The 50,974-nt window shown below is 34.2% G+C and overlaps 7 protein-coding genes across 14 annotated transcripts; 4 read left to right on the plus strand and 3 right to left on the minus strand.

Moving 5' to 3' along the window:
- Nucleotides 1-3,592: 3,592 nt before the first annotated feature.
- On the plus strand, nt 3,593-7,136 carry LOC121217598 (aspartyl protease family protein At5g10770). Its single transcript, XM_041093248.1, has 3 exons — nt 3,593-3,839; nt 5,506-5,946; nt 6,029-7,136. The coding sequence occupies exons 1-3, from the start codon at nt 3,647-3,649 to the stop codon at nt 6,850-6,852; spliced, it is 1,458 nt and encodes a 485-aa protein (XP_040949182.1). The 5' UTR covers nt 3,593-3,646; the 3' UTR covers nt 6,853-7,136.
- Nucleotides 7,137-9,511: 2,375 nt separating this feature from the next.
- LOC121202887 (aspartyl protease family protein At5g10770) lies at nt 9,512-11,413 on the plus strand. The gene is made up of 3 exons (XM_041093249.1): nt 9,512-9,762; nt 9,869-10,315; nt 10,395-11,413. The coding sequence occupies exons 1-3, from the start codon at nt 9,567-9,569 to the stop codon at nt 11,222-11,224; spliced, it is 1,473 nt and encodes a 490-aa protein (XP_040949183.1). The 5' UTR covers nt 9,512-9,566; the 3' UTR covers nt 11,225-11,413.
- A 1,485-nt stretch (nt 11,414-12,898) lies between these two features.
- Nucleotides 12,899-15,177, minus strand: LOC107906799 (aspartyl protease family protein At5g10770). Its single transcript, XM_016833915.2, has 3 exons — nt 14,916-15,177; nt 13,597-14,823; nt 12,899-13,043 (listed from the first exon to the last, which is right to left on the minus strand). Exons 1-3 carry the CDS (start codon nt 15,058-15,060, stop codon nt 13,021-13,023), a joined length of 1,395 nt encoding a protein of 464 aa, XP_016689404.2. The 5' UTR covers nt 15,061-15,177; the 3' UTR covers nt 12,899-13,020.
- An 8,426-nt stretch (nt 15,178-23,603) lies between these two features.
- On the minus strand, nt 23,604-25,069 carry LOC107906798 (protein ENHANCED DISEASE RESISTANCE 2-like). The gene has a single exon (XM_016833914.2). The coding sequence runs from the start codon at nt 24,836-24,838 to the stop codon at nt 23,900-23,902; it is 939 nt and encodes a 312-aa protein (XP_016689403.1). The 5' UTR covers nt 24,839-25,069; the 3' UTR covers nt 23,604-23,899.
- Nucleotides 25,070-28,476: 3,407 nt separating this feature from the next.
- Nucleotides 28,477-34,807, plus strand: LOC107906796 (uncharacterized protein slr1919). Of its 8 annotated transcripts, none has more exons than XM_016833909.2 (14): nt 28,477-28,743; nt 29,090-29,216; nt 29,349-29,595; nt 29,858-29,899; nt 30,325-30,396; nt 30,551-30,686; nt 30,858-31,015; nt 31,300-31,384; nt 31,745-31,947; nt 32,064-32,225; nt 32,749-32,898; nt 33,426-33,686; nt 33,836-34,114; nt 34,234-34,807. In XM_016833909.2, the coding sequence occupies exons 1-14, from the start codon at nt 28,683-28,685 to the stop codon at nt 34,495-34,497; spliced, it is 2,247 nt and encodes a 748-aa protein (XP_016689398.2). In that variant the 5' UTR covers nt 28,477-28,682; the 3' UTR covers nt 34,498-34,807. The 8 variants fall into 8 exon arrangements, with proteins under 8 accessions (XP_016689398.2, XP_016689401.1, XP_016689396.2 ...); XM_016833907.2 differs by having other exon boundaries at nt 28,478-28,743; nt 29,336-29,595; XM_041093252.1 differs by having other exon boundaries at nt 28,484-28,743; nt 32,822-32,872.
- Nucleotides 34,808-34,822: 15 nt separating this feature from the next.
- LOC107906797 (probable protein phosphatase 2C 59) lies at nt 34,823-39,605 on the plus strand. Its single transcript, XM_016833913.2, has 8 exons — nt 34,823-35,913; nt 37,046-37,173; nt 37,713-37,811; nt 37,899-38,057; nt 38,328-38,414; nt 38,528-38,619; nt 38,848-38,922; nt 39,121-39,605. The coding sequence occupies exons 1-8, from the start codon at nt 35,834-35,836 to the stop codon at nt 39,283-39,285; spliced, it is 885 nt and encodes a 294-aa protein (XP_016689402.2). The 5' UTR covers nt 34,823-35,833; the 3' UTR covers nt 39,286-39,605.
- Nucleotides 39,606-43,193: 3,588 nt separating this feature from the next.
- LOC107906795 (zinc finger protein CONSTANS-LIKE 4-like) lies at nt 43,194-44,296 on the minus strand. Its single transcript, NM_001326982.1, is given in 2 exon segments — nt 43,194-43,511; nt 43,607-44,296. Coding segments are annotated over 2 exon segments (1,008 nt in total).
- Nucleotides 44,297-50,974: the final 6,678 nt, after the last annotated feature.

Below are 50,974 nucleotides of genomic sequence, written 5' to 3' on the forward strand. Positions count from 1 at the left end.
CTAAGGGCAAGGGCAGTGTGCTGGTTAGCACTGGTTCAGGTAACAAGCTGATCACAGATGTGCTCTTTGTACCTGATTTAGACCAGAATTTGCTTAGTGTAGGCCAATTAGTTGAAAAGGGCTATACATTGGTTTTCAAGGATGGTTGTTGTACTATTCAAGACATGAATGGTCTGGAGTTAATCTCAGTCTCTATGACTGATAGATGCTTCATGTTGGATGTTAGCCAAGTAGAAAGAAAGGCATACACCATCCTTGCTGATAACACTGATTTGTGGCATAAGAGACTAGGCCATGCCAATTTTAGATCTCTTGATTTGCTACATAGGCTGAATTTAGTTGATGACATTTCAAAAATTGAGGTTAGTGGGAATGTTTGTGAGGTTTGTCAGCTTGGTAAGCAAGCTAGACTACCTTTTCCTGCTGACAGTGCTTGGAGAGCTCAAAACAAGCTCGAATTGGTGCACTCTGATGTTTGTGGCCCTATGAGAACACCTTCAATCAGTGAGAACAGGTACTTTGCCCTGTTTATAGATGATTTAACAAGGTTGTGCTGGGTCTACTTCTTGAAGCAAAAGTCAGATGTGTTTGAAGCCTTCTGCAAATTCAAGGCTTATGCTGAAAATCAGTCAGGCTGCAAAATTAGAGCCTTGAGAACTGATAATGGCTCTGAATATGTGTCTGAAAGATTTCAGAAGCTTTGTGACAGTGCTGGGATTCACCATCAGCTCACAACAGTCTATACTCCTCAACAGAATGGAGTCTGTGAGAGAAAGAATAGGACTGTACTGAACATGGCCAGGTGCCTCTTGTTTCAAGGCAAGCTTCCAAGTCAGTTTTGGGCTGAGGCAGTCAACACCTCAGTGTATCTGCTCAACAGATTGCCAACTAGAGCAATTAAGGATAAGACTCCTTTTGAGGCTTGGCATGGAGTCAAACCTGTGGTAACACACTTAAAAGTGTTTGGCTGTGTATGTTATGCACTTATTCCAGTAGAGAAAAGGACCAAGCTTGAGAGCAGAGCAACTCCAGGAATCTTTGTTGGCTACAGCAGCAACAAGAAGGGCTATAGAGTGTATGATCCTACAGCAAAGAAGGTTTTAGTCAGCAGGGATGTAAAGTTTGATGAGGAAAAGGTGTGGAATTGGAATGGTGTTGAGGCTGACTTGGCTGAATTGGACCAGTTAGACTTGGTTGCTGAACCTGCAGAAGAAGGACCAAGTAATGATGCTGTTGATGATATACCAGTGAGGGGCACCAGAACTTTGACTGATGTCTATCAGAGGTGCAATGTTGCTGTGATTGAGCCCTCAGACTTTGAAGAGGCTGCAAAGAACAGAAGCTGGATGAAAGCTATGGAAGCTGAGTTGGAAATGATCAACAAAAATCAGACTTGGGAGTTGGTGAGCAGACCAAAACACAAGAGGGTCATAGGAGTTAAATGGGTGTACCGGGCCAAGTACAATGCTGATGGCTCACTGAACAAGAACAAGGCCAGGCTTGTGGTGAAGGGCTACAGTCAGCAGTATGGTGTTGACTACCTAGAAACTTTTGCTCCAGTGGCAAGACTGGATACAATTAAGCTGCTGTTTGCTTTAGCAGCTCAGAAGCAGTGGAGAGTTCACCAATTGGATGTCAAATCAGCATTCCTGAATGGTTTTCTCAAGGAGGAGATCTTCATTGAGCAACCTGAAGGTTTTGAAGTTGTTGGACATGAAGACAAAGTGTATAAGTTGAGAAAGGCCCTCTATGGCCTGAAACAGGCACCAAGGGCCTGGTATGACAGAGTTGATGCTTACCTGACCAAACTTGGATTTGTAAAGAGCCTTAGTGAGCCTACTCTGTATGTTAAAAGGTCAGAACATGAAACCTTGCTGATTGTCTCCTTGTATGTGGATGATTTGCTTGTGACAGGGAGCAAAATTGAGCTCATTGATCAGTTCAAGGTCCAAATGCAGCAAGTGTTTGAGATGACAGATTTGGGGATCATGACTTACTTCCTTGGCATGGAAGTGCACCAGTCTGATCGAGGTATCTTCATCAGCCAACACTCATTTGCTTTGAAGATCCTAGACAAATTTTGCATGCATAACTGTAAAGCAGTCAGCACACCTGTGGCTCAAGGAGAAAAGCTGACTAGCAGTGGTGATCAGCAGAGGGTTGATGAGAGGCACTATCGAAGCCTAGTTGGTTGTCTGTTGTATCTAACAGCAACCAGGCCAGACATCATGTTTGGTGTCAGCCTGTTATCGAGATTTATGCATTGTTGCAATGAGGCACATTTGAAGGCAGCAAAGAGGGTCCTTAGATACATCAAGGGCACTGCTAGTTTTGGTGTAATGTTTGAAAGTCAGAACCAACTGAAACTAGAAGGCTACTCTGACAGAGACTGGGCAGGATCTCTCGATGACATGAAGAGTACCTCTGGATACTTCTTCACACTTGGATCGGGCATGTTTTGCTGGAGTTCAAAGAAGCAACAAACTGTTGCTCAGTCCACAGCTGAAGCAGAGTACATTGCTGCAGCAGGAGCAGTTAATCAGGCCATTTGGCTAAGGAAGCTGCTTTATGACCTTAATGAAACTCAAGATGAAGCAACTGAAATTTGGGTGGATAATCAGTCTGCAGTTGCAATAGCCAAGAACCCTGTATTCCATGGTAAGACTAAGCATTTTAAAATCAAACTGCATTTTGTTAGAGAGGCTGAACAAGCAAAGGAAGTCAGCCTTGTGCATTGCAGCTCAGGAGCACAATTGGCTGACATAATGACCAAGCCCTTAGGGGCTGCTCGATTTGAATCTTTGAGAAATGCAATTGGAATGTGTTGCATACAGTCCAAGGAGGAGTGTTGAAAGCTGGACTGCAATGCAACAGGGAGCCAGAAGCTTGCTACTGTCGAGACCAGCAGCTATCGAGCTCAGCTCATTTTGCTTGGTGCGCACGAATGGTTTTTGAACCGAATGAAGCAACCAACTTTGCTGTTTTGTTTTGATGTAATTTGGTTCGGTTCAATTTTAGTTTGTTTGTAATACTAGTTAAACTTAAGTTAGTGATAAGATCTTTTGATGTAATGGCTGATTGGTCAGCTATATTTGATTATTTTTTGGCTAGTGATTAGGTTTGTATTAGTTGGGGCAGTTAAATACATTAGGTAACTGTCAATGTACATTCTAACTCTTTTATATTTCAAATTTGAATGAAAAATGTGCAATGTTCAGTTACAACTTTGCTGAGTATTCAATTTTGATCAAATTTTTGCTTTGCTTTGCTTTTTTCTTTGCTTCGATTCTTCTTACTTCAGTCTTGCAAACACTATGTTGTAACTTTGTTTGATGTTTGCTGCTGCCATTGTTCCAACATAAAGAAATCTTACGAAGTTTGGACAATAACAATTGTAATCAACGAAACTTTAACACACCATCAACTCAAAACTTAGCATAGCTCTTCCCAAGTACTGTGCTTGGTAGGCAACGTGTTGAGTGCCTGTTAGTAGAGTAGTTTGTTAATTGTGCATTATGATATATGATCCAAGGATGACGTGTAAGAATGGGTAACCTATATTTTGTGTCTCCACTCTCATACAGAATATATATGTGTGTATATATATAGCGGAGTGTGCTTGTAAGATGAGAAATTAAGCTGGACCATGGGTGCCACTGTCATTTCCCCGACCTACCTCTCTGCTTATCTTCTTCTTTTATGCCTTGTCTGCTCTTTGAAGGAGGGGTATGCCAAGGGACGAAGAGCAACTGTTGCAGAGAGTCACCACCTTGAGCACAGCCATACCATCCAAGTCAGCTCTCTTCTACCCTCCTCTATTTGCAGCCCTGCAACCAAAGGTTAATTACCTCATCTCTCTCTCGCTCTCTCACACACAAACCAACCAGGCTTGAGCTGGCTCTTGGCTTGTTCATTACTTTAGTATTTTACAGTAAAAACAGTCATTGAGATCATGCTTTATTGAATCCATTGTGCTGGCTGGCGGGCTAGCATTCATGTCAGTAGGATCGTATTTGTTGATTAAGCTTATCGTTATACTCAACGTATACAGTCATGTCTGCTATCTGCTGCTTTGCCAGTTGCAGACCAGCAGTTAGCCTTTCTTTTCTTTTCCCTGGACCAATTAGAATAAGTCATTTTCAATAGTCTTTTTTGGACAAAAGAATAATTTGTTCATTTATCCAAAAGAAGTAGCCAAGCTGCTACGACGAAAACACCATGGTAGTAGTAGCAGTACAGCACAAATACTAAGCTAATTAAACCTAGAGATTCGTTCAAAAGAAAAACACAGACATGTTCAGGACCCAAGCACGGCAGAGATCGTTTTTAAACAAGTGTCTAGCAATATTTCTAATTCCATAAAGCCTGAAACAAAATAGAAAAAAAAGCAGCAGTGTGCTATTTTTCCCTCCATAAATCTTGTATTTTCTCCTTTCCAGATACAGTAAAAGGGAAGCTTTCCATGCAAAACGAAGAATTACAGCCAATAATACAATTTCCTTTTTGGACTTGAATTGAGTCCATTGAAACTCCACTAACCTTTTCGTACTTGGAATATATGCCAACCGACTCTAGCCACTGCCACAGGACCCTCTTTTCCAATCCTTAACAAACTTGAGCTCAATTGATTGTCCTTCTTGATGACTTTTTAAGGCAAAGAAAATTTTCATTATTTGAATTTAATGATGTGTGTTCCATTAATTATTAAAATACTTTTTTTCTTTAGAAAAAAAGGGTAAGTTAATTATTATCCCCAAAAGTTCTAGTCCATGGGAGGCCAGAGGAAGGTTATGCTTTTAGGCCAATTCTAGCATTGTTTAGAGACTTTGGTCATATGAAAAGATATAAAAAGAATCTAAAAAAAATAAAGGAATAATTTTGTCTTCAAACATTGCTCTGACAACATAATGAAAAGTAGTACGGTCTTGGATAAATACTCGTTGCTCGTAGGCAGTGCAATAGCTAAGGTAAGGTGAATGAATATGATTGGTGATGCAATGATTGAAACTAAGGAAAACTTTTCATTTTTCTCCCTTTTTTTTTTCATGATTTCAAAGCTTTTGGAACTAATACTTTGGAATTCTTAATTAATTGCAAAGATTTAAGGAAATTTGGTTTTGTTTTTCATTGATTCAAAAGATTAGCTAACCACAATCTTAAATCTCAGAATTATATGTTTTTGGATTTCCTGATTTTCTGTATTGGAAAGCAATACTCTGTTGTCGTTAAAACATTTCTTTCAATCTTTAGGTAATGTATTATCGGGCAGTCACTTTCATCAGCGATAAATCATACCTAATAATAGCAATTTAATAGTAAATTATCAATGAACCAACAAGGCAAGGGTGTGCAACAATATGTTAATCCATTTTTTTCATAACCAATTTTAAACAAATAAATTGCATCGATCCCATCATATATTAATTAGCAGTTTTAATTTTATCTTTAATTCTTAAAACATTCTAGTATTGGAATGCGTATGTGATGCATGGTTTCCACTTTCAGTATTAGACAAAAAGTCATCTTTACAAGTTGTCCACAAGCATGGTCCATGCTCTCAACTCTATCATCACGACAAAGCAAATATCCCGACTCACGCCGAGATCCTCCTCCAAGATGTAGCCCGGGTCAAGTCCATCCACTCAAAACTTGCCAAGAGCCTAGGCTCTACCAAAGTCGACCAGACTGATGCAGCCAATATCCCTGCCAAGGATGGCAGCGTGGTGGGGTCGGGCAATTACGTAGTTACCGTGGGTCTGGGCACCCCGAAGAAAGATTTAACTCTCATATTTGATACTGGAAGTGACATTACATGGACACAATGTCAGCCTTGTGTAGGAACTTGCTATAAACAGCAAGATCCTGTTTTTGCCCCATCCTTGTCCTCAACATATTCCAACATTTCATGCAGCTCAACTACCTGCAATTCACTGGCTTCTGCAACAGGTAACTTGCATCGATTTTGTTGGATATCTTTCAAGCCTTGATTCAAATAACTAGTTAATTCGTTGTCATTATATTCTTTCAGGTAACACACCTGGCTGTTCATCATCAGCTTGTGTCTACGGCATTCAATATGGAGACTCATCTTTCTCAGTTGGAATCTTTGCTAAAGAAAAGCTCACCTTGACATCAACTGATGTGTTCGATGACTTTCTATTTGGTTGTGGCCAAAATAACCAAGGTCTTTTCGGAGGGGCAGCCGGATTGATAGGACTTGGCCGAGATAAATTATCTTTACCTTCACAAACCGCCTCTAAATACAAGAAATACTTCTCCTACTGCTTGCCATCATCCGCCAGCTCAACCGGTTTCCTCAGTTTTGGCTACGGTGGCGTATCGAAATTCGTAAAATTCACAACGTTGACCACTCTCTCCCAAGGTGCATCCTTTTACGGAATTGACATTGTTGGAATAAGCGTTGGTGGCAAAAAACTACCGATATCAGCCTCTGTTTTCACTGCTGGTGGCGCCATCATTGACTCTGGAACTGTCATCACCCGACTACCACCGACGGCATATACAGCACTGAGCTCTGAATTTAGGAAACTGATGAGCCGATATCCAAAGGCACAACCACTTTCAATCCTGGATACATGCTATGACTTTACCAAGTTTTCTTCGGTTAGTGTACCTAAGATAAGCATCTTCTTCAGTGGGGGTGTTGAGGTTCCGATTGCCACAAAGGGAATTTTGTATGTTAATGCTATCTCGCAAGTGTGTCTAGCGTTTGCCGGTAACACTGACGACACAGAGGTAGGGATCTTTGGGAATACACAGCAAAAGACACTGCAAGTGGTATACGATGGTGTTGGAGGGAAGCTTGGGTTTGCTACAGGGGGATGCACCTAAGTTTTTGAAGCTAATTGAGAAGAAAATCTTCGAGTTAGCTGTCAAATCAAAGCATAATTCATATGATAGCAAGATTGGCACAAGACTGAAATAATCAATACACCACTACTTCATATGTGGGATTCTTCTCTGCTCTTTTCTACCCATACATCATTCAAGAAAATAAAATGTTTGCTGCAATTTATGTACAGTGATATAAAGTTATGGTTTCGTGTGAAGTTGTAACACCTTCAAATAGTAAAACACGTATCGCTTTCTTGAATTAAAAAAAATTAATGGATAAATTGGCTCTCAATCATTTCAGTGAAAAACGGAAGAGGGGCAAAGCCCAAAGTTGCCAATTGGGTACATGACAACCCATATTTAATCCTGAATCTTTTTTATTCATTTAATTATTCTCTTGAGAATATGTATGAATAATATCTTGCTCCCCATTCTCCTCATTGGAAGTCAAGGGTCAAGCACATAGGCAGGCCTAGTAATGACTTTTGCCAAGTTTACATTGAATCTATCCCTCTGGCTGAGTCCACTCAAAGTAATATCTTTTTGATAATGGGTAGGGTAAGAGCTGTTTAAAGATTATAGCAATTGAAATCTTGAATACATTTGTTTTAGCACTTAACCTGTTGTTTAACCCACAAATAATATATAGTATAGAAATACAAGTAATTTTTTTTTATGAAAAAAAAAACACAAGTAATATCAAAGTCAAGTTTTAATATTGCACGAATTGAATTAATTTGAATAATTTTAGTGTTCGTATTTTTTAAAAATTTTGAAATTTTAGTTTTAATCAAGCGTAGTAGCTAATCTATTTGGTAAAATTTTACTATAAGTCTTGTATTATGCGTAGAATTGTATATTTAGTCTATGTTTTCTAATTGGGTCATTTTTAGTCGCTTTATTTTATGAATTTTAGTCTTAATGCAAACAATAATGTTAAATCTATTAGCTAATTTTTTATGTGAGGAATATATGAAGTAGTAAACTGATATGGTATTACACATGCCATAATATGTTGGTTGCATCAAAATTCTAAAAATACAAAATTTGAAAGTGATCAAAGTATAAGGATTTAAATCCATAATTTACCCCATAGCTTAGGCTAATAGTAGAGTTTAAGTTAAGTGTTACGAATTTTATTTGTTTTTCGTCCTCAAAAGTTTTCATTTCTATAAAACTTTATGTGCTAACCTTTTAAAATTTACGGTAAATTGGTCACTAAATTATTAGTAAATTTACATTTTGGTCAATTAATTTTAAAAAGTTATAAAATATTAATGAACTATTCGAAAGTTTTTATTTAAACCATTGGACCGTTAAGCTTTTTTTTAAAAGATAAAAATTAACTAGCGAGCTTCAAGCGACGATTTAATGATCAATACAGTGGATCAATATCCATTAATACCTTAGATTCAATTCGATTTCGGTTAGCGTTGGAGAACGGAGAAAAAAATTGCTTAGATTTTGGTTTAAAGATTCATTGCGTTCAGAGTTATTTCATGAAAAAACTTAATTGTAAAAGAGAAGGAGAAGGAGAGCTTCCGATTGAGAGTTTTCGGTTGATGCATGTGGCTTAAATAAAAACTTTTGAATGATTTAATACCATTTTGTAACTTTTTGAAGTTGAACGACCAAAACATAAATTTATCAATCTCTATTAAAGAAAATAATATTTTTGTTTCACCCTTAAATATTTTGAAAATTTTAAATATTATACATTTTTTTGGGAATAAGATAAATTGATCTTTTCTCTTTCTAAATTTTTATTCACACTTTTAAATATTATAATTTTTAAAAAAATTATAATTTAATATAATAAATTTAATCACACTTTTGATTAAAACCTCAATAATTATTAGGTCAATTAATATTTTTATTCTTATGCTTATGCTCATAAGAAAGAAAAATAGAAGTAGAGACCAGAACAGTTTTGGAAGGCATTTTTATCGCTTGGGAAAAGAGATTTAAATATGTCGAGGTTGAATGTGATAATGTTGTACTAGTGGATTTACTTTTGTCAAGTGGGGGAGATAATAGTAGATTTGTGAAATTACGCTTCTTCCATCAACTCCTAAGAAGAAAGTGGAAAGATGGCTAAATGCGTTGCAACAGAAAGTTCAAGTCTGCATATATTTGAAGATCCCTGACTACAATTCAAAGCTTATTGATTGCTAATCGTGTCATGTTGATTCTGGACTAAGCTTTAATTGATTATTATTTTCGCTTTATGCTGTACTTTTTTACCGAATTTTAAAAAAAACCATTTTATTATTTAATACAAATCATAATATTTTATGAATTAGTGTAGTTCATAAAATTCTTTTATTTAATATCTCAGCCCGGCCACTTGTTTCTATTCCTTGCCTCCTCATATTTGGACTAAAAATGATTACAAGAATATTTTTTGAGAGAATAATTGCAACAATATAATTAAATAGTGGAGATGCAAAATGTGGATCTTGTTGACGAGATTGTATCTCCAAGTCCAACCAATTAAAGGATCTAATTATGGTTGACTTTGACTATAATCGCATGTCCAACTTTTGCTTCCCAATAATCTTACCTTTGTGTTGGAAATTTGATAATCAATTAAATAACAACTACAAGCACTATAAAAGTACTGGTATTCACAACATCGATATATATAGGTGAGAAAGAAGCAGCTAGCACCATCATTTGAAATATCACATAGGAGTGGTACAATTTTGTCAATGGCGACTATGATTGTACCAAACTCTATAGCTTTCCAACTTTCTGCTAATTCTCTCTTCTTCCTCTTGCTCATTATCTTCTGCTCTTCCTGTAAGACTACATTTGCATTCCAAGGGACAAAAAGCAAGTCCTTTCACCATATTCTTCACCTTAATTCTCTACTCCAATCAGCTGCTTGCAACTCATCTACCCAAGGTTAATTTCGAAATCGCTTGTTCTTTGTTCTTTCTTTAAAATATATGTTGCATGAAATCAAATATACTTGATTGAAGAAACAAGGATAAACAGCTTTGAATTTCAGGTCTTCACCACCAAAAATCATCTTTACAAGTTGTCCACAAGCACGGTCCATGCTCTCCGCTTCATTTAGACAGAGCCAAAACACCTCCCACTCATGCGGAGACTTTCTTCCAAGATGAAGGCCGACTTAGATATATTCAATCCAGGCTAGCCAACAAATCAGGCTGCAAGGCGGATGTGAAGGTGACTGATGTGGCCAATCTCCCTGCCAAGGATGGCAGAGTGGTGGGCTCAGGGAATTATATAGTCACCGTGGGTATTGGCACACCAAAGAAACAACTGTCTCTCATATTTGATACAGGGAGCGATATCACCTGGACACAGTGTGAGCCTTGCCTAGGTTTTTGCTATCACCAGAGGGATGCCAAATTCGACCCCTCTGTTTCCTCAACATATTCCAACGTTTCCTGCAACTCGGTACAGTGCAGTTCACTCTTGTCTGCAACAGGTAATAATATAAATAACTAATTGGAATTCAGAGTTTACTTATAATTGAATAGATTATGACGTGAACCAAATGTTATCAGGTTATCTACCTCTTTGCTCGTTGTCAACATGTGTCTACAGAATTCAATACGGAGACTCTTCTTTCTCGACCGGATTCTTTGCCAAAGAAAGGCTTACCTTGACGCCATTTGATGTGTTCGACAACTTTCTTTTCGGTTGTGGTCAAAACAACCAAGGTCTTTTTGGTGGTGCAGCTGGTTTGTTGGGACTTGGCAGAGATCAGTTATCTTTACCTTCACAAACAGCCAGGAAATACAACAAAATTTTCTCTTATTGCTTACCATCGTCCTCCAGCTCGATTGGTTTCCTAACTTTGGGCAAACGCAGGAGGTACGGCTCGAAATCCGTAAAATTCACTCCATTATCCACAAGCATTCAAGATTCATCGTTTTACGGCCTTGACATTACTGGAATCAGCGTTGGTGGCAAAAGACTATCGATTTCAGCATCGGTTTTCACCACAGCTGGTGCAATCATCGACTCTGGAACTGTCATCACACGCTTGCCACCGGATGCTTATGCAGCACTACGGTCTGAATTTCGACAAAGGATGAGACGGTATCGAATGGGTAGAGAACTTTCAATACTTGACACATGCTATGATTTCAGCAAATACAAATCTGTTAATATTCCAAAGATAAGCTTCTTCTTCCGCGGAGGCGTTAAGTTGACAATCCCACTGGTGGGGACTTTGTACGTTGCTAATGTGTCACAGGTATGCCTAGCATTTGCCGCAAACAGCGATGCCAGTGATATAGCGATATTTGGGAATACGCAGCAGAAAACACTGCAAGTGATATACGATGGTGCTGGAGGAAGGGTTGGATTTGGTACCAAGGGATGCTATTAAGTTAGTAATCTAATGAAGAAGTGAATCTTCAAATAATCTCCACCATCATACAATAATAATGATGGGATTAAGATTGAATAACTATTATTGGCTAAAGCTATCTTTCAGTAGTATTAAGTTTCAACATTTCTGCAACTAGTCTTGCACTCAAATTAAGAAATGGTAATAGCAGGGTAAGATTTTGATTAATTTGACTTAACCATGCAATTCCATTCTAAAGTACATGACATGATGGAACAAGATTTGAAAGTTTACAATTACACCCAATAACTTGGAAAGAATTGAAGGAGCGGGAACTTGGCTCTTATTGCATTTCCACTTGCTTGGCGTCATGATCCAACCTTGTACGGTCATGTTGGATCATGGCAGGGTAGGGTGTCAAGCGATTACCCATGTAGAAAGCTGTGGCAAAGGGTAGATGAACTTGGGGAAGGGTAGATATTTTGTATTTAGGATAAGTATCCTCATTTCAAACATTTGTACGTTTCTTGGTAGTATTTCTATAAAAACGTTTTAGCATTTTTGTAACGGTGGACAGTCAATAGTTGTTGGGCTGCTCTTATGACTCATCAATAGGCCTGGTTATGGGGGTCATTTGAAGGTGCGACCGTTCAGGAGGCTAAAAGGAATTCAAAATATTATTTCTCAGTTATTAAGCAGCCCAAATAAACTTGGGTCATTTGAATGTGCGGCCATTCAGGAGGCTGAAAGGAATTCAAAATATTACTTCTCAGTTATTAAGCGGCCCAAATAAACATTTCTTTTAACTTTTAAAGGCCAAGAAAAATCTTTTACCCACTTTTAATCGGTCCAAAAAGCTTTTATTAACTTTTAAGGGGTCCAAATTTTTTTTATTAACTTTTAAGGGACCTAAAAAAATTTTTCTACAAATTTTAAAGAATCTAAAATCTCATTTTATTATTTTTCCTAGAACCCAAAAATGTTAATATCGGATCTTTTCATCAATGGGTAAGTGGGTATTAAACCCATCTTTTTCTTTGGGGAAACGTGAAGTAATGTGAGAGTACCCAGTATGCCCGCGGTATGGGACTGTGGTTTAAGACTAACTAGTGGCTTGTTTCTCTTGATAGATTATCGAGATTGTTGGCAAGTCTAAGTGTGTGAAAAGCAGCACTCTCTTTACAAATCTCCTCTCGTCTTAGTTTCTTGAAAATTACGGGCAGGTTGAATTTTCTTTCTCTACGTCAACATTCTGCCACTTCAATACTCGGTTAATATGCTGAAATCGTTGATTCATTGTCTTTTGATTTTGCCCCTCGTCTAGTTCGACATTCTCTCTCGTTTATGGACCCAACGATCGACAAAACTGGATGCCAAGGATCGGTCTCATCCTTTTGCTTTTTTGACTGGTTCGTGCTTTTACCGCCCTTAATATTATAGTTTGCGGACCCAACGAGAAAGGATCTTTTCTTTCTGTAAGGTATGAAAATGTTCACCTGACATTAAGTAAAACGTACTTCATAAAATATATAAATTGACTTACTATTATACCAATCATATTTAATCTTATGGTCTTATCTTTAATGCACTCACACACGATATAGACGCTAATCTACCAAGTCAACCAAAGCTTGCAAAATCTAAAATAAAGAATAAAATTTCTTGAAAAAATAAATAAAACATTCTGTCATTAAATTAATGAGATAGAATCTCCTGCCATCACAAATATCCCTGTATATTTGTTGGGTTAAACATTAATGGCAATAAAACTGACACTAATCAGATGGCACCCTGTAACTATGAGCTGTTCAGGCAGCCCCTACATTAAAAGCTGGTCATTGTCTCTTGTTCATCATGACTGCAAAAATGTATAAAAGTCATCTCATTCACCATTTAGATTTGTATAAACAAGTAACAAAATTAATTGAGATGTGTTGAATTTGATACAGAGAGTGTGGTAAGGGTTGAGATTTGTATTAACATATAGAATTGTATATGGTAGACGATATATCCAACTGACAAACTCTAAGAAGTAATTCATTGGATATTTTTTGTGGGTTCAAAGTTAATTATTGAATACTCAACTTAAAATGATTCATGTTCGTGATCACTAAAACCATAATAAATTCAAGGATTGATAATTCTAAAACAATGTTAAAAATCAAAATACTATCACACAGTTTATTTATCTGCTAGACTGTAACATAAAGACTGATTAAAAGGACAAAGATTGATTCCATTTCCAATTCTGCAATTGTAATCTTAAGATTGATTAAAACGACGTGAAGGAACAGGATATAGAAGTTTACAATTAAACACACTGACATGGAAAAGTGAAGGAGCAGGAACTTGGGTCTTATATTGTCATCTCATCAGCTGAGATTCCTGCAGCATGAAAAGTTAGCACTTACCAGGTCCAACTTCCAACCTCTGATCTGGGATGTTAAAGAGCATGTTGAGCTTCTGCTGTTGATGATTACCAATGATTGTGACGTCCCCCTCATTCTCTTTTGCAGCAAACGCGAAGCAAACTTGAGACATATCGTCATTGCCTTTCCAGGTAACTGCTGTTTGGTCCAAATTTACATCCAAGTTTTCAAAATGTAGAACCATCTCGGGTATTGCCAGATTGTCCTGATCCACCAGGTTGTAGCACGCTTTCAGTACTCCATCATCAGAAGGATTAGCAGGAGGGAACTCCGACATCAATCTATCGAATTCCTGGCTCAGCTCCAAATAGACTGAGGAAGGAAGATGAGTAATGACAGTTCCTGAATCTATAATGGTTCCTGGGGATGATAATATACCCGAAGGCACTTCCACTTTTTTCTGGCCTAGTGTTATGGCAATAAGATTTACGAAATAATAGTTGGCACCAGAAGCCGGGTTTCTTAGAAGCCGTGTGTAAGTACCAGAAAACGGACATTGTTCACGAGCTTTCTCACCAAAATAAACATATCCTGAGTTACTTGACGAGGGAAGACAATGACAAAATACTCTTCCAAACAAATTTGCAGTTTGGGTTGCAAGGGAATAGGTAGCAAATTCATCGCGAGAGCTGGCCAGACCTAGGCCTAGTATCCCATCTGCTTCACCAAAATCCCCGGTTTCCTTATCCGGTACCGCGCATAGGAAAATAAATTCAGGAATCTGGTAATCCTGCCCTATGGAAACCGTATCAAGGACAAAAACTCCGCCGGACTTGGATTCGTCCATGTACGTTTGTGTGTAATTACACCATGGCGAACATGGGGCGTTAGAGTAAGTTGAGGAAAAAGAGGGATAATACAGCGACGCGTTCTGCTGTTGTGGACAGGGAGACTCCGTACAAGGTTCGCACTGTACCCAGGTTACGTAACTCCCCGTGTCCAAAGCCAAATTAAAAGATTGTAGAGGTGTGCCAAAACCAACGCTCACCAAAAAATTACCGGCACCTGGTAAGTCGTTTTGAAGATAAGTGTCTGTCGTCCCTTCCCCTTCCAAACCAATTGTACGCCTATTGTGTAACCTGGAATTCATAGCACGAACCCTGAGTTTATCTTGGACCAGAATCTGGCTTGCCACGGCGGATGTTTTCTTTAGGCCAGATGGGGAGCAGGGTCCGTATTTATGGACCACCCGCAAACCTGTTGTAGTACCTGAAAATTGGGATTTGTTTTATACTGTTATGTTAATACAATAATGGTAATCCTCAAAGCTGACTAATAAAAGGCGAGAGTTAGGTAATTACCTGAACAGGAGGGAGGGGCGTGGGACTTGTTACTTTCCACCACAGTAGCACCATAACCAAATGCCTTATTCGCATGGAAAGAGAAAAACAGGGTGTAGCACATTAAAATATGGCCAATGGCCATCAACGCTGAGGAACCAGTCATATTTCTTATGATTGCACTTCCACTTGCTCGCTATCTTATTCCAATTTTAACAGGTATATATAGAATGAGAGATGAAATGAAATCGTGGGACACTATGGAATTGTTTGCAAGGTCAATAAACCTGAACCTTCTTAATTTGCTTTTGTTGTTTATTTTGACAAGTCTTGGCGTGTGAAGAGAAGCACTCTCTTTAGTCTTTACAAGTCTCCCCTTTTCGTCTTTTGCTCTGCGGAAATTACGGGCTCCTTACCACACTCTATTCTGTCTTGGTTCAAGTCATTTTTTAAAATTTTAGAATTTACTCTCTATATTTTTATTTTCAGAAATTTAATTCTTTTAATTTTTAGATTAAAATTTTTAATTCCAACTATCATGGTTAATAATTTTTTTGTTAAATTTATTGTGACATTTCGAGATAAAAAAATAATTCAGATAATCATGTAATTAAAAAAATGCATTGTATTTAATTTTAATTTAATAAGAAATTTTATAAGTGTTAATCGTTTGACTTAAATTTCATGAAACAAAAACATAAGGATTAAATTCCGAATATTCAAAAACTGCAGGGACTTATAACAGATTTTAACCTTGCGCCGCTTCAAAACTATTAATATACCAAAATCGTTCTCATTGTCTTTCGATTTTGGCCCTTCAACGACGACCAAGTGTTGAATCGAAGGAATCGACTTTTTATTAATCTTAATAATATTGACCGATAATTACGTTTATATTAATTGAACCGAAATAATTGTAATAAATTTGATTAGTTTTGTTTTAATGGAGCAAAATTAACTCTTCCGCATGTTTTTAATAATTAATTATATAAAATATCAAAACACCAAATTTATTAATAAATATATTCCTTGTATTAAGAATCAATTTGTATTTTCTTTTTCATAAAAATTAAATGGATAAATTAATTCTTGTATAATATATTAAAGAGAAAATTAAAAATTTCATCCAAATTCTAATGTTAAAATTTGCCTTGACTAACAAAATAATCAACGCGTTTCATGTGTACCTCATTTTGACATAAAAGACTACTTTTAATTGTAAAAATTAATATAATTTTTAACAAAACAACCAGTTTGACATAAGGATTAATTTACTCGTTTTTTTAATAAAATAAAATAAAATACAATCTGACTATTAAACTGAATAATATTTTATAAGTGACAGTATAATATTATAAAATGCTTAGAATTATAATTTCACTTTTCAATTTTCAATCTTCATTGTTTTAATCACCGCAAAATCGATGTAAATAAATTAGTTATATTATAAATGCATAAAATAATAATAATATATTTTTTTTTCAATTATAAAATCAATGTTGTATATGTACCTCTTTTTGTAACAACACCTCATTTTTTGTGTAGGTTTCTTTTTTAGTATTTTTCTTGTTTGAAACCTCTCTAGATAATGCAATATATAGTTGTCCATGAGAGAAAACATGTTGTGGCAAATACATCAACTCATCCATTTCTAATATATTTAGATTAATTCATATAGTAGTCGCTGAATTATTTTAAAGTTGTAAATTACCTTTAACAATTATAAAATCATAATCATAAGAAAAACATATGTAATTAAAAACATACTATTGTAAAGTGAAACTTTTACATTAGACAATATAATAATAGAGTTTTCTTCAAAATTATTCTTTAAAAAATTACCCCTCATTCTCAGCAAGATCTCCCCATAATATTAAAAAATATATAAATTAAAAATAAAAAAAATTAGAAAATTATATAAAATTAAAATAAAACAATAAAATACTAAAAAAATAAAATTAATAAAAATAAAAATAATAAATAGGTATACTATAATATTATCTAACCATCAATCAAAATATTTTTTTATCTCCTTCTTGTGCCATTATTTTCAAATATGATACGACCATTCCATTAATGCTTTATATATATATATATAGATGATTTTAACTTGTTAATGGTAACAATCTTCCTTATTTTTACTAACAATTTTTATACTCAACCTGATTGAACATGACTAATTATTGGATGCTATTTATAAAGCTAAACTTAAATTTTAATTGATATATAATTTTAAATTTTTTTTCTTTATTATGCTTAGAATTCTATTCAAATTGTAACACCCCTAACTCGAATCCGTCGTCGGAACAGAGTTACGAAGCATTACCGGAGTTGACAAATTAATTATCTGACATTTCATTTCATCTAGCATTCATATTTGAAACCAATCAAAATTAAAACATTAATGAGCCAATGTTGGCCAAGTTAACTTATACATATCATTATAACCAGAATCAAATCATCCAAAATTATCGATAGAACCAATGGATAGTGTGATATATCTCCGACAAGCTTCCAACCCAATCGAGCTTCCGATAATTTGTAGGGTAAATAAAAACAAATACATAAGCAATGAATGCTTAATAAGCTCATGTAGTCTTTAATCATATTAGTTTATTTTAAAATATGAAATCTATACATATCAACGATAACGCAATATTGATATCACAATACTCATGAAGCTATATTCATCAACTCACAAGGTGAATAAATCCACAATATCACTTAAACATATTATCCCAAGCTTAGTAGGATTTTATATAACTTTAACTCTTCAAAATTTCCCTTATTGTTACTTTATTTCCTTATTTTACTATACCAAGGATACTTTATACAGAATATAGTTCATACAAACTTACCTGGCTAAATTGCAAAAATACCAAGATTTAGGGGCATTTTGATAATATTCTATTTTCATCGAATTTCCACTCGATCTTGATCTAAATTAATAATTTCATTCAATTTATTAATTTAGACAATAAAACAATTCATTTATTGTAATTTGGTCATTTTTGACATTTTTACAAAATTGCCCTTAAAATTTTACTTTTATTCAATTTAGTCCTTGAGTCCAAATCATGCAAATTAACCATTTTTAATGCAAACCCATGCTAGCAAAATATTCATATATTTTTCTCCTCCTCCTCTCCATTCCACATCCTTAATGTATATAACATGTTTATGTGTAATATTATCTATAATTATACTATTTACTTATGTTCATATCAAAGTTGTCCACGCGAGTCATAGTTAATAAATTATTTATATCTTGAGCTACGGAACTCTGAATTAAGATCCGCTAAATTTCTCTTAAACTAGACTCACATATCTTCCTACCATAAAATTTTTAGAATTTATGGTTTAACCAATAAGTACAGTTTATTATTTAAAGTAATCCCTATTCTACTGTCTGACAGTTTTGACCCTTCTTCACTAAAAATTAATTATCTCATCATACGAGTTTCAGATGATGTTCCCGTTTATTTATATTGAAAATATACTCATTAATAATTTTAAAAATATAAATTATAACCCATAATAATTTTTATATAATTTTTAATTATTTTATAAAGTCAGAACAGGGGATTCCAAAATCACTCTGACCCTGTCTCATAAAAATTCAAATATCTCATAATATGAAATTCTCTTACTTACACCGTTTCTTCTATGTAAAACTAGACTCAATAAGATTTAATTTCATATCTTATTCAACCTCTAACTCAATTTATACGATTTTTGGTGAATTTTCAAAATCAGACTACTGCTGCTGTCCAAAACTGTTTTAGTGTAAAATGTTGTTAACCAAATTTATAACACCCTCCTTTCCTATCTCTACAATATTTCCCTTCACTAACATATCAAGAACATAGAACCTTATATAAATAAACTCTACTTTAACATCAATTTCATACTTTTTCAATAATATCAAACTCATAAATATATTGAAATCTTGATGTTCTTACCTTGTCCTATTGATTTCAATATTTAACTTGATTTTATCTCTCCTCAAACTTCTATTTCTTATATCTAACTTGATATTCTAGCTCCCCGTAGTCTCCTTATTAATTTTCTCTCTTGGTGGCTATGGAAATTTTTTTGATTTCTAAGTGAAAATGGTGAATTTTTGGTGAAAGGACCAAATTGTAAAGAAATTTTTTTTCTTTCTTTCTTTTTCTTCTCGCGTTGGAGGCATGAAAAGATGAAAAATTATCTTCATCTTTCCTCCCTTTTATATTAATCATTTAATAATAAAATAATACTAAAAATCTTAATAAAATATTAATTAAATAACATTTATCTAATTAATTAATTAAAAATATCACCAACATCATCATTACCTTCTAGAGTTCTCTCTCTTTCTAATTGACCATTTTTCCCTTTATGATCTTTTACAATTCCATCCTTGAGCCATTACTTAATTTGGTAAAATTGTGAATTAGTCCCTCACAGTTCTTCACCTATTCAATTTGGTCCTAATTCATCCATTTTCCTTAGTTTCTAGATCATTCCACCCTTAAAATATTTTCACTATTGGTCATTCAAAATTTTCATATTTACACTTTAACCCCTCAAATTTTGAGTATTTACTCTTGGGCAACAAAACTTTTCTCACTTTTGCGATTTAATCCTTTATTGCATTAATATGTCATCATATACTTCCCAATATTGACATAACTCAAAATTTCCCTTATTGTTACTTTATTTCCTTATTTTACTATATCAAGAATACTATCTTACTTTCTTACTGTAGTAATTTTCGATGTATTATACAAATTCAATAATTTGTTATAAAAAAACATTACAAATATATATTATATTTAATAATATGATAAAGAAAATGATTTAGTTGATTTAATTTTTTTTATATATTATAAATTATAGATATGGACAATAATAGATATAATAATTCCAAATCAATTTTGTCTCTCGATTCACGTCTATTTCAACATTCTCTCGTTTATTCACCGTACCTTACATAACAAATTGCGCTTCAATTGATTAACCCAAACACTATTAAGTACTGATTTAAAGAAAAAGAAAGCATATTTTGTTCATTTAAAAATGAAGTTATACAAATTTTTTTAATAAAATAGAATTTTAAATTCACATTGATGATAAATTATGTATTTTATACAATAAATATAGAGAAGGAAGCAAATAAGATAAGAGAAAATAAATTTTAAAGATATAATAATGTTCATCTCCCGTTTAAGTAAAATATATTTTAAAATTTAAATTAAGATCATTATCAATTTGAGACATTTGGGTCTAAAGTTTGAGTATTTCAAACTGGGCCATTGTAGTTTGGAATCATTCTGAGCTATTTCATTTTAAAATCAGTTTCAAATTTGAATACTTTTGAGTTTAAATTATTTTATGTAACATTCTCAAAACTGGCTTGGTCGTAAATGATATGAGATAAAATCTTACCGAAATAAGGTATAAGATGAAAGAAAACAAAAGTTGTAATATATCAAAAGAGATTTAAATCAAGAAGCATGACATGATGTATTAAAGAATGGACTAAATCGTTAATTCAAGTATTATTGAAATGAGTTAATGATCTATATTAATTAAATAATATGATACATTGATCTGAAATTTTCAGTAGTTGCTTCGGCAACGAATGTAACATCCTGATGCCTTGAGTCGGTGACCGGATCGAATATGGGGTGTTACATTTTAAGTTCAGATCATTTCAAATTTGAAATATTTAGATTTGATGTTCAAGTAATTATAATTTTAGTTCATTTTGACTTTAAATTGTTTTGGATATAAAAACTAAATTTGTTGACTTTTTTCATAATTAAATTGAGTTAAGTTAATTTTGAATTTGAATAAATTAAATCTTTTTTTTGGATTCAAGTAAGAATATAATCATCCTAACAAATTCAATAATTTCGAGAGAAAAAAACACCATATTTAATCCTATCACATATATTCTATCAAGTAATGTTTTCAAAACCGAATTGATAATAAAACTAATCAGACCAACAGTTTTTGGTACGATCAATCTGACTGCGAATTTAATAGGTGTAAAAATAAAAGATAAATAGAAAACCATAACAAATTCAAGGATTGTTGATTATAAACAATGATAAAAATCAAAATGCTATCACACAGGCTGTAAAAACCTTTTAAGGCATCGAAAATCAAGGAAATTTTTTAAGGCACTGAAATAAAACAGAAGTAAACTCAAAAGTGAAAACAGCAAAAGAACTGAAAGCCACAAGAAAGCAATGCATACAAAGTGTATTGTTACAAATGATGCATTTAGTTGAGCTCCCCAAATGCAACGGTACAAATTGAATTTTTGGTATTAGTGTTTATTTACAATATTAGAGTCCTAAAAAACTCTATACAATCTTTATCCCTTATGATTCACAATATTCACCGTGATAACTCCAGTTTAATTTGAGTGTTTCACTGGACCACCAATGCTTCAAGTAAATGGTCTTCTTTAAATGTTTCATGAATCAGGCCAATTCAAGTTAATTAAATGAGTCTCATTTAATCAATTGACCTTCATAAAACATTTTGTGCGCATTTGTCATGAGTTTTGATTCGCAATCCATGATATATGCATATAGCGTGACCTAGCCTTAACCCTGTGTTCATCTTGGACGAGAGTCTAGTAGGGATGTTCAAACAATTAACTGAATCGAACTAGTATTAACCGAATTAATTGAATTGTATAATCCTTTAACCGTTAACTAAACCGAAATTTTTTCAAAAAATTAACCAAACTGAAACATTTCGATTAATTCAGTCGGTTAATCAAATTAACCAAAATTTATATGTTTTATTTTTTTGGTTAAAACAAGTATAAAACATATAAAAAAATACATTAATAATGTTCATTTGTCTTGAAAGTTAATGGAATTAACTGAAATTTTAAGTCTTGAAACATTACATAATTAAAAATATTACATAATTAAGTTCGGTTAATTACCTTATTTCAAACCAAATTAACCGATAATCAAACTTCCAAAAATTCGTTAACCGATCTCTGACCAAATTAAATCGTTTAACCGACCGATTAATTAAATTAGATCAATTTGATCGATTAAGTTAATTACCCGCAACCCTTTTGTAGGACCTGAAAAATGGAAATTATTATATAATGTGATGTCAACACATAATCTTAATCCTCAAAGCGGGAGTAAGGTACTTACCTGAACAGTGGGATGGAGGGGCGTGTCCATAACCAAATGGCTTATTAAAAGAGAAAACCAAATTGCACTCCCACTTACTTATGTATATTAATTTTAATTTGAACAAGTATATACCAAATGAGAGATGAAAAGAAATCTTAATTTTCAGGACACCGTCAAATTGAATGGTCTATTTGGTCAATGAACATGTCGAAGTCCTAGGGACCCTAAAACCCCAGTTTTGGTGTGAGAAGAAGCACAAGTCTCCTCTTATCTTTGTGCCATAAAAATTAATCAATTTTGTACGTTAATCTCTCTGTCTTTATTATTTTGCCCCTTGAACCACGTCTAGTTCAACACTAGACATTCTCTCGTTTATGGACCACACCTTCCCCTATCATCTTCGGATTTAATCTTTCCTAGCAAATTCACACTCTGATGGCCAAAGAAGGGGGATTTATAATATATTTAAATATTAAGTTGAGTAACTTGGACGTCAAGACCTAATGATGGATTTAAAAAATACGAGGAAGACCCGATTGTTCATTTGTTAAAGGAAAATAAATAACGATATAGAAAGTACATTTTGTTCATTTGAAATTTGAAGTTATGCTTAATTCGTGACACACTGTATTTTATGCAATGAATACACAAAAAGGGAAAAAAAACTAAGATAAAAGGTCTTTTTTATTCTCTTCAATAAATAAAAATGTTGATCACTCATTAAGTAAAATATATTTCATGAAATATATAAAGTAACATACAAGTTAATTTTGGATCAAATCAATTTGAATCAGTCAATTTAAATTTTAAAATAATTTTAATTATTTTGTTCGAGTAATTAATGGTTGGAGACAATTAGGCTTACGGTTTGAATTTTTCTAATCGAATTATTATGGCTTTGAATCATTCAATCTTTATCACTTTTGGTTCAAATCGTTTTGAGTTTGAAACATTCGGATTTGAAGCTCAAATGATAATTATTTCAAATTATAAACGATTTGAATTATTAATTTTTATTATTAAATTAAATTAACTTCAACTTAATTAAATCGGATTTTTGAATTCAAATAAAAATATGATTAGAATGTCTAGTACTGTTTTATGTAGGTGAAGATTATTAGGATCGTGGTTAAGACTTAAGAGTCGAACTTATCATAGTGCTAAAGAAAACCTAATGACTCAGAATGAGCAGGCAACCGGTCAGGCCCAAAAAACGAACCTAAGGCCTTTAGGCCCATGCCTTGAACGACCACACACTACTCAACGAAGGATCACCTAGTATGAAGCATAGTAGCGAGATCTGATTGAAGTTGCAGAGGTATAAGACTAAATAAAAGATTGGGAATTTCATTGAAGATGCAACTTAATGTTCATGTGAAGAGAGCCGGGGATGAAGATAGCGCATAAGTGGATATATAGAGGAATCTATCATCTTCTTCCTCAAAGAATGCAAACAGACAATACAATAACAATGCAATTAGTTTTTTGGTGAAGAGATGCAAATATTAAGAACAAGAAACAAATGTGTTAAACATTTAAGTCCATCCATGCATTTGCAGTTTAAAAAATGGCATTCTTTTCTCATTACAAAAAATGGGAACCCATTTGCTATTGATCTTATTATCTACAAAACTCCTCCAAAAAGGGACCCGAATTATCGTAACGTGGAAAAAGAAAAGAACGAATTAAAATTAAAAGATAAAAAATGGTTTTGAGATTAACCCCCGTCGCATCATTTGTCATTAGCATCGCCACCGCTGGCTTTTATGGTGTTTAACCTTTGAAAGTCCAGTTCTACGGCCCGTCTCTCTCTGAATCGATGGCGTAAGTGCGTTAACCTCCGCCCCATCATTTGTCATTATCATCGCTTTCGCCATCATCAGATTTATGGTCATTTACCTTACAAACTCCTATTCCACGCCCAGCCGCTGTTTGAACCGATGGCGTAAGTGCATCAACTACGGTCGCAGACGACATCTCCATCTTACTAACTCTAACCGCACCGATTAATTTTTCCGGCAACTCATCCTCGGTCTGTCCTTCCACAACAAATCCCATATCGATTACTACGCTCGTCGCGCATCCCAATGCGAGGTGTAGAATCGCGTTGGCAACCGCCGAGCTAGCAACGTCAACGTCAATCTCCAAGTAATTATCTCCTCTATGATAATTACACGTCAAAGCTTTACCTATCAAGCACGCCGCATAGTTGCCCACCGCTTTTTTGACGATCCACGGTCCTTCAACAATCCGGTTAACCATCTTCAACCGTTGGTTCCGGAAGGCATCATCTCCATTGACGAACCGGTAAAGTAACGAACCGGGAGGGATAGGATCCTCTGTGGCAAAATAAAAAACAGCACTATACAGATCTTTACCGGGGACCTGGATATTGACGGCGAAAATAAAGCTTTTCATAGATTGGCCATCGGATTGAGCTTTTCGGAGGGCGTTAGAAACACGATTATCAGGACGGGCGAGTACGTTATCGAGCTTGGAATCGGACTTGAGCCAGTCCATACCAATGGGAGAGAGTAAATAATCGCCGGCGGGGCATTTTTGACGTTTGGTCAGGTAGCTTTGAGAACGGAGATAGAAGAGATCACCAGGGGGAGAAGACCAACCGTTGGTTCCGTTATTAAGGTCGACTTGTTGCAAGGCTCCACCATTGATTGAATCAGCCATCCAATCGGGAATCGATGTAGCGTCAGCCGTTGAACAGGTTATAGAGTATTTATCGGCGAATTCCTTGGCGGATCCCCGGTCTTCTTGCTCAGTCTGGCACATGATATTTTCTTCTCGTCGTTCTTTCACCTGACCTTTGAATGAGGCAGAGATTGAAGGGTGGCGATCTGTAGAGTGAGGGGAGTGGCTGTCGTGATCAACAGGTTTGGAAGAAAGTGCCCCTGGATTTCCCCCCGAAACTACGGCACAGCCACTTTATTTACCACGGGGAAGGGCACCGATGGCTGTAACCTATCAGATCCCTGATCCGATATGCAAATTTATAATCCTTCAATTCTAATTGGGTTTGGTTTCTTATTTATACTGTAATCGAATAGGTTTAATGCACTACTAACTCTCGTCATTGTGCACCTTAACCCGATACGATCCACAAATACGAGAATTTTTTTTTTGTTTTCAAAAAGTACTATTTTTATTCCTAAAATTAAAATAATTGGTCATTACCATTTTAATTTTTTTTATCATACGTTAATATTTAGTTACATTAAATAATATAAAAAACAGTGATTAAACCTTAAAAATCAGAATTTAAAAATATTCATTGGTGACATTATTTCTAGTAATAAAAATAGGAAAAAAGGGCATAAAGGACAATGACACTAATGAAATTAGCTGAAGAAGTAATAAAATTGCAGGCAACATTAGAGTTGTACACGCTCGAAAAGTAAGTGAGTTTGGACAAAAATTTAAGTTTAAAAAATAGGTTTAGATAAAAAAAATAAAATCTATTTTCTAAACGTGTTAAGCCTCAGGTAAATATTTTTACTCGGGCTTGGCCCGGCCTGGCTTGAATTTTTTTAAAAAAACTATTACATTTTTTTACGGTTTTGTCACTATTTTTTATTATTTTGCTATCGTTTCGCTATTTTATTGCTACTATTTTGTTGTTATTGTTTAGATATTGTATAACTCTTATTTTATTATTAATTTTGACATTATTTTGAAGTATTTACTTTCTAAGTTACACTTATCTTAATATTATTTAAGTATATATATAAACATTTATTTTAATATTTTTAATATATTTGATGTATTATATTTTTTAAATTTATTTTTATATAAAAGACTATTTTTTTAATACAAACGGACTGAATTTAAGTTTTAACATTTTATTCGGACTAAACTTATACAAAATTGTAGGTTTATTTCTCAAGTTGAACCAGGCTTAAAAATTTAGCCTATATTTTTTCTTGGCCCAATCCATGGGAACTCTAGGCAACACATATCACGGGCTGTTCTTTCAAACGAAAACATCACCAGGCTATTCTTTGAGAACCACACGTGGTATCATGGACCCACAACTTATATCAGCAAGGTGGATTTTTAATTTTTAATTTTTTTTAACTTGAGATATCTGTAACTCTACCATCATCTCTAGGACAGATTTTTATTTACTTCTTTTTTGTTGGCTTGCTGATTTTGATACGAATAAGGAAATGATATGCATTCACGGTTAGTATTATATTATTCTTGTTATTATAATATGGATGAAAGAGAGTTAATCGTAAATTGGGTGAAAGGAGAGAGAATAGAGGGAGAAGGTCCACATTAATCATCATGTCAAAGTTTAGTTGGGTTCGTATTTGCCCCCTGGTGAGTGGGAGTTGCATATAGACATACTCTATGATAGATGTATGCAAATGTACATCTATTGAGCCACGTGTCATTTCGTTAAGCCTGAAAGTTTGCCCTAGATAAGATAGTTGGCCTTGGCGAGATGGATATTTGGCGAGGCCTTCTCTCGAACGATGTTTATTATCTGACATAATCTCATTAAAAATATAAATAATTTTTTAAATGAGGTAATGTTAGATTGGCAGATAATGTATGTGCATCTACATATTATCAAAATAAGGAAACAAAAAAGATGTTAAAAAGATAGTATTCCAAAACAGTAAAGCAAGAAAGGCAGGAAATCTATCCGACTGAAGAGGGTAAAAGCGCAAAGGCAAATTCTAAAAACATCTGGAACAACAATGCACAAATATGGAATAAGCAACAAATATAATGTTGAGTAAAGCAGCGGTTACATGACAGGTTCACAAACTGTAACCTGACAATGAACACAGATTTATATGATGATTGTATCCATGGAATGGACCCAATTAAGATGATGAAAGCTTCATTCCTTATATCTTCTTACCCTCTTCAAATGCAAGTGCCATGTATATACGGTAGATATAACCCACCGAGAGCAGTTTATAAGAATTCGCAACTTCTTTCCCTGTCCCACAACTCCCTGTGTTCTTGTAAATAAAAAAACAGAGGTTTAAATGACAGTCAATCATTAAAGTCAGTATAAAATTATCATAGGCATTTCAGGCAAATATGACATCACAAATATCATATAAAGCACCACAATACAACCCTCCTAGCACTGGACCAAGGGAGTATATACATATCAGATAGAATGTCGCTAGCACTTCTCGTTTCACAACAAGAACATACACTAGAAATGAATAAAGGTGAGGGTGGGAGGGATTTAAAACATTTAATAAACTAAAATGAGCAAATGTAAGTTATATGTATGAATTTATCAAGACTCTGTGGAAACAAAAAGGCAGTTAGATTTATATGAAAAGTTTAATAGCAATCTACTTTGATCTAATCACAGTTTCTCCAGATTTGGGAACAGGGGGTTTTCTTTTCCAGATACGATGAATGCTGACGATGTAGCAGCAAATTTCCCATCAATCATAATTTAGTAATTTACTTAACATCAAAGGAAAAGCAGTTTCACAAACCTAATGTCATAAAGTGAAGATTTTTAGTGCGTCTTTCTTCTTTCGGGTTGATTGTCAGTAGCTAGTCTGAAAATCCAGTAAACCTACAAAACAAGTAAAACAATAAATCAAATATCTACAGTGCAAACAATACGATACCGATAAGAAATTTAAGAAAAAAAAAAACGGTGACATGTGAAGAATGAAGGGCGAGGGATTACCAAAGCGAAGACATGAGCAGCTATAATGATAACAACCAACATTGGTACCAAATCCAGAAACCAAGGTTGCAAAGGTTCCATTTCCTTGGCCATTTCACTTGCTGAGACCGGAAAATTTGGAGGCACGATCTTCCTGATAAGCCCTAGAGCCTGGGTTTTCAAATTTTTACACACTGAGCTGACGGGGTGGGTGGGTGGGCCACTAGATTTCTTCAATTAATCGGGCCCGATTAAAGCTTTGGGATTTTCATTTTAAGTGGTTGCGATATTTTTATTTTTACTATTTCTAAACTGAAAATTACTCCGAAAAGGCTAAAAATTTCTTTCTTTTTTTTTAATGTAAGAAAAGGCTAAAAGTTGAATGAAAAATATTATATTAAATATACTTTTTAATAGTTTATGCATTAAATAATAATTCTTAAATTAACAATGTGTTATTCAAATTATATATTATTATTATATTAAATATAATTTCATAATTTAATTACACTCATCTTGCCATTCATTTTTTCCATAAAAATATATATTTTATTTTATTTAAAATTTTATTTTTTATGATTATTATATTAACAAATCCTTATAAAAATTTCTAAATATAAAATAAAAAGTACTATAACTGTATCACGTGGACCATCAATCACTGCCTCAGCCCTATCCAGCAGAATCTAAATCCATTAAAATGGGAGTTGGGCCGATGTTTCTTCAAAACTGATCCATTATATGTAGAGACCGGAGAATCCAGTGTCGACTGGTAAGACTTGAGATGAGAGAGGAAGACAAATTACGTGCCAATGTTTCCCGCAGCAGGAAGCAAAAAACCGTTTCGCAAGCCGGCTCGGACCACACGTTTCTTTCGGTGACTTATTAGTCATTTTCACAAACGAACTGTGATCACTAGTTAGAGCTTACTATGGGTGCCTGATCTTTTTCGTACTTCTTTCTATGATTTGCCCGATGAGGAATGCCTTCGCCACTCTCAACCGTCAACGCCGTCTCTCCACCGGTAAGCGGTACCATTTATTTTATCCGCTCATTATTTGGTCAATATTGATATAAATAATAATTTGATTTGCAATCTGCTCCGAGCTTAAATTCATTTGATGTTAGTGTTGTTATAGTATTTTTGTTTATGGGGGAAAAGTAATTTTAACCGGTGAGTTTTAGGATTGTGAAAGTTGGGCATTTCTGGAACTTCCCACCAATCTAATATTTGATTGGATCATTTTTGTTTCTAAGGACGACTTTTGACTGCGTGTATTTAGTAATGTTCTTGCAGTTTGTCTTTGTGACCTTTGTGGGATGCAAATGTAATTCTTACGTTTATGTTGGTTAAACTTCACCTCTTGCAGCAGTACACCATGATAGACCTGTTGGAACCATGTTACGTCGTTCTGTTTCTCTGGAAGTTCAGATGGAAATTGGAATCGGAAGGACACCGGATACTTGGCGTCCATCATACTTGTTGCAACGAAATGTGTAAGTGCATGGATATTTACCACTTACTTTTGATGCTCGGAATTGCACTCAGTAAGTGCTAATGAATAAATAAATCGGTACTGTGAATGTGGTGCTTCTAATCTGTTTATGCTGTAAAGCTTTTTTGTACAGGTTTTCTAAGGGTTTTGTCAGTGTGCATGGGGAGAGGCCTTCTGCCGAGTATGCAAAGTTGAGGAAAGAATCACTGGAAAGTGAATTCGGGCATATTGTTGGAACACACAGCTCCAAAAGAGTGTCTGTTGTCTACCGATTTGGTCCATTTTTGGCATTCTACAGAGCAGCAATCATTTCATTTCATGTATTGAAGTTGACCATTTGGCGATTTTTTTTTCGAGACATTAAAGAGCGTGCTTCCAAGGTATTATAATAATTATTATATTCTTAAGTTTAACCATGTTTTGATGAACAATTTGAATTGTTTCTATTATTCTTGGATGCAAACAAATGCACCCTATATGGAGCATGGTCTGGCTAACTTTATACTAAAAGTTTACATGTTTTAAATGTTGCAATTTTGTGTTATTTGAGCCTGGAATTTGTTAAAACTGTCACATCTTTCTATGAATAAGCCTTCTTGTTTTGGTCACTACTAACTTACTGCAATTTTTACACTATTTCAGTTTCGGGAGACTCTAATTCGCTTGGGTCCTTTCTACGTTAAGGCGAGCTACTTTATCTTTGCTTTATCATTTTCCGTAACTTTTTTTATTAAGTTGCTTATTGGGTTTTGTTTATTCTAGTTTCTCTTTACCATAGTTTACAAAATTTAGTAAACTTAACTGTTCAATCATGCTTTTTTTGTGTCATTGAATCCAATTGCATGAAATTTTCTACTATGGATCTGAACTCTGAATATTGATGTCAATTTTTGTAAGGAGTTTGAAGATTCGATGGTTGCTTATAGACGTTAGGTTAGACTGTAGATATGCTTTGCTCATATTTGTTTTATTGTTTGCTTTTGTATCCAAATAAACTTTCTTTTCTTTTCTTTTTTAAATTCTGGGAGCAGAAATCTTACCTATTTTATTTATCTTAATCCTCCTGGGTTGAACTTACAATTTTGGCCTAATTTTATTTGGGTATATAGCTTGGGCAGGCTCTGAGCACTAGACCAGATATATTGCCACCTGTTTATTGCCAAGAACTTGCTAAGTTACAGGTACAAAACCGTTTCTGCATGGTTGCACCTATAATTATGGCTCATATCAAGATTTGTTACTGATTGACTTTAGCAGTGATCTTTGTTCCTTGGTGGATCTTCTTCTTCTTCTTTTTTTTTTTTTTCTGATTTGAAGCTCTTATGTTAATGCCAGGACCAAATTCCCCCATTTCCAACCCATGTCGCAATAAAATCTATTGAAAATGAACTCGGTATTCCAGTTTCAGAAATATTTGCTGATATAAGCCCGGAACCTATTGCAGCTGCATCTATAGGACAGGTGTATAAAGGTCAGACAACCATGTCTGTGAAACAGAAAACAATATATCTGTTCTTTGTTTCCCATTCTATCTATCATTTTCTTACGTTGAAAACATTCCATCTTTCTAATAGCACCCTTCTGACTACTTTTTTGAGAATTGTAAAACTGAATACTTGCTCCATTGCTTTAAGTCTTGCAGCTCACCTTCATTCTGGAGAACTTGTAGCTGTTAAAGTACAGAGGCCTGGTATTTCACTCTTGTTGACCCTTGACGCATTGTTATTCCACATGATTGGGGGCCAATTAAAGCGATTTGCAAAAGCCCGCAAAGATTTGTTAGTTGCTGTAAATGAAATGGTGAGTCCTCCTTGTTTTGGGTGTGCAGATATTCCAATAATGTGTACATTTATATCATCAGTTATTATTTATGCATTTGTAAATAATATATCAGGTTTTGATCTTTGCAATAGATGCGCTTGGCATCTGGATTTTATGACTCTTGCTATTTTGTGTATACAATGCAACTTGCATTGTTAATTTTCATATTGTTTTTGCAAAGTACCTGCATTTGTACTATCATCTTTTCATTAATGAGATTGTACATTCTTATGGACATCTTCAGGTCTCTTTTAAATGAACAGGTAAGACACATGTTCGATGAAATCGATTACATCTTGGAGGCAAGAAATGCCGAACGCTTTGCCTCTCTTTATAGTGACTGCCCTAGTAAGTATATATAATTGCGTGTGGACCCTAAAGTTCATGTTAAGTAATTTTAAGGTGATCAATTGATATGGGATTTATTCTATTGTTTAGGCTTCTCTGAAAGTAGAAAAATTAAAGGGGTTAACTTGTAACCTGGACATGACCTGACATCATCTTTTGTGTGTCATTTGCTTGTATGGTTGTTTTAAACTTTTATAGTATTCTGTGGAGTTCAACTTCACAAATTCACTTTAAAGGAACAAAAAGTTTTAAGGTAGATGTTGGAAGTTTTAACTCCTGTTAGTATAACCTTTTGCTGCACTTTGTCCTAATGATTTATCAGTGGTTATTTATGTCCATACAACGTCCTTATGAGTGCAGTTCATGGCCAAACTTGTAATCAAAACTCTAAAGATGGGATTACCAACAAAACCAAAAATGCAAGCGGAATAAAAGTGCCAAAAATATACTGGGATCTCACTCGAAAAGCTGTGCTTACAATGGAATGGTTAGATGGAATTAAGCTTACAGATGAAACTGCCCTGAAGAAGGCATGTCTGAACCAAAGGGAACTGATTGACCAGGTTTAATCTATTGTTTTATTTGAGCTTTTGTCCGTTCAATACTCATTAGTTTTGCTCCGTATGTATGGTCTAACTGTGTTTAGTCTGACTTTACCCGCCTTTTCATGTGTTGTTAGGGAGTATACTGCTCTTTGAGACAATTGCTTGACGTTGGGTTTTTCCATGCTGATCCACATCCAGGAAACCTGTTTGCTACTAACAGTGGCTTCCTTGCATATTTAGACTTTGGGATGATGGGAGATATCCCTCGCCATTATCGTGTAGGACTTATTCAAGTGGTAAGAGCCGTTCTATTGATAATTATACCAGGTTGCTACTTTAAATATCATTGTAGTCATGACTGGTCTCCTACAGCAACTAGGACATAGGCTTGCATGAAGCTAAATAATATTTCAAAACTGAAATTTTATCTTTTTCCTCTAACTCTTGAGCAGAAAACAGTTTTTTTTCTTTTATTAAAGACGACTCAACTAGTGTTTGCTTGTGAAAGTTTATAGTAGTATTTTTATTGATGTCGATGTTGAAAAAATTAATGGAATGAGTAAAGCAGTAGTTATTAACCTAGGCTCTAAGTGGTCTTTACCTGGTTACTATTCCATGCACATGTCAAAATCTTCCTTTTCATCTTTTATTCTTTAGCATCTTTTATTATTTTGTAATCCTCCCTTTACATCTTTGCTACTTTTAACATGTTTGTTATTTTCCGCATCTTGATCTTGTGTTTTGTGAATGTTGATGCTGAGATTTGATGGTTATTTCCATGAGCTTGTATTTGTGTTGATAAGTTCTTGCTTCTCTCAGCTTGTGCACTTTGTTAATCGTGACTCTCTGGGATTGGCAAATGACTTTCTTTCTTTGGGATTTATTCCTGAAGGAGTTGATATACAATCTGTGGCTGATGCATTGCAGACGTCTTTTGGGAAGGGTACACAACAATCTCAAGACTTCCAGGTTTTTGCTTGTAGTCTTCTTACCTTGTTATTCAGATCTGTTTCCTGGCAAATAGGTATAATAAGCACTTAAAAATGCCACTCTGTTGTAGATTTTGTAGTTCTACAAGTTTGTCTGTTGTTGTTATTATTTTAATAAATAAAATGGTTCTCGATTTCTTTCTTAAGTAAAATGATGAAACTTGACAGTTGTGGGGAAATATTTGCATCAAAGATTGTAAGCAACTGCTGGAACATATTACTTTGTTGTGTTGCATAATTATAGCAAGTATCCATTTGCACCGCCTTAAGATGAGGCCAAAATAGCATTTCTGCATTCAAACAATTGGGTTACAGCGTGAGATTTATTTATTAATCTCGTTAAGATCTACATATCTATTTATATCTCCAAAGTTTGCATGACGGCTCCTATAAGACATTTTATTCTGTGCTGGTCACTTGTCTCATCCATATTATAGTTTCTGTTTTACTATTTTCATAAGTAAAAGCTTGACGCCTGTAATTTCTTTCTGTTGCTTTGGATCACAGAGTATAATGAACCAGTTATATGATGTCATGTATGATTTTAACTTCTCTCTTCCCCCGGACTATGCTTTAGTGGTAAGAGCTCTTGGTTCACTAGAAGGGACAGCTAAAGTTCTTGATCCTGATTTCAAAGTTGTTGAAAGTGCATACCCTTTTGTGATTGGGAAGCTCTTGGCTGATCCAAATCCTGATATGAGAAAAATTTTAAGGGAACTTCTCATCTGTAATAATGGATCCATTAGGTGGAACCGCCTAGAGCGCTTGGTAGGCGTTTTCTCTTTAGTTATTATAAATGCAGAGTAGTCCATATTTACAATGAAATTATATCTGCTAGTAACATATAAGTACAGTTGTCTGTTTTAGTTCACGATTTGGCTTCATGCCTTTAATGACTGGGGTTCATCTTGTGTCAGATAGCAGCAATATCAGAACAGGCATCTGAATCGTCTGAGGAGCCTCCTAAGTCTGAAGAAAAAGGTTCGCATCCCATGGGATGGAAGTCATTCGATATGCATGCTGTTGTTGCTGCCACCGAAGATCTCCTGCTTTTTATTCTATCTGAGAAGGGTCAAATGGTGCGGGTTTTCCTCCTGCGTGATATAATTAGAGCAGCAGATATATTTCTACAGGATGAAGTTATGGGTTGTAGACTAGATGCTGAAAGTAAAGCAAGAAAAACTTCAGAATCAGAGGTTTGTGATATCTTCTTTATTAATCCCATACACTTTTAAGTATAGCTTTAATTAACATAAAAGCAATTTATATGCAATTTGGGTAAATTGATGTGTTCGGTTTGTTCTAATGTTGGCAGGATGATGCGATTATGAGAAGAGTTATGAATGGGTTTGGGTCACTGAAAGAAGCAGTGAAGTTGGGCCCAGAGGTGTGGACCCTAATGTTCATCCGCATAGCATTGAACCCACAAACCCATAGGTTTTTTGCAGACGTGATATCGGCCTTGATGATGCGGCTCAGCAAGAAATTTCCAGACACTTTCTGGGTTTGCATGTCTACCCTAATTCACAGGGTGGCAAAATCCCAACCACCTCACACTCCATCCCACCCTATTACATAAATAATTATAGTAAATAGGGATAGGGAGAGAATGATGAATTATATATGAGAGTAGGTCGGTGTTTTTAGTGTGGAGGCCTTCCATTCCGATTTATCTTTAATTAAATTAGGCGTGCTATATCATTGCCACCTGGCAACTCATGCTATCTTCCTTGTAGGATAGGATAATGTAAATAATTTGTAAAGAAAAGAAATGGGTATCAAAGATAATAAATAATACAGTCTCAACTTTAATCATTTATATCAGACTGCTACAATTCCCGTTATCTGAGGCAAAGGGAATTGAAATTAATAAGATGATAAGTTGGCAAGATTTGACACGCAGAGACCATATTTTTTTTTTTCTATTTTATTATAAATATCAAGACGAGTAAGAGCAGTATCCTTGGCCTACCTTTGCATTTCTAGAGGGCGAGCTAGATTGGACGTGATTTCAATTGATTGATTTCTAAACAAATAAAAGAAGGAAGGGACGTGATGTATCCTTCCTCAGCATGTGCACCACTTGTATGCTTCAACGTCGTTCAACCACCTAAAATAACACCACTTGGGTTGACTTAGTCTTCTTGCAATACAGCCAAACACCCTTCGCCCCTTTCAATTATTTTTCTTGGTTTCGCAATAAACCAAAATACAACAGAAACAGGAAGAAATAGTTTCATCTCTCTAAAACCGTCTGCTAATCTCTCTTTGTAAGGGTGAGTTTGGATGGGCGGTGCGTTTAGCTGCGGTTAGTGTAAAAATAGTGGTGGCGGTGAGATTAGATACTGTAGCGATACTGTAGCGTGAGACAAAAAGTAGTTAAACGCACCGCACCGCAGTCAATCGCCCATCCAAACGAAGCCTAAGTCTCCATCTTTTTCTTTGCTTTGCTTTTCAGTTTTCCCTTCACACTTATTATGTATTCCATTTCATTTCCCTCTACGGCCCTTATCCTTCATCGAAGTATCATTTTTGTTTCCCTCCTCCTATCTCACTATTATAAACTAAACTCTCATTTATTCCATTTTGATATGTTCGCTTTCAGTTAGTTTTTAATTTAATTTATTATTTGGTTATGTTTATTTAACATACTGTGCACGAGGTTGAGACCTTAAGATCTATGCATTTCAAATTGGTTTAAATTGGCTCTGGATGTTTTGATTTCTTTGCAGGCTATATGATTCATAGTTACGCTCAAGTTTAAAATGATCCTCCCTACCTGAACACTGATTTGGCTTTTTCCTTTTTATCTGCTAAAATATCACTTGTCAAATACACATGTTTTTGCTATTTCCTGATTTGGAATTGGATACAAGGGTTAAGACGTCTAAATTCTGAGAAACTCAAGCGATAATATGGGATATCTGAATTCGGTTTTGCAATCTTCAAGCCAGGTTCATTCTGAAGATCGTCCTGCCAGTGGCGGAGGCCTTAGGTAGCTGCTTTTTCTTCTCTTTTCATCATTGTTTGCTTATATCTAAAATTTTGGTTGATTGATGCTCTTTTTTACTGTGTAAATTATTATTTTTCTAAATTCCATATGGTTCAACATCATGTTTATTTTTTGTTCTGGTTTGCATTTCTTCTCTAATTTTAACTCATTTATTCCAAATTCTATTTTATAATTTTTTTTTATGAATTATGAAAATATATGTTCATAATACTACTTAGTAGCTTTTCATTGGCCTGTCAAAAAAGCTTTTCATTGGAAATTAAATATTGAAACTTATCCTTTTATGTTCTACAATTCTGGATAATGTTACTATGTAATAAATTTTCATATAGAAGAAGATCCTCTTTAAGTTAAAATCTACCAATGCATCTCAATGACATAGGGCGTGAGAAGAAGCATACAAGAAAAGAATAGAGGGAATGGAAGCAAATGAATTTTACAATTCATACATGCCTCTATAAATTTGGAAAGTTTTACATATTTTCTCAAATTTTGAGTTTGTCATGGGCTAAACTTTTGTGGATCTTTACCTTTTTAATGATGTGTGTGGGAGACACCAGCAACGGTATGAGGTATCTTTAATTTGTCATTTACGATGCATGCAAAGCAATAATATTTCTTTTCTCATCATGATTGTGAAGTAAACTTGTGTTTGTTCCATTCTTTATGGGTCAGAATTAAAGACTTTGTCGTGTTGCCGGTATTACTCTGGCTAGAAGGAATCATTGTTTGCTTCTGTTTCATGTATCTGTCTTTCTTAATCCCGAAAAGGCAGTTTATGGTCCCTTCTGGCTTTGAAGTAAATTTGTTGCATCTTGTGCATTGAAATTTTACTGTATGTTTAGTCATGTGATTTAATCCTTGCAATGGAAACTTAGATTTTGTTAAATCTTTTTCTGGAATGAATTAAGAATAGAAATGCGTGAAGATTGAAGAAATATCTTTTGAAATGATAATCAAGCACATAAACTATTAGATTAAAAGCCACTTTAACATGTTTTTCTTAAATTCGATGGTTACAAGAAATATATGGTTATTGAGTTCACATATTTTCTTAAATGATGTAGTGATTTGGACAATATCTAAATTTTAGTGTCACATTTTCTGGCTACAGTCAAAATGGAAAGTTTAGCTATGGCTATGCAAGCTCCCCGGGGAAGAGGTCTTCAATGGAAGATTTTTATGAAACAAGGATCGACGGTGTTGATGGAGAGATAGTTGGTCTTTTTGGAGTATTTGACGGTATATCCTCTCTTACCCTTATTTATCTTTCTCTCTCTCACTCCTGCAAACATGTAACATACTAATGGTTTAGACATACTTCACCCGAGCCTCAGATAAGTAAATACATTGTACCATATGTGGTGATTATTATCTGTGTTATAAAGAGCATGTATGATGTATCAATGTTCTCTTATGCTTAAGTGATTAAGGTTGCTGGACAATAAGAGTAGAACCTATACTTACTTATAATGCTACTGGTATTTGTCATCTGAAAGGATTTTATGCAGATTCTGGTATTTGTTATCTGCTCCGATATTGTAGCAGTACTTCAAGCCATTTCTCAAGGGCTTTTATTGGCTCAGGATGGAGCATTCCCGTGGTAAACTATGAATTTCATGCTGAGGCAGTTTATACCATTGTATTCTGCCATAGAATAGTTTCTCTTACCTTGCATCCTTAAGAAACATATCCTCCTTTGCTGAGTAACGTAAAAAAGTCTACCAGCATGGTTTGTTACAAATTGGTTAAATCAATCTTTACAAGCATGGTTGCTTCAGGTCATGGAGGTGTACGAGCTGCTGAATATGTGAAGCAAAACCTTTTCAGTAATTTGATCAAACATCCAAAGTTCATTTCTGACACCAAATCTGCTATAGGTTATTTACTTATAACTGTATCACATGGTTGTGACTTTCCTAGTGGGTTGGCCATAACTTGCCTTTTAAATTGTTTCCAACCTCCAGCTGACGCATACAACCACACAGATTCTGAATTTTTAAAATCAGAAAACAACCAGAATAGGGATGCTGGATCGACCGCTTCTACAGCTATTCTTGTTGGCAACCGTTTGCTAGTTGCAAATGTTGGGGATTCCCGAGCTGTTATCTGCAGAGGAGGCAATGGTAAGATTCATCTTTTTTTTTTCTTTTCTATTCTGATCCCATCTATGACAATCCATATGAAGTTGCCTTTTGTTTTACTTGTAATATGAAAGCTCACAAGGCTTACATATGTTTCTGTATAACTTAACAATCTTATGTAATTGCTCGCTCGCCCATTTTTTTTTTTTTGTTTGTAAATTTGTTGATTTTTTTTGAAAATCTTGGTTAAATTATTATTTGATTGCTGAGTATCTTTTATACATGGCTTATCTATTGCATTCCCTCTTTCAGCTATTGCTGTGTCTCGTGATCACAAGCCTGATCAAAGTGATGAGCGACAACGGATTGAGAACGCAGGAGGATTCGTCATGTGGGCTGGTGTGGACTTACATCTCTCCATTTCTCTTTCCTGTCTTACCATCCTGTCCTTTTTCTGTTTAAGCTTTTGCTATGATGTGTTAAAATGCTTGCAACTGAAATTATATCTGTAGGAACTTGGAGAGTGGGAGGTGTTCTTGCTGTTTCTCGTGCATTTGGTGACAGACACTTGAAGCAGTATGTTGTTGCTGATCCAGAAATTCAGGTCTGTTTAGAAGACTTGGTTGAAATATGCCGAGTTCCTGAGATGTAATCGTACATCATAATTAAGATAGAAAACCGTAATGCACAAACCCAACATGAAAACTCTATAGGATTCCAAATTGAGAGATGAACTATAATTTATATGGGTATTAAAGTTTCATGTTCTTTTACTAGGATTTCTATTGATTTTGAGTATTTTGTAATCTGATATGAACTTTGGAGGTTGCAGGAGGAAAAGATTGACAACTCTCTTGAGTTCCTTATACTTGCAAGTGATGGACTATGGGATGTTGTTTCAAATGAGGTATGAAATGGTTTGTTCAGTTAAAGCCTCTTATCTTTACTAACATATCCCAGAATCCATTAGTGTTTCTGTCAAAGCTTAATTGATAGTAGATTGACGAAAATTGTTGTAATCGTGGATGGTATTCTCCTTAACCTTTTTTGTTTTAATCGAAGAAATGAAGCGTAGCTAATAAACTTCTGCTTTGCCTTTGACCAGGAGGCAGTGGCAATGATAAAGCCAATACAGGATCCAGAGCAGGCAGCAAAGCAGCTGATGCAAGAGGCATACCAGAGAGGTAGCGCAGATAATATCACTTGCGTGGTGGTCCGATTCTTGGTCAATCAAGGGGGTTCCTCTCGCAATGCTTCTGCGACTGCGTAAGCAAGCTATCCCTTCCCGCCATGGTTTTAGGTTTTGGGTATGTGGCTGATGGGTAAAACTGAGGGTTAATGAACTTCAATACTAATAGTAATAGCTAGTGAAAGAGAATATATAACAAACGTGCGCAGGCTACTGATGTATATTACATCTGTTTCCGAAGCGATGTGCACGTGTAAAGGGGTTTCAGACACCAACTCTACTTATGTATGTTGTAAATGTAGTAATACTTCTCTTGCTCTAGTTAGTCCATCTGTGATGTTGCTTTCCACCATCACTTTCTTTCTTTTCTTTAATCATCCTTGGGAGCTGAATTTTGATAACCAACTCATTTCATCTCTAAAATTATATAGTTTCTCCCAAAACCATTGAACTTTTGTAAAATATGTTACCATAACAATATTTCTTCTTCTTTTTTTGTGAATGATGAAATTCATTAATTCAAAAAAGCAGTTAAATTGTTACAAAAGAAAAAAAAATTGTACAATAATTTTAAGCTATACAAACAAATTAACCGATAATATCCTAAGAAGTACAAAATGAAGTATTAATAAGATTAGTTCTATTGATTGGTCTTTCTCTTAAACGAGCTCGCACAATCTCTTTGATTTGCACCAAAGATAGCACTTTAGTCAAGAAAGATGTGTTAAAATATCTCTTGTTCTTCTGTCTCCATATCACATACAAATATGCACTCTAAGCAAGCTTGAGTATAGCAACAAGCAGCAAATTTTTTTTTTTAAGTTTCAAAATTGCCCAAGCTAACTTTTGGTTTAAAATTTTTACATCCCTAACTGTCACACAACCTTTAAAAAACTGATTAATAAATATGCTAATTTAAATATTTCAATTTTTTAATAAAAAAGATAATTTATTTTAATTTTAATGAAATAAAATTCATTTAATGTCTTTTACAGTTAATTTACCTATTTATGTTATTCAATAGTTAAAAATTTTATATTAAATAAAATTAAAATAATTATGAAATACATTTAAAATAATAAATGTTAAAAATTTTCAAATAAAATTTTTTAATGTTTTATGAAAGAAAAATGAGATGTGAGTAGAAAGAAAGAAATCACCAAAATGGCCTTTGCATGTCTACCACACGTGATCTTTGACGACCTAAAACAAAAAGTGTCGGATAATTAACTTGTTGAATAATAGTCACCCAAACAAAAATGTATGCGAATCTACAACTGAATAATATGCATGATATATCCACTCAAGTGTCGGATTTTTTTTTACCTTACAAATTAATTGTAAAGACTTGAATTTTAAACCTTAACCTGCCAACAAAAAAACTTCACACCCATTTTAGTTTGACTCGTAGATTAAACATATATTCTAAATCATTTTCTCAGCAAAAATGGACTTGATTGACAATTTTGATTTCCTTAATTGTGGAGGCATAAGGCAAAAAAGTCGATAAAAGAGGATTCAGATCATCAAGACGAATGAATCAACAAGACAAATAAGCCATCTTGTATGACGAGCGAACCTTGATATAACTTCTTCATCGCCCTCTATTTTTTAAACATATTGTTTTCCGAAAGAAGTAAAAACCGGTACTTCAAAACAAAGACAAAAAAACAACGAAAGTGAAAACAAAGTTTGATTCCATTGAATTTTTATCGAAAAGAAAAGTGAGAGATGAAGGCGATTCTAACTCTAGGCAGCCGGAGCACTGAAAAAGGAGGGAGTGTGCATCCATGGCCAATGAAATGAGACTGTTTATTGCAGTTTATGTTTGACTATTACAACTTGGGGAGGTCGGTAATCAATAATTGGGAGTGCAATGCAAGGAATGTTTGACACTTGGTCCCCAAGGCATGAACAGCATGTTTAATTGTTTATATGTAATAATAATAAAAAAGGTCAAATACAGCCAGCCAAAAAAGGCGATCTCGATTCTCAGTCTCCAAATAATTTGAATAAACTAACTCCTATGTCACTATTACTTCAATACTTTTGTTTGTCTGTTTTTCAAATAGGGTAATTAATCTTCATTTATGTTTTGTTTATTTTCCTTACGAGATTGTGGAGGGAAACAATTGTTAAAAGTAATTAACATGAATCAAATGAATTAATGTTAGGGACTGTAGAACCCCAAATATTCTCCAAACCTCACGTACTTGGTCTCATGGACTTTTGTAATAATGGAAACCCATTTGAAACTCAACCAAGCACACTACCTCTTAACACAGTTTAAATTATCCACTAGTTTTCTCTCTGATAAAAATTAAGCCTCTGGTAAACGTCCCTCCACTCTAGGGTTAAATACGATTTCTTGGGTTGAAAATTGAAACCTGTAATTCCATGACGAAGAAAATTGCATCGGAACGTAAGCCTTTCCTATGGATAATGGGCCATTTGGTCCGTCCAGAGTTAAGATGGTCCAATACTAGCTAGTTGATTGAGGCCAATAATTTGAGAGATATTGATATGAATATATGCATGCATGTGTATGCAGATTATCGAATAGACAAGTGGGAAAAAAAGCCAGGAGATGATAAGAAAGGTATAACGTGGAAGTCACCTTCAGGCCTTACGTCCCAACACAACTCAGCTTTTCAACCCATTATTATGCTTGTTCTAAAGCATCGAAACCAACTTGACCTGAAGCATCTCAAATTAAACCCATTGCATTGCCTTACATGGTCCTCACCCACCAACCAACCTTCATTAACTCTACAATTTGCTTTCACTTTTATATGCATTTTTTTTTTGTTAATGTGGATGAGGGAGGGTAACCTACTTCTCTCTTGTTATGGCATGAAAAGGCTACCAAAAAAACACAGTTGAATGTAAAAGTTTTATTTTTTATACCAACTTATCAACCAAAAAGTATATATTATACAAATCTAAGTTTTGAACATCTGCAACAATTTGTTAATTCCCATCATCAATCTGTAGTTAATAATGAAGCCGATTGCTTTGAAGAGAAAGGAAACTGAAAATCAGCCATCTTTCCCTCTTCAACTATACTACTAAATTCAACTAAAAATACTAAAAATTAAAGAGGACAAATTAGATTTTTTTTCTTAATTTTTTAGTATTTTTAGTTAAATTTGAATTTATCGATCTCCTGTTAGAAATAAATAAAGATGACATGAAATCACACTTTCATACTATCATTTCTCCATATACAATTTTAAGATAAAACTAAACACTTCCCACTAATTATAAGAAAGAAAAGAGAGAGAGAGAGAGAGATGGGAGCAAGAACTTATTAGAAACCTTGAAAGCATCCATGCATGTCTAATCAGATAACACAAAGCTACATAATAGTATAGATAACTCGAAAGTTATCTACAAACCCCCAAATGGAGAATTTTCATATTAAAAAAATAGGAAAAAGTTAACGATGGAGCAAGACCTTTCACTCGCCTCTCCTAATTATGAGTTCATTATTCAATTAATGAATTAATTGCTCACAAAATCACATTTGGGGAGCCAATGGTCCAATGGAGTGACAGATTTTGATACCGTACCCCCCATTAGAAAATTTCTTCAACTTTTTAAACACCAAATCACCATCCATATAAACAATACTGACAATATATATAAAATATTGGTTCTTGTTTGAAACCCTAAATAGAAAGCAGGCGGAATTGAAGAAAAAGATCCGCTAATTACAACATTAAAGGGAAAAAAAAACTTGTACAAAAACAGTGGTCAAGTTTCCATTGTTAGGTGGGATTATAACACCTTCTTCTTCATCATCATCACCTACTTATATACATAACATAAACATTAATTTCAGAACCTGCAAAATAACACCTTTAAAACCCAGAATCCTTTCCCCCAAAAAGCCTCAGGACAAAAGAGAAAGCGATGAAAATTAAAAAGTTCAAAATTGAACATATTACTAGACCATGCTGGGGAAGACTGGAGAGGAGAGGTTAAGTTCAAAACGACGGGACAACTCCAAACCCATACATGTTACTGCGATCCACTTCGACTTCTATGTCCGTACGCTTCGCGAACCTTCCTTTGATTCTCGGCCTCATCTCTGCGTATGCTTTTCTGGAGGCGTAACGGATCGTCTTCTCGAACTTCCTGTTCTTTCTCTTCTCTCTGTACCTCAGCACCCTTGCTTCTCTGTCCGCCGGTGATAGCTGCACCGTCTGATGTGTTGACTCAGGCCCTCTTCCGTACGGGTTTGATATGTCCGTCATCGTACTTCCGTCTGGGACTACCCCAACATCCAATGATGATGATGATACCTGTAAACCAATATCGAAAACCAAAGTTCAAATTTAAATTCAGAATGACAATACTACTTTGTAATGGTGAAATGTTTCGAAGCTCGTTTGCTTACGCTGTGGCTGATGAAGTTGGGGTTGTAGCCATAAGAGAAGGATTTGGATCCGGTGAAGTCCAAGTCGAAACAGTGATCGTTAGCCGACGGAGCTTGAACATTCTTGCTTTGGACAGGGACCACCCCATCGGTGCCGGAGCTGTTCTGCTCCTGGGCATCCATTTTTGGATCCCCATGCCCGTAATCTAGATCCAGAAACGGGTCCATCTCCGAGAACACGTACTGCCCCGAGTTCACGTCCGGGCTGTCCACAGCCTTATGGTTAGGGTTCGGAAGCAGCCACGACGCCGCCTCCGCTTCCTCCCGGCTGACATCAGCGTCTCCGTCCACGTCGGAGAAGTAACGCTCCTCCAGAAACTTAACAACTCCGTTGGGTTTGACGGCTGGGACTGAATTGACGGAGTCGTAGAAGGGGGTTACAGGGAGGCGCTCGTGTCGGCTAGCAAGAGGGTTGGCGGAGTGGATGTCACGGTCGCAGGTAATACAGAGAGCGGCTGCATCGGCCTTGCAAGTGACGTGAGCGGGCGCTTGCTCGCAGACTTCACAGACCCAAACTCGAGCGTGACGCGAGGCGAGCTTGTTGGCTGCGTGGATTTTGGAGTCACAGTTGGAGCATAGAAACGCCGAGTCAGCCCGGCAGAAAACAGTCGCCGTCGCTGATTTGCATGAGTCACACAACTTCGATGCCATTTCAACAACCCAGTTTGCTAGAAGTTATCTTTTCTCCTCCTCTCTCTTTCTGTGGGTGTGAGCTGAGTTTGGGAAGGCTTTTCAGTTTTAGTTCTGCAGAAAGTTTTTTTCGGTGGGTTAAGAATAACGAGTTATGCTAAAAAATAATAATATTTAATAGGTATATTTTTACAATATATATCTAATATCTTTAAAATAAATGTATTTTTTTAAATAATGCGTCTTCTTTTAAGGAAATAATATGTTATTAATAATGAATATGACATTAAATATAAATTCTAAAACTAATAATTAAAATAGGGTAAATTTGAAAAAAAGAGTTGATTTTAAATAATAATTAGGGATTTAGACTTATTTCTTCAATATTTAAGAAAATAGATTGATTTTGTAGAGAGAAATAGAAAACACGACTTGCAAGAAGCGTTTTTTATTTCTAAAAATTGTTTTTTTGTTGGTTTTAAATTTTTGGGGAGAATAATTTATTTGTATTAGTGTTTGAGGAGACCGCATGATAGTTTTAAAATGTGTTTAGGTTTACGGTGGCGCTCAGTAACCTACACTTTTCGTCTATTGTGTTGGGAGGAAACCATCACCTTAAAAGTCCATCGCATTACAACTCGGGCTTCAGTTCACGGTGGTTATTGATCACAGGTTGAAGTATGAATAGGACTATTGGTTGATCGTGGTTATGCAGTCACAGGTTCAAATTTAATGCCACTGGAAGAAAATACTTTATAAACCCATATAAAAGTTTAAGACCATAATCATAATAAAAAGTTAAGGGGTTTTCTGGTATAATCAACTTATTCTTTTTGTCTTCATCTCCACCAAAGCAGTATCCTTAACATCATTGCCTATAACTTGTGGCAGAGTTTGGGACAAAAGGACTTTCAAGAGGGGAGTGACTAGCACAATAGAGAAAAAGCTGCAACTCGAGTCGGGATGACAATGATTGTAGTTATTAATGAGTTCTTTAATCACAACAATGATTATGGACGCATTTTCTATTTCTCTCTCTAAAATCGATTTATTTCCCTAGATATGAGAAAAATCGACCTAAATTCTTAATTATTTTTTGAAATTGTCATATTCTATTAATTTACCCAATTAAAATATGAAATAAAACATAATAAAAAATAAAATTTAATATATATTTTCAAATATATAAAAAATTAATATATATTAATATTTTTATAAATAATTATGATAGAAATATCCATAGTCAATTTATGTTATGTTTGATAAGTATTGAAAATTTTTATTACGTTTATAACATAATGTAAGATAATGAGATTGAAATGTGTTATATTTATTTAGGCGTTTAATTGATGAAATGTAAATTATTAAAAAAATATTTTTTAAATTATTGTTGTATTTTAGTTATTTTTAGTCTTAATTTTTATAAAATTATGATAAATTATATTTATTTTTATTTTTATTTACAAACTATATATTACTGAGTAAAAATATAATGTTGAAATGAAATTATAAATCATAATTATAATAATTTAAGGAAAGTGAATTATAATATTAATACATTAATATATAAATCATTAGAATCAATATAATAATTATAATTTAAAGTATCACATCTATTATTTCATAGATAGAAAAAGAGATATTTTTATATTTAATTAGTATTAAATTTTATTTGAAAAAATAGATTAAAATAAAAAAAACAAAAGGGTAAATTGGTTTGAATTTTAAAATTAGGCCTATAATCTAATATTACCTAACGAATAAGTGATAATGATGTTATATTCTATATGGATAAATATAAAATTTAGATATGAATTTTGTTTCAATGTGGAAATTAATATGTGAACTTGGATTTGATACAATTATACACATGAAACTTGAATTTGTGATTCATATGCATACATGAAACTTTTTTTTAATTTAATGTACACATTTAAAGAAATGCATGTATATACTTATTTTCATATTAGATAGTTTACACATGTAATACATTATATTGACATTATTTATGATTGTGAGATTACGAATGATTAAAATGAATGTGAGAATAGTGGACTATTCTCGTCAGTGCAAAACATAATGTTTTTTAAAGAGAAAACTTTAAAATTTAGTTTTTTAAATGCATTTTAGCATTGTATTAAATGTTTAAAGTTATTAAAATAAAAAAAATTAAGAAAATATTAACTTAATTTTTTTAAAGAAATTTTATTATGTATTTTAGTTTTTAGAAAATAAAATATTTGAAATCTAATATAAATATTTGTTAGTTCAAAACTTCGGTAAGGAAAATCTCGAACACACAATCGAAACTCGAACAGAAAAAGAAGAAATAGGACAGGCTCCAAGGCGTGTATCAAGCCACTATCTTTAAGGTTACATTCACCCCCACCTACCTTCGGTGTGCAAATGAGTTCCAAGCAAATTAACCTCGATGATACAATGAAGCTAATGACTATTTGCGTTTTGCACTGACGAGAATAGTCCACTATGCACTGAGTAATGTATAACAAAAAACTCAATTTCTACAAAGGATTTCAGTAGTAATACTTTATAGAATAATCTAATAATATTAGAAAATGAATGAAGGAAAGAAAGAATATTAGAATTCGTTGATATCTTTTCAAATGAAATCTCATTCCTATTTATAAGAATTTTCATGTCTCTTCATAGAGACATTTTTCAATAGGTGTCTTTATGAATAAATAAATAATAATTATTCATTTAATTTTGTAACTATTCAAATAATGTTTTTTGAATAGTTATAATTCTTTTTAAAAAATCAAATGATATAACTTTTGACCAATGACCAAAAGATTGAACCTTCACTTAGTGAAAAAATTTGAAAATGTTTGAAAATGTTCCAACAATCTCCCCCCATTTTCAAAATATTTAGATTTTGATATTCTTGAAAATCAATTTGCATAAATAAAGGTGTCTTACGATTGAACCTTCACTTAGTGAAAAAATGTTAAAGTTAATCGAAATTGCATGGTAGACTAAGCTTTGAACCAACTATTCAATTTGATTAACTAAACACATCTCACACAATGATTTCAACATTAGTCAATGCATAGTATCTAGGGACACTATTATGGCCATGTGTCTATATCCTCTTTTCATGAGTGGTGTTAGAGCCAAGCCCTTAAGCTCCTAGAAAGAGGTCACACTTCCACTCACATAGGTAGATCTCATCAAAAGTGTTCCCGTAATTATAACACTCTAACATATTTATGTTATGGGTCCATTAAGAGTACATTACTCATCTTTCCCTTATCATTACGGGTACCTAGCACTTTAATTTTAGGATGGATTTAGTTATAGTGCTAACAGTCACATACTAATGATGTATTTTGTCTCATTGAACTCAAGACTTGACGTTATACCAAGCGTTGAGTCGAGTTTCCATCATGGGTGACTTTAATTAATAGGCTTGAGTCCCATCTCTTTTGAGGTCCTTTTTACTACATCTCTAGCAAGACTTTTTGTCAAAGGATCTGCCAAATTTTCACTTGACCTTACATAATTAACAGTGATCACTCCATCAGAGATTAATTGTCAGACATAACTATGTCTTAATCCAATGTGTCTAGACTTTCCATTATATACTTGGCTATATGCTTTTGCTAGAGTAGCCTCATTATCACAACGGATAGAAATAGGTGAAATTGGCTTAGGCCATAAAGGTACATCATAAAGCAAATTTCTTAACCATTCTGTTCTTTAGATGTAGCGGCTAATGCAATAAATTCTGCTGTCATGGTGGAATCAGTAATACATGTTTGTTTCTGGGAATCCCAATAAATGACTCCTCCACCAAGAATGAAGATCCATCCACTAATAGATGCATGATATTCCAAACTTGTAATCCAACTAGCATCCGATTACCCTTCTAAAACTGGAGGATATCCATTATAACATAATCTATAATTAATAGTTTTCTTTAAGTACCTAAGTACTCTATTCAAAGCTTGTCAATGTAAACTACTTGGATTACTTGTGTACCTACTCAATTTTCCAACAGCATATGCAATATCTGGTCTTGTACAAGTCATTATATATATAAGACAACCAATTAGACTTGCATATTTCAATTGATCAATTTTCCTACCAGCATTAGATACTAATTTTAATTGAAGATCCATAGGTGTAGATGCTGGTATACAGTTGAAAAGATCAAACTTTTTAAGCACATTTTCAATGTAATGTGATTGTGATAAAGCTATAGTGCTTTCATCTTCGGTTATTTTAATCCCAAGAATAACATCTGCTACACCCATATCCTTCATAGCAAAGTTGTTTGACAAGAATTTCTTTGTGTTTTCTATTTGTTCCAAATCCGTGCCAAAAATGAGCATGTCATCTACATATAAGCAAATTATGACACCTTTTTCATTTTCAAATTTTCCAATTATCGGATTCGTTTTATTTTATAGCCATTAGCTAAGACAACCTTGTCAAACTTTTGGTGCCATTGTTTTGGTGCTTGTTTAAGCCCATATAAAGTTTTAACAAGCTTACATACCTTATGCTCTTCTCCTGGAACAACAAATCCTTCCGGTTGCTCCATGTACACTTCCTCTTCCAATTCACCATTTAAAAATGCAGTTTTAACACCCATTTGGTGAACAACCAGATTATATATGAGGTAAGTGATATTAAGAGCCTAATTGTAGCAATTCTTGCTACTGGAGCATAGGTATCAAAGTAATCAATACCTTGTCATTGTGTAAAACCTTTTGCTACCAACCTTGCTTTAAATTTATCAATGGTTCCATCGACCTTCATTTTCTTTTTGAATATCCATTTACAACCTATTTGTTTGGAACCTGGTGGAAGATCAACTAAGATTCAAGTTTGATTTCCCATTATTGAATCCATCTCATCATTTATTGCTTCTTTCCAAAAAGTAGAGTCTTAAGATTTCACTGCCTCTTCAAATGTAATAGGATCAGATTCAGTATTATAACAATAAGGTATCTTGTTGCATATACTTTCACATTTTCCTTCTACAAGAAACATAATGAAATCTGGTCCAAAATCTTTGACCTTTTTAATCCCCTTACTTTTTCTTAATTATTGACAAGATTCATCATTATTATCAATTTGTTTCAATGGAATCTCATTCTCATTTGAAAAAAGAACCAATTGTTGTGGTTGTAATTGTCTTGATATAGAATTAAATCTATTTTCATCAAAAATAGCATCTCTTGATTCAATAACAGTATTAATTGAAATTGAATCATTTGGTTCAATTACCATAAACCTATATGCCTTGCTATTATGTGCATAACCTATAAATATGCATTCAATTCCTCTTTCACCTAACTTTTTACGTTTAGGTGTTGGAACTTTTACAATAGCTCTACAACCCTAAACCTTCAAATAATTAAGGTTTGGTTTCCTTTTCTTCTATTGTTCATAGGGGGTTATTTTAGTTTCCTTATTAGGAACTCTATTCAATATATGACAAGCTGTTAGAACAACTTCTCCCCAAAAACGTTGTCCAAGACCTGAATATGATAACATTAAATTTACCATTTCAGTCAAGACTCTATTTTTTCTTTCAGCTACACCATTTTGTTATGGTGTGTAAGGGGCTGAAACTTGATGGACAATTCCAGTGAATTCAAAATAACTTGGATTATAGTATTCTCCACCTCTATTTGATCTTAAGCACTTGATAAATGATTCACACTGAAGTTCAACTTCAGATTTATAAAATTTAAATTTATCAAGCGCTTCATATTTTGAATGCAATAAATATACATAACAATATCTAGAACAATCATCAATAAAAGTAACAAAATATTTCTTTCCACCTAATGTAGGAGTATTATGCATGTCACATAAATCACTATGTATCAAATCAAGAAATTTTGTTTTCCTTTTAACCTTAGAGAAAGGGTTTCTTGTAATTTTAGTCAACATGCATGTATTGCATTTTTCAATATTATTATTAAAAACAGGAATTAAATCTAATTTATACATGTCATTCAATTTTCTATAATTCAAATGACCTAATCTATAATGCCACAAACAAAAAGATTCAACCATATAAGCAGAAATAATATTTTAATTCTTATTAATAATATTGAGTTTGAACATGTTCTTATACATATACCATTTCCCCACAAAAATTCTTCCCTTAGACAAAATAAACTTATCTGCTTCAAAAACAAGTTTGAAACCAAACTTATTCAACAGACTTCCAGACACTAAATTATTTCTAACTTCTGGTACATAATATACATTATTTAAGGTTAAAACCTTTCCAGAAGTGAATTGTAGTTCAATAGACCCTTTGCCTTTGATTGCTGCGGTGGAAGAACTTCTCATGTACAAGACATTGTCATTTGCACATTGTGTGAACTTTGTGAACATGCTTTTGTCTTTGCACACATGTTTGGTTGCTCTGGTATCAATCCACCATGTATTATCATCTTGTGCCATTAATTTCAGATATCATTGCAATGAACTTTTCGTTATTATCAGCCTTAGAAGATGATTTCTTCTTTAAAAATCGACATTCATTCTTGAAATGTCCCGTCTTTCCACAATGATAGCATGAGCCCTTTTGTTTCTTTTTGAACTTAGGTGCTCTGAACTTTCTCTTGAATGGTTCAGTAATCTGTACTTCCTCCGTAACATGTACTTTGGCATTTTCAGAATTTAGGTTCTGATCTTGTTTTCGATACTCTT

The sequence above is a fragment of the Gossypium hirsutum genome, chromosome D05, assembly GCF_007990345.1.
Source record: "Gossypium hirsutum isolate 1008001.06 chromosome D05, Gossypium_hirsutum_v2.1, whole genome shotgun sequence".
In the NCBI taxonomy this organism is placed as follows: Eukaryota; Viridiplantae; Streptophyta; class Magnoliopsida; order Malvales; family Malvaceae; genus Gossypium; species Gossypium hirsutum.

Coding starts and splice junctions, on each gene's coding strand:
- LOC107906798 (XM_016833914.2), bottom strand. CDS start 24,838: ATGTGCCAGACTGAGCAAGAAGACCGGGGATCCGCCAAGGAATTCGCC.
- LOC107906796 (XM_016833909.2), top strand. CDS start 28,683: ATGATTTGCCCGATGAGGAATGCCTTCGCCACTCTCAACCGTCAACGC. Junction 28,744..29,089: donor TCAACGCCGTCTCTCCACCG/GTAAGCGGTACC, acceptor CACCTCTTGCAG/CAGTACACCATGATAGACCT. Junction 31,948..32,063: donor AAAGGGAACTGATTGACCAG/GTTTAATCTATT, acceptor ATGTGTTGTTAG/GGAGTATACTGCTCTTTGAG.
- LOC107906799 (XM_016833915.2), bottom strand. CDS start 15,060: ATGACTGGTTCCTCAGCGTTGATGGCCATTGGCCATATTTTAATGTGC. Junction 14,824..14,915: donor CGCCCCTCCCTCCTGTTCAG/GTAATTACCTAA, acceptor CCCAATTTTCAG/GTACTACAACAGGTTTGCGG. Junction 13,044..13,596: donor GAGGTTGGAAGTTGGACCTG/GTAAGTGCTAAC, acceptor ACATTTTTGCAG/TCATGATGAACAAGAGACAA.
- LOC121217598 (XM_041093248.1), top strand. CDS start 3,647: ATGGGTGCCACTGTCATTTCCCCGACCTACCTCTCTGCTTATCTTCTT. Junction 3,840..5,505: donor TTGCAGCCCTGCAACCAAAG/GTTAATTACCTC, acceptor TTCCACTTTCAG/TATTAGACAAAAAGTCATCT. Junction 5,947..6,028: donor TTCACTGGCTTCTGCAACAG/GTAACTTGCATC, acceptor ATATTCTTTCAG/GTAACACACCTGGCTGTTCA.
- LOC121202887 (XM_041093249.1), top strand. CDS start 9,567: ATGGCGACTATGATTGTACCAAACTCTATAGCTTTCCAACTTTCTGCT. Junction 9,763..9,868: donor TTGCAACTCATCTACCCAAG/GTTAATTTCGAA, acceptor TTTGAATTTCAG/GTCTTCACCACCAAAAATCA. Junction 10,316..10,394: donor TTCACTCTTGTCTGCAACAG/GTAATAATATAA, acceptor AAATGTTATCAG/GTTATCTACCTCTTTGCTCG.
- LOC107906797 (XM_016833913.2), top strand. CDS start 35,834: ATGGGATATCTGAATTCGGTTTTGCAATCTTCAAGCCAGGTTCATTCT. Junction 37,174..37,712: donor TCTTTTTGGAGTATTTGACG/GTATATCCTCTC, acceptor TGGTTGCTTCAG/GTCATGGAGGTGTACGAGCT. Junction 38,620..38,847: donor TTGCTGATCCAGAAATTCAG/GTCTGTTTAGAA, acceptor TGGAGGTTGCAG/GAGGAAAAGATTGACAACTC.